The sequence below is a fragment of the Aptenodytes patagonicus genome, chromosome 1 (genome assembly GCF_965638725.1).
Source record: "Aptenodytes patagonicus chromosome 1, bAptPat1.pri.cur, whole genome shotgun sequence".
NCBI lineage: Eukaryota > Metazoa > Chordata > Aves > Sphenisciformes > Spheniscidae > Aptenodytes > Aptenodytes patagonicus.
The window spans coordinates 150,173,949-150,246,037 of NC_134949.1; the positions used below are offsets into that span (position 1 = coordinate 150,173,949).

General features: G+C 39.4%; 1 long non-coding RNA gene across 1 annotated transcript; it reads left to right on the forward strand.

Moving 5' to 3' along the window:
• Positions 1-13,899: 13,899 nt before the first annotated feature.
• LOC143155937 (uncharacterized) lies at positions 13,900-34,087 on the forward strand. The gene is made up of 3 exons (XR_012994510.1): positions 13,900-13,968; positions 32,865-32,941; positions 33,997-34,087. It is a non-coding gene; the product is annotated as an uncharacterized LOC143155937 (long non-coding RNA).
• The last annotated feature ends 38,002 nt before the right edge of the window (positions 34,088-72,089 follow it).

The following is a 72,089-nucleotide window of genomic DNA, read 5'->3' on the forward strand; positions in this document are numbered from 1 at the left end:
TCTTGGGACTTGCTAAAAGAGAACCAGGGAAAAGAGTCTGTTTAAAGGAAAAAATTTAAAAAACATTGAGCATTTTTAGGTACCTTGCAATAAGACCTCACGTCATCCAAAGGGCCATATCATTAGGGACTAGGCTGGTTTTTAAAAATAAAAGCTCATTTTATGTGACTGATATATGGGCTAGGAATTAAATTATCTTCCTGTGCATTTAGTTCCTTGGTGTATTTCTGAGGGCTTGGATGAGTCCTGGTGAGTCCATAGGTGTTTTAGACAGATCTATCCTAGTCCCAAGAGTCACAGTTTTGTTCTGTTCGAGGCTTTCTTCTCAAGCTAGAAAAGAAATTGTTCTTTGATTTCAAATGTGGGAAGTGTCCTGGCTAGCTTTTATGTTCACTCTCAACAGCCCAATTTATCATTGATTCAACAATCTCAAATAAAGTTTGGAACTGACTCTGGGATGGGCGGCTGAAGTGGGAAGATGTTGTTAATCTTCAGACCTCAGCTATTCCTACCAAGTAGCATTACTGGCTGGTAAAAGGTAGTCCTGCAGACAGGTCAGCCTTTCCCCAGGATGGCTTCACATATTCTCAGAGGTCACAAAGTATGTCGTGGAGCATCATCAGTCCCTGGGAGGAACAAAAGAAGAGGAAGAAAAGGAGAAGAAAAATAAGGATTTGGTCATTCACGGCTCCCTTCAAGAATTTGGATTTCTTCTCTTCCAACACAGCTTTCTATTAGCTGAATCTGATTCAGGGCCAACCGCTGAATCCTCACACTGTAGGCTGCAGCTCAGCTGCACAGTAGTATCTTTACATCTGTGCCAGCTAGGGTTATTACTGAGTTTTATAACTTCTGCTATAAATAAAGCCTTGTCATCTAAGCATTCAATTTAAATACCTCTCAGTTTATTTTTGAACACTGGAAGTTAATAATAAATATCATCTTTGTTTTCTAATTTTTTTACTGAGTTGATTTAAATGCTCTTGACAGCTCCAATCCAATCCTCCCATCCAAGCTGACAAGCATGACATGCATCTCTGCATACAAGCTCTCAATTATGCATAATCCAATGTTTTCTAGGCTTTTAATTGAATCACTAGTCTCAAACTTGTTATTTTTAATTTACAACATTTGATTTCTGACACCGGCCCCTCTATGTCATAAATTATGCAGGCAAGAGCTTTAGTTGTGTGGGTGATTAAAAAAAACTAATTAGGCATGATTAAAAAAAAATAAAACAGAGACCTCTTAAATATGTGCATGTTACCATGTAAGAGAGGCTTATTTCACTGGAAATGCCTGGGTGATTTTTTTTTTTTAAGAGATTATGTTCAGTTCAGTACAATTTGATTGATTTTGACAGAAATGAAAGAAAATGTAGGATTTTTTCTTCCTGCATATATACCAGAAATTGCATTACATGGCCCGTTGATGTGAATTTCTCCCACAGCTCATTGAACGTAATTTTGTTAAGTGGGCAGGAAAATGAATATGAAGAAAACTGAATAGAATCCAACATTTTCCTTGGCACCAGCAGCAAAGCTGAGACATGGCATATATAGATATAAATATATGTATATATATACGTGTGAGGTACAATTAGAGGTATTAACCTTTTATGTCTCAGCTAATAACAGCAAGAAGGAAAGTGTGCAGAATGTTAAACACCACTAAAAGGTAGATAGCAGAGGAATGATGTGCCTGCAAAAGCTGTACCACTACAGCAGCAAATTAAAGGAAAAGAATTATTTTCTCTTAAATGAATTTAAGAAGTTACAAGTGTACTTGCTACAGGAACTTGCAGATGTTTATTGTTATTATTCACTAACAGCTTAAATCTGGCTATTTTAAATACATTGTGTCAAAAAGAACATTATCTCCTCCCTTTTTAACATGTTCTTTTTCCAACAATCTGGGGAAAAAATGAGGAAGAATCATTGCTTCCCTCCAGCTGGGCTACATGATCTCTGTGCTCTGAGCCTCGAATCTGTGCACCATGGACATACACAGTACAGCTGCTCTATCCCCTTAAATCAGGCTGTGATGATAATATGAATGAACTAAGGAGTTGCTTCATCAGAAACTTCCAGTTCAGGAAAGACTTTATACTTCTACTCAATGTTGGACCTGTCCGTAGTTCCAGCCATGCTGCTCTTCCACTCACATATAACCGTATGCTTATACAGTTTGCTGGATTAGGACCAAAGACTCAGATGGAGGTGCCTGAGGAAGAGCTGGCAGATTTGTTAGTCCTAACACCCTTAACAGCTTTAAAAATTCATGGTGCTGATTGAAAATCCAGGATGATCAGCTGATCCTCAACAAAACTCACTGTGAATTCTAGAGCTGTGATGACGTTTCACCTGCATCCAGGGGGAGGAAGGCATTTCACAAGAACAGGGGTCTTTTCAACTGCTGGTGTCCCCAGAAACATGGCATTGAGTAGCTGTGCTCCTTTCCCCGCAAGGAAGCCCCATCAGAAGGAAGACAAGGATGTTGGAAAGGGCTGAGGGGAGACCAGAATGGAGGACTGAGCCCATGCTATTTTTCTATAGTGGGCAAAGCTACTTTGACAGTTCTTCACTGACATTTGTAACACTGCCAACAAGCCAGAAGCTGCTAAGCAAAAGCAAGAGAAAAAAACATCCCTCCAGTTCAGCCATCCTGGGGTACCACCATGGGACAGAAGGGTCTTGAGAGACTGTGACAAGTAGGAGTTGTGGAGCACCACAGTTCTTGGCACATCATCTGCATGAGTGTCCTCAGCAAGTCTGCCTGCTGCTTCAGATGGCTAGGAGAGACATTGTGAGTCAAAGTTGGTTGAATTTTTTTGAAAATTCAAGATGCTTGCTAATAAGCTATAAAGAAAAACTTAAATGTTTGTCAATATATTTCAATTGATACCCAGAGAGCTTTTTTTTGGATCAAGAAATATGAGTGCTTGGACATAGAAGAAAAAGGATCTGAACTCTCTTCAAAGTGATCCTCCTGCAAGTCCTGAGAAAGCTTTGGAACATGCCCTGGCACTGGAATTGGTGATAAACCATGAGAATAGGACGATACCATACTCAAACATTTTCTCTTTTCCTACCTGAAGGCCTGTCTGGACTGGTCAGAGATCTGTTTTAAAATTTGGAAAGGGCTTATATATTCCTAAGGAGAAATCAGTGGAAAAATCAAAGACCTATCTACAGTCTCAATTGTTAGAAGAGATACCAAACTCTCTCTCAATTCTACAATATTGAAGGTAGAATAGATATGCTATATTCCCATTTATATGTTTTCATATCTGCCTTTTAATTCTGAATTCTGTGTTCAGTTACTGTGCACAGTCTTAAAAACTCAAGTAGAAACGCTCAATACTTTTGCAAATCCAAATCCTACTTAAAGGGGATTTTCTAACATAAATAGATTTAACCAAAACATTTCTTTTTTTTACCAAAAAAATCTAAGGTTTCCCTCAAAAGAGAGAAAGTATGTTGCAGAAGACGTAATTAGAGATGAAACCATGCATTGTCAAAAAGCTCTTCAACCACTGTGGTCAAAGCGGTTATAAATCTAAGGTCTGTATTGTAGTTGGCCTTTGTATTAGTACACAGGGATAAGTGGAAGAGGCAAAGGAGAAACAGCTTCCTTCCCTTGGGTAGCCTGCTCTCAAAAACTTAACAAAACAAAAACAAAACAGCAGAAGTGCTATAAAAATAATGGAGTTTGTGGAGAATTTGACAGTGGCCATAATTTTCTTACAATGTCCTTCAGCCAGAAAGCTCCTAAAATACAAACAAAACTTAAAACAAACCAAGGCTTAAGACTGGATTACCTTCAAACCTTTAGTATAATATGCAAACCCACATTATGTAAAGTTGTTAATAAATATGTCAGGTATTTTAAACTTTAAACTAGGTAGGTTTGTAATTCCAGATAATCTTCCTCGGTTCAATTCTTGTAATAATTAGAAACCTTTCTCTAATTTCTCTGTGAACTGTTTCTACTCAAATGTTCCGTTTCCTACTTTGTCCTTCAGCATAAAAAACTTTTCTCCCTCTCTTGTCTCTATTGTTTGGATGTACTTTAAGACAGCTGCCCTATTTCCTCTCAGTTTTGCTTTTGCCAAATTTGATTAGTCTGTTCCTCCTTCTTCGGCTGAAACAAATATCCAAATGGCCTAACCTACATCATCTGAATCTCTGTCCTCTTATATATGTCCTAATATAAATTCATATATATACAAATAGATATCTACACACACATTACTAAAGACCTTTTTCTTTGCTCTTTACACTATCTTTTCCAGCTCTACATAAGCCTGATTTCTGGTAATTTTTATTTAATCCCTTTCACCATAATTCATCTCAGTCAAACTGACATGTCTACAGTGTCATTTACTACATCCGAACTAGCTACCTTAGGACGCCTTTGTACTTAATGGAGATAAATTGGTGCTTTTATGATGTGGTTCTTCTGACCTCTTCCAGACTTTTACGTGAGTAAAGGAGATTCATGGCTGAAAAAATGCTTGTTTCTCTCTTACTGCAAAAAGAGTCTAGTGTGACTAACCCAGGCATAAACATACATTGTAGACATCTATATTTGGCCAGAATCATCCCACCCAATAACATCCTGGCCTTTGAGACACAGCCTTCTTCGGTGAATAATACTTTGGGAGCCTTCTTAAGCTCTCTACTTACTCCCAATGGTTATTGGGGGTAGATATTCACCCAATTCTCTTCGGAGCTGTTCCCCACAGTGGTTCAAATTCAGTTCTCATTTCCTCAAAGCAAACCTACCTTTGAACATGAGAGAAGAAAATAACACTTTTCTTCAGTTAGCCTAGAACTAAAACCAGGAATTCACTAAGATACTCGTTTCCTCTCCCTGCTAAGAAAAAGTATTCACCTGTGTGAGAAGTTTTTTTAGAAACCTCTAAATAAAAGCAGATGCTTGTTAAAGTTCCTAGGTCACAGACCCATGTTGCTACTTCCTTTGTGGCATAAATAAGAAGGATGCATATGTAAGAGAACACACATATAATGGCTACGTCAGTAATATCCTTACATTTAGGTACGATTTCCAGGAGGAAGCACTGCTCTGAAATTCCATGGCTCCTGGTGTGCAATTTCTGACACCTGCCTCTACTGAGAGATGGAATAATCAGCTCATATTCTATTCTATTCTATTCTATTCTATTCTATTCTATTCTATGATTCTATATGATAAAGCTGTAGATATTTACCTGTTCTTGTATGTGAGCTCAAGATCAGGCAAATCACTCATGGGACAATTTTATAGAAATGCATTTGTTTCTGAGAGGGCTGAACAAGATCATGAATAAAGACTATCCATATCCAAATCTGCCAGCTGGAGGCTTCTGAGCGAGACTGGTTTATTCTATCAAATTAAATAGTCAGTACATACAAATTTTTAGTTGTAGGATTGACACCCATTTCTGTGCCACATCTGCTCCTCGGTTTTTTACCCACCTGTTTCATCATGTCTTCAGCTGTTGGCCTGCTATTATATGCTGTGCAGGATCTAGCACTTTGGAGTTTTAGATTTCCTGGGGCCTCTAGACAAGCAGTAATGTAAATAAGGGGAAAGAAGTTAATTTCCACTGAAGAATCCAAACAAAAATGTGATCCGATTAGAAGATTTCAACTGAGTGTCTGCAGTCAGTTCTTCTGGATATTTTTGCTCTTATAAAAATACATCACAGCATTCTATGGTGGAGACAAGGGAGGCCAGGTTCAGTGCCAGTGTAAAGAAAAGTACTGAAAACAAGTAGGACCTATGTCCTTCAAGTCTGCGTTTCACTCTTTCCTGTGATCTCACCTTTCCTAGGGTTGTGGCATCCAAGTCAAATAGCTTGTCTTCTTGTAAGAATTGTTTCCACTTTCATCATGCCAGGCATTTATTTGTCTCATGATCTCTGTATACAGACTTTGTTCTCTGTATGGGAACATTAGCAATGAACTATCATTTCAACAAAGGAAAAGAAAAAAAGCTTGGCCAACGCAAATAACAACAACTACAACTGCAAAGGCCGATGAAGATTAACTAACAGACCTTTCTGTGTTTCTTCAATGAGAATTTGGATGCCGACGTTACTGTTACTTGAGGACACTGTAGGGTGAAGTCCCTTCTCTAATGAAGAATCTTAAAGGGAATGCAATCAATCCTAACAGGCATATATTTTCTGTGATGAGAAGGAAGACTGTGGCAGCTAAATTCTCTGAATCGCCTGAGTTATTCTGGAATAAATCACCCACAACTCCAGAACATGTTAGCTCTGTAAACCTGTCAGTCATGATCAGCAAATTGTTAAACATTAGAATACAGAAGAGCATGGCTTTGATACACAAGCCCTTGATATAGGTGCTGCAACTTCAACACCAAAGATGTATGGTTTCTGCAAGCATGTGAGATGAAATTTTATACCAAAAGCCTCCACTATTATTCCTTGAAGACTTCTCAGCAAGGATTAGAATATACATATTTCATGCAAAAATCAGACATAAAAAACAAAATGGCTCTTATTTATGAGTAGGGAAATTCAAAACCTAGAGCTGCAACCTTTACTTAATGCCAAGGCCATGAAAATGCAATGATCTACAGAAATTCACACTTTCGTCTCTGGGGGCATTGTTACAGGCTCATAAAAAGTCAAATTGCTGTTACTTGAGCTTGCAAATAATTTATACCTATCATTTGTCTTATAGTCCTAGCATTTGCCTGCTGTGCTGACCACCTACTCATGGATGTATGTTGTAGCAATCATGTTCTTGACACAGTCACCGGAAGAGAAGAATGTGTTATTTGAGAGTATGTGAAATGTCCGGGACTAATCTACCAAGCAAAAACTACAGGCTCATACATTGAAAAAAGGTATTTTTTCCAAAGTGTTATATCATGAGTTACCAAGTCATTTTTTCAAAGGTAACAACTGACTACATAAACCAACAAGGAATCCCTGGTCTGATTGTCACTTATTTAATTCCTCTTAGCAGTTAAATGAGTATACAAAATCTTTTAAGAAAGAATTTGCCAACACCAATACTCCCCAGTAAATGTAAACATGGAAGTACACATTTTAGCAAACTTACTATTCTTATTGTCTTTTTTGATATTGTAATTCTTTAGATATTAGCCTTTCACAGCCTTTTCCATCATAAATATCAGAAAGCTATTAGTCAACGAGAACTGAAATATATTCACAGCCTGGTCTTATCATTATCAACTATATTGCAATGGACATATTTTTCTGATGTCTTATATACATTTTCCCACAGTTCGTGGGTAGGGAAGCTTTAAATTAAATATTTTATATCATGCAGTGAAATCTACACTTTTCAGTGCCTATGATTTCCCTTTTCATTGAAGCAAAATTGCTGCAAAAACCAAGCTGAAATCTGAATTAAAATTATCTCTGTTAAACAGGCTATTTGCAATCACTCCAACAGTTTCAAAACTTTGGCCAAAGGGACAAATGTGTCAGCACCTTTCTTCTTTAAATTTATGTAATAGAGGTTAGACAGAAAAAAAGAAAAACTCTTTAGGTCATCTAGTTTGTCCTGCCAATCTCTGTATCTACTATCTCAACTTGGGAAAGTACTGTAGACAGCCTCTGGGTCTTCTCTACATATAATAGAGGCAGAATAGGGCCCAAAGTTTTTGTTTTCTTACTACATGTCACCAAAATAAACAAACAAAAAAATCCCTCTGAGCTGAAACTAAACCAAAAGAGAACTAGAACTGGCTGACCTAAAAAAGATCTGCAGGAGCTGTGTATCAACTGAGTTTTCCACCCTTTCACTATTCATATCTAACACAAAAGCTGATCTTAGTGAATTTACAATGATGTCAGTCAGCGAAGTACAGTCCTATTTTTGGCACCAAGAGGAAAGAAGCATTAAACTTTCATATAATAAAATAGCAACATTAGGTTTAGAGAACATAAGAATCAAAATAGTCTAATGTTTCCCTAGGTTCAGTTTAATTCATATCTGTGCTATCAGGAAAATAGTAAGAACATAGCGTTGTCAAATTGTTTCTGTCCCACTCCTTCCCCTTCCCTGGCAAATTCAGAAAATAAAATTGCTTCAAATCTAGCACACTAGTATTTCTTTGTTATTAAGAAGCAATAATGAAGACTGAGACTGCTGAAAACAGTTTATTTCCATATACATTTCAATCATGCAATATCAAATTTTATGGAAAAAAAAAAAAAAGCCAAACCACAGCATCTTTACATTTTTAAAAAATTTGAATATTTTTATTTGCCATATGGAATATTGATTTAATGACTGTCTCAAGTTTTTAAGAGATCGTAGCCCCATTTCATTGTAGCTCCAGAGAACCATAGTTGTGGCTCAGCCTGCTCAAAATGCTTGGCCTCACAAGACAAGAAATGCTGCAATGAAGACTCACATTGACACCAATGGGAGCGAAATAAAGTCCTTGTATAGCTAAATTCATTAATTTTCCAATATTAATTTAGTTACGAAATGTCTGGATTGTACAAAAACTTCTACTACCTTTAGCTAATTGTATCACAGAACTGATTATTGTATATTCTGTGCAACACACATGCAAACATCTCAGCTGAAAAAACCAAACTCATTAATTACAAGTTTCCCCGTTGGTAAACTCTGGAACTGTGTAGACCGGCTCTTGTACTGTGATGAAGACTCAATATGAAATCTGAAAATTACTTTGGCCTTTCGTCAGCCCGTGAATGGGACCAAGTGGCTTCTGGACCATCAAGAGGCAGGTTTCCTACCTAAAAATCGCCTCATGTCTCAGCCCATATCATTTTTGCTTACCATTGAATAAGAAACTCATTCCTGGATGGCAAAAGCTAAAAAGGCAATAAGGACCTGAATCCAAAGCCTTGTGAATTTAATAGAAAAATTCCCACTGGAATGAAGAGGCTGAGGAGGATCCAGCCCTGAGCAATTTACAATATATCTCCTGAGCTAAGCCTGGGAGAGACAGAATATAAAGTATATGTTGTACCTGTATTAGCTATGTTTAGTATAATTCCAAGGCATATCTTTGATTAAGGAATTGGAAATGTATGAAAGCAAAAGTAATGTTATAATATAAAGCATGTACCCATTTATTTTAGTATATGCATGTACATTCACTGATAATATTTTCCTGAAGTTTCCAGGCAGGCTTTAATAGAAAACAGTGATAAATGTCACTTACTAGACACCCTCCACTGATCTCATACCAAAAAAATTACAAAACAGCAAAATACAAATTTACACCTTCAGTTTAACTTTTGCTTAGGACAACCAGATGTTGGAGCTTCAGTTCACATAGGTTTCTTTCCCACCAAATGTTTCTGAATGGCAACAGCTACCAAAACTAAAGCAAGTCAGAATGTTTTCTGTTTTCAGATGAGATCTGTCTGATTAGGAAATGCTGAAGTTACTACCAAAGAGCTTTATGGTAAACACTTGAACTAATGTTGGTACATGCTACTTTTGCTAGCCCAAAAAAAAGTCTGTGCAGAAAGGAAGCAATCTTGCTTCTATAAACAAGAACAATCTGTGACAAGTTTGGTAAATATCACTCCCAGAGTATATTTAACACTGATGTCTGGGTATGAAATTGCACTGTCCATATCAATGAAGGTTTGGTGCTAACAGGGTTTCAGATAACACACAAGACACAGATAATTATGTTTTAAGAGTTTAGAAGAATGATTTTTTTGAACATTTCACTAAAAATTGTACTTACCATTCCAACTTTGAAACTTTTCTATAAAAATCACAGATCTGTTCAGCCAGGTAAATCAAAACCTTTGCCAAAAAATTTGCCCCATTAGGATCCACACAAGCAGGCACAGTCCATTCTTCTGAAAACAGAACATGTAAAACGCTCTCTAAGAGGACATGCAAGGAGAGTCTCATCCTGAGAATTTCACAGAGTTTGCATGTGCTTTTACTCTCATAACTAAATATTGTGAAAGAGATAAAACATAATTGCATCTCTTGAAATCAGACAAAATTAAATCAATTAAATGAAATTATTTTTATGTCCACTCAATAGGTATGGTAATAATTACAATGTTGCTTAACATCTTAATACATGGGTCATTTTATTCTATTGATTGATTACCTTATGGAATGTCTTAGTGTTAGTCCCTTAATGGGGATTTTTGGTGTGGTTGACAGTGCAGTCCCTGGGCTCAGTCTCCTCCAATGAGTGCACCCTGGTCCACATTTTCAGGCTTGTGCACCCAGGTCTGCTAAGCGCATTTTCAGCATCCACTTTACTAAGTCACCTCAAGTTCATACCCTCAGAGCTGCATCTGCCCAAGTCCTGGTTGTTGGTAGGGTTTGAGTTAGTACATCCACACAGGGAAATGTCAGTGCCTGAAGCTCTAAGAAGTGATTGACAAAGCAGCATGAAGGAATGGTATGTCCTTCTAGTCCTCTGTGTACAAGTGTCCTGCACCCAATAACACCTTTGGCTGGCCATTCAGCCCCATATATTCCTCATTCCTAACCTTTCCACATCATATCAAGTCACAATCTAATGCATGAATGAGCTCTTCCTGCTTGTTACTGCAGTCTTATTGCAGTACCAGGGATGAGGGGAAACAGACCTGTTGTACTACCTAGCCCTCAGAAGACAGCAGTAGGTGTTGGAGGGGGCACTATTGATATCAAAAGCTGACAGAGGAGAACAGAGACAGTTGCCAAACACTTCAATGTCTTCAGATCCTCCATAGGCAGACAGGCTCCAAGTACAGAGCTGCACAGGTCTAGTATGACCCATAGTGGTTCCAACATCTTTTCCTCCAGAAGCACATTTCATTAAGCTGAAGGAGAAGATTTGCACCTGCCTTCCATTGGCAGGATCTGCCACTGTAGGAGATGGAAAATCAGCTTTACCATCTCAGAGTTGATTGTGGTAGGATGTTGCACTTTCTTGGCCTACAAATTCAGGGTTACCAATTCAAGCATTGGCTCTACGGTGCATAGAGGTTTGCAAGGCAATGAATTCTGTAGATTACTCACCAGAGGGTGGAAAATGCAGATGTACTCCACATAACGTATGCTTTTCTGAGAATAATACTTTAATGGTAATCATGTGCCCACACAAAAAGCATGCTGGTACATCCATCACAACGTTCCACATCAGTTGTGAGTCAGTCTTTCATGTCTTTGCTAAATAGCAAAGATCAATAATTACTTGTGTAAGGTGATTTGGCCAGGTAGGTTTTGTTGGCAAGATATGACATTCACCTCTGAGAAAAGCCATTGCGTTTTTCCTCTGAGACTTTGCCAATGGAGTTTCCGTGCATACTGCTAGTGTCCTTTTAACTTGGCTGTACTGGGTTTACATGGCAAGGTTTTGGTAGCGGGGAGGCTGCGGGGATGGCTTCTGTGAGAAGACACCAGAAGCTGCCCCCCATGACGGACAGAGCCAGTTTCAGCTAGCACCAAGACAGACTCACCGCCAGCTAAAGCTGAGTCCATCAGCGACATAAGTCTTAGAGGGTTGTATTTTCTTCCTTCCCACATACATTACCATACCTCTCATGGTAGCTCTCAATGCTTAATATTATTATGTAAAACTTAAACTTTTCTCAAGTCATGGCCATTTTCAAATGAGCTAAAAGAACTAAAAGTGGATAGAAGTATTGGAAGTCACAACTCATTTAAATAAAATACTATTTCTGATGTTGATGCAGCTGTGACTTTAAATTAAATAGTGTTTTGCCAGTGATAACTTTTAAAATTATAACTGAAAACTTAAAGCAGATCTAACAGGGGTGGAAGCATTTAAGTGGCTATGATATAGCTTTCCTAAATATGAATATAATCAAAGCTATAAATAAATAAATCCATATTAGAAACTGACAATGTTAGTCCTGAAGATCATTTGGGGGCAATTGAAAAGCTGCTCCAAAACAAAATCACATTTTCATGTATGTGCAGCGTAGCCTGAATGTTGCAGTATCCTCCATATGCAAGGCTTTTCTTTTTTTCCTTGTGTTGCTGGGAAGCAACCCAAGGTAAGAGAGCTTATTCCCAAAGACACTCAAAGAACTTTGTTCATCTTGCAGTTCTGCAGAGGAAATCATTTGGTGCTAACCAGTATTAGCAAAAAAAAAAAAAAAAAAAAAAAAAAGATTAATCCATGGGATCCCTCATGTACGCCCATGAAACGCTGTGGAGGGTAGAGCATGGACTCTGTTCAGACTCTAGCCATAATGACCACTTACCAGCAGATGACATGCTCCCTTATTCTAAGTAGAGGAAGGAGTTTGTGGGCTTGAGATAGTCAACAGCTTTAGGATGGACTTTTTCTCAACAATTTTAGCCATCCAGGCTAAGGGTAAGTCTTCTGTGACCAGACATGGTCCAGACTCTATAGCTGGTAGGGGGAACTGGGCATTTCTAGGACACATCCATCTTAAAATGGATGTCTTGAGATACCCATCAATGAGAACTGGGATAAATTACCATCTACAGGTGCCTTTTCCACCAGGCACCAGATTTTAGATAGCTGAGGCAGATGAATTGTGTCCTTTCAGGCAAATATACATGTTTTCTTTCTACATGTCAGCCTCACTCACCAACATTCTCCAATGCAGGATGAAGTGTTATCACCAGCTGCAACCCAATTCACTATCTACACAACAGTTTGTTACTGTGCAGGAAGGTGACATACATGATGATGTAACTAGAAATTGTAATGCAATACTGCTGCCTGAGACAGAATGAAGCATTCCCAGGCAACAACACTTCCTAACTTTTAAGTGGTTTTAAGGGTATTGGAGCAGAGCATTTAAGACAATTGCTACAAACTAGAGCTGTGCATTTAAGCCATGTCATGAACTCCTGCAAATTTGCCCAGTAATCTCGGCGCTAAATAGCTTCTTCATAACTTCTGCTGAGGTGCCAAAGCAAGTGGGTGTGACACCAGCCTTAAGAATTCTTTGGCTACAGACACTAAGTCTCATTAATCTCATATGCTACATAGCCTGGTATGACCCATGGACTTTGTAATATTAGCAACAGTCTTCAAACAGCTTTGCATGTGGATATTAATCTACAAAAAAGAAGGGGTCAGCCCAATGTGAAGCTAAATTCTGTGCAGTGTTTGAGAGATCAGCATGAAGGGATTTTACTTCAACACATCTAGAGTTATATTAATTATTATTGAACCTTTTACCTCCCACACATCTCCTTGGGATATGCAGGTTTGAGGAGAGTTGGTGGCTTTGTGTTGAGTTCAAACTTTGTAGCTACATACCACCATGGGCATGTTTGCCTGCATAACTCTCTAATTTCCATTGATCCGTGATGTGACAGGAGGTGTCAGTGCAGCCAAGTCTTCTTTTCCAAGGAAAACATTCCTTAAACTTATTCTTGTATGTATATTTTATCTGAATGCAGTTTTGTAAACTAATTAGAAACAGAAACAGGCATTCATTCCTTTTTGTAGAACAAATCTGGGGGAGGAGGGGGTTATGCGGGCCATGGTTTTTGGATGTTGATTTACCCTTTGTTTTAAGGGCATCTAAAATTGCTGCAGGATCTCTCCTTATACATTTCCTATTAGTATTTGTGTCAACTGTGTACACAATTAATTAACTAAATCAGATTTTTTTTTTCATTATTTACCCCTATTTTTTACTTCTTTCCCCTACCTATCACAGATTGAGATCATCCGCAGGAAAGCAGTTTTCCCCCTTGCCTACACTGAAGGAGACATAGTTCTTCCATGCTACACATGCCACTGTTGTTTGAAATCCAGAGACTACAACAAAATGTGCTCTTACGTAACATACCTTGTTCTCTGTATCACTTTGTCATTGCCAGCTTCATGCTGACAATCACTGATTAACTCAGCCCCAGCACGTGTCTGAAGTGAACCACAATGTGATGTCTGATTCCTCAGCAACATTTCACAGGGACCAGATTTTTGCTTTTAACTACAATTTAGGTAAGTAAATGTGAACATACTGTAATGTTCAAATAATATACTGTACATTAGACTCCCAGCTGCAGCCTTATCATATTATCCTTTATAAACTTGGCTCAAAATCCAGAGGGACTCTGGACTGCTTAATATTCAGTTAATTTCTGTTTTGATTGGAAAGACGAAAGTAAACCTTTCGGAAATTAATTCATCAATTCAAACTGCATAACAGGCTTTATTGAAATGCAGTCTGCAATGTTCTTAAGTCAGCCTCATCACTGAATGTTGGGACTTATCTTAATTATGGTTGGTTGTAATACTGTACTTATATTAATAATGTTGTTATGTTAAAGAGATTTTTTTTACCTTTTGGAGTGCAGAAATCAATGAGAAGTTGATAAAGCCAAGTTCATTGCTGCCTAAAGTAAAGCAAGCCTGATTTGTTTACTTACCTAAGCCTTCATCTGTCAGACCCATTCTGAAATGATTTATAGACCTCTACCCAATGAAATCATTTAAAGTAGATTAGATTCAAGGAACAATCACCTCTAATATGACAAGCTGATGGAGGCTGACAGGTAACCAAGTTGCTCTGGATGGCAAGCAAGTTCCTGAAATTCTGATTAAATTAAAATATTAATGGTACCACTGGGAAAATAAGATTGAATCATGTTAGGCGAATTCAGTATTAGAACCAAAATGCAAATAGCGAATCATTCTGTGTGAAGAAAGCCAGCTGAGGTACCAAGGGAAGTTACCTCCAGTAAATGAGAGAGCAGGAAGTGAATTCAAATGAAAAGCATTGTGTCAAGAGCTCACCTTCACCTTTCTGAGGTCTCTAAAACAACAAGTCCTAACAGGCTCTGGGGTTGGCCTGAACACTTTTGAGAGGTTACATATTTATTTGGACCTGCAGCCTAGTACTAATGAACAACTCCTGCTTTCCTGGGGTTATAAGGTTATTCTTTGAAGCACTGATCCATGCTTTTTTTCCCCCTTTTTTCATGTTTGTTTAGTTTCTGTTTTCAGTCATGTACATTAAGTGGCTCTGGCTGCACTATAATTGCTATATAACTAAATGTATTGACACTGCCTGCTTTGGGATCTGTATTAATTTTGACATACAGGGTAATTAAATGTGCTATTCGTCTCACGTGCATTAAAGGAACAATAGATGCCTTATCTGCCAGACACGCTGAAGTGTGCAATTACAACATGTTAAGAGTAGTTGTGTTTTGCTTCACAACACCTTTTATTAAGGTTCTTTTAAATATATTTAAATGCTATTTAATGGCAGCTGTGAAGTAAAGGCTATCCATCACAAGTAACACTGATGGGATTTATCTCACCTCGCTTTAGACAGGGTAGACATCTTCATCTGATCTAATTGCCTACCTCCCCTTTTTAGTCAGCAGAGAGAAAGACCTGCGTATAGGTTGCCAGTCATCTGGTCTGGTTTTTATAGTTGCATTTGGATGCAATAAACTGCAACCTGGACATACACACCCCCCACCATTCTGTATCTTCCAGGAGAAAGAATCTTGGTGGAGGCAGCAGGAAGCACCTAGAGGAAACGGTGGCTGCACTCACAGTGCCTCTCTAAATAGTAAAGTGCCAATTTAGTTTCAGAGCAACAGAGCTCTCCTGTTTTTTTCCCAGCAGGTACTACATAAATTATGGTGGCAATGGTCAGTCCAGTGAGATCCACAGCTAGGGGAAGAATGTGATTAACAGGAAAACAAAACAGCAGCTAGACAGCAGCAGAGAGGAAGGTCCTCCTAGAGACCCTTATCTACAAGGAAGGTTAGTTTTTCCAGACCAAAAAAAATTATGCAGTATGGAAGCAGTGGAAGGAAGGACAGGACATGCATGAAGAGCTGACCATGGTGGGGTGAAAATGAGAAAACTAAAGTTTTTTATCATCTCAGTGGGGAAAAAAAATATTAAGAAGAGAGTACTGCCAGGAGAATGCCCCAGACAATGGATCAGCTCACAAAGGTGTTTGAAGAGTTTTGTGACTGCAGAAAAATTGAGGTGGTGGAGAGACGCTGATCTGGGGACTTGGGCAGAAGAAGAGACTGTTGTTTTCTGACCTGAAACCAAGAAGAGGAGAGGAACATTTTTTTACATTTTTTACATTTCAATGCCACAAACAATTGCTATGTCAACACTCACATTACTAGATTAAAAACCTATTCAATTCTAGCTGGACTGTTGGGACTGCTGCAGTGTGATCTCACCAGTGGCAATACTAGAGTGAAAATCAGCAGCAATCAAAAGAACCTGAAGCAGGTCGGTCGAGCCAAAAGGCTGAGGTGCAGATGGAGCCTGCGGGACCACTAGAACACAACGCAGCACAGGAGAAAGAAAAAGTGCCCCACTGATTGCTTTAGCACATACAAATAATGGATAACCAGCCTGACAACCAGCATAATGGACCTTGGAGAATGGCAGCAAAGACCACGCTCTTGGGGTGACTTTTCCACTCATGTATTCTGGTTTGAAAAAATAATTAACACCACCAACTATTAAAGGAATAAAGAAGCATCCTGCTCACTACTAGAATAAAAGAAGGGATTATAAGAAGAAGGAGACAGCAGAAAATCAGCCCATAAATATATGACTTGCAGATTATCTGCAATTTCTCCCAGTTTGTAGGTACTGTGGTAACAGGGAGGAAGTTTAAGCTTAGCAACAATGGAGTCATTGTGTTCTTACCACATGTGGCAGATGAAAAAAGGTAGAATATAGTAGTGTATAACCTATATTAAGAGCATTGCTAGGAAAAAATGCTAGCTACTCAGAAGTTTAACTCATGCCATTAGGGAAAAGGATAGTAGAGCTCACAAAATGCACATTTTATGTATCTTCCCCAGTGTCTGAAACAAATTCTCACACATCTGTGAATCATTATTTCCACAGTTCAACTACTTCTGTCTATACAATGTGGCTCTAAGATACAGGAAAATCTCCTGTGGCCAAGTGAGCAAAGTACCATGGGAAAGTACAATTTTCCTACACTCACTGTCCAGCCCATAAAGATCTTGTTATGTTGTAAACTATGATGGGACATTATGTCCAAGGTTTAAAAAAAAATAGGCCCAAGTCTTCATTTCCTAATGATGTTAGAAATTACTTTTCTCTCAGATTTTCAGCATGTTTCATCAAGCCATCATTTCATGAGAGCTTTGAAAATTATTCAATGTCCTTAGGTACCTAAACAGATACCAGGTTCTCTGAAGTTTTCATTTTTAAAAGGCTTGACCTCTAGGTAGACTTCATGTTGTAGTAATGGAAGTGTGTCTATAAGGTATTATTTCTAGTCTTGTTATGTCTCTGCCATTCAGGATATTAACTACTTAGTCATTAATTTTGGTCCTATCACTGGCTGACACGTTGTCATACAGGACAACTCTAAAAGTCTGGTTTCTCTTAAAAGCTTCAAAACTAATACAGTCTAATATTTTGACAGTTAGCTTTGATATCACTACACAATTAATCCATCTTTACATGAAAAGGAGCAAAGCATCTGTTATGTAAAATCCAGAACAAACAGAAGTATAAGCAGGAGGTAGAAAATCTGAGCATTTCTCCAGTAAAAGCTCAAGGAAGAAGATGGGGCAAAGTTTCAGAGTAAAGAATCAATATACTTCATCCATAAGAGCAACCAGCAAAGGGAAATTCAATTTTGAGAGAACTAAAGTTGAGAGTTCATGCAAATTTCTGTTCCAAGTTTAAACTTTTCCCCTGAATTTCCTTTTAAATTTTGAAAATTTTAATGAGACAGAAATAGCACTGTCTTGAGCACTCCCTGTGAATGTGCCCATGAACAAATCCTTCCTTCTCCTTTCAAGAAGGTAGGTAATATTCTGACTGTATTCAAAAACATTAACACAAGTTGTCTCCCATATTTGTATTCTTCTTCTTCATTCTCACTTTCTCCCTTTCTCTACATAGATCTAAATAATATATATCTATATATGCAAACATAGAGGTGTGTATATATTTGTGTGGATGCACCTATCCATATATAGCATGGGCATATCTTAATAACTACCTATTTGCCTAACCTAACTGTAGTGACAGAGGTTTGTTTGGATTAAGATGATAATATTCCACTACTTTTATGCAACAGAAAACTGAGAATATTATTTGTACCAAAAGCAATATACCCCAAAATATCTGGTGGTCATGGCTAAATATGTATCTTTTGTTTGTTGTAGATTTGATGGTTGTCTTATATGTAAGAACGTTATGCGTAATCATAGCATAATCAGGGGTGTATGGAATTTTTTTTCTGTCTATTATACCGCACATATTGCTAGTATATGGTTTGCCACATGGTTCCTATCTTTTATACACTCACCCCATGCATAGACTGAAAGCATTGAAAGCATGTGAGTAGCTGTTGTTGACACTGGGTAAATATGGAATCCATATATTAAATTTCAACATCAGCTATGCAGGCCTGAATTTCCTGCAGCTTTTATTCTAATGCCCTAGTAATGTTTATGCTATCAATATTAGCTTACATAACATTAGGGCTTAGGTAAGATTGAACTGCTTTCCATTCTAGCAGAAAATTTTCTAGCTTTCTCTAAAGCTCCAAATACTGCAAGACTGCTTCACGGAAATATAAAAAGGGCCCGCATTCATAACAATATCCTAAACTTCAGCTACTTTGGCCAATGACTCACTGTCTATGGTGCATTCCAAACAAATAACAGTCAAGTATTATTTCAAATGACAGATTTTTTTGTCTAATCTCGCCATCTTGTGATTTGCCTTGTCACTTATGCCTGGAATATCTGTGTGTTTCACATAAAATCAAGCACAGTAGCCTCAAGGCTCTTTCCTCATGGACTTTTGTCTTTGAAACCAAATTCAGCTTGAAAAGAAGAATGTTTGTTGACTGCTCAGGCAATGCTGGTGGGAATCACCGAGAATATTGGAGCTCTCCAAGTGTCTTTTGTGGAAGAGTCTCACTTAAATACGAAGGCTTCACAGCATTTCTTAGGGCATACAGGTTCTGGATCCACCTGGGCTCCTCTTTTATAAGAGCTTGGAAACAGGGAACATGCTGTCCCTTTTCTTCAAAAGCTCCACCCTCAGTTTGGTGGTCTGCCCCAGGAATTGACTTTAGCTGCAGCTTGTTCCATAAATTCTTGTAAAAATTAAGACTGAGATTAGAACCAAAAGCTGGCATCAAGAGATGACTGGGTGGTGGAAAGATTTGAGCATAGGCTTACCAGAGCAGGAGGCATGAAGAAACGAGACAAGCTACATTAGCTGTAGCCTTTTGCTTCAGTTTTATGTTCAATTCAGTGGTAAAACTGTGGTTGTACAGGCAAAAGATGACAAATACACACATGCTGCAGCCAAATCCTTGTCTGAAAAGAAAGGTCAAAGTCCCCTGTGAGGGAAAATGGGGAGAGGTGTTCCACTGGAAATTGGAACTCCTTGTTGTTCAAACATAACAAGCACTCAGCAGGACTTTGAGATTTTGGACGGCACTGACAAGTTAATGGGAGTTAGAGGCAGAGTCTCAAGCAGTTTGTGAGCTGCCTCAGCATAGCCTGGCCATGTTCTGACTGACGGCTGCTCTTCATCCCCTTGTGCCATCCTCAAAGGCATAATGGCTGGGTAACAGTCGGGCTGCTCTGTCAGCTAAGATACATAGCTGAGTGTCACTGGGACAATACCAGCAGCCAAGCCCATAGCACATTGTTGTCCTGTCCAAAAGTCTCCCAAGACTGCTGAAGAAACTGACGTTTGTCCCTCCTGTGACATGACCCAGGCATCTAGGCTGGACTGGGACATTACACGCTAGCTCCCAGCATCCTGGAGTGAAGGCTTCGGTGCAGCAGCACTGCTGGAATGAAGCAGCCTCTGTGCTGTACCACTGGTGCTTACTCCCCAATGGTCCTCTGTGTGCGCTTCCCTTGACCCGTGTGGGAAGTGGGTATCTTGAGACAGTGATAAATAGGCATCCTAAGATTTCACTCTTGTGTTAACTTACTTACTCCTTCATCTTGTATTTATTTGATTCGGTGACTCAGGACAAGATGAAAGCCTGAAAGCCGGGGGAGTTCAGGGATCAGGAAGGAGGATCAGCATCCAGGCAGGATGGATGAAGCAGTTATCAGGCTCTCAGAGTGGTGGGCTGAGAGCGACTCCCCTATCCAGCTCTTGGCTGCAGACAGGATCTAACACATGCATTTGGGCAAGACCAAACCTGCCATCTTTTCCATGTAGGAAGTCAAATGCCAATGTTCACTGCCAGAGTGATGTGGAAGTCGAGGTCCCCTAATGCAAGAAATGTTCAGATGCCAGGTTTTAGTAGGCAGTTCTGTAGTTTTTTTCACAGTGTTTTTTACCCCCCAGAAATCAAGGGTGGTCAGGTTTTATGTACGTATGCTCCAGCATTCAATATTAGAAGCTACAGGATATTACTTCTGTGCCTTCAACATTTTGGATCACAGGTTTGTGGTAATATGATGATTACAAAACATTTCATTTTTCCCTCTCAAAGATCAGCCTCTGAAATCTCAAGCTACCATTAGATGTTGTGAGTTATTTAGAAAACAATTTTTGAAACTACATCCAAATTTTAGCTATGATCACCCCCCTTTTTGGAAATTCAGGACAGGCTCAGAGCTACAGCTGTTGATATTCACCATACCTATGCAATGAGATATTTACTAAATATGGAGAATAAATCAGTTGAATGATCTCACCTGCCTCACCCTTTTCAATGTTAATTCAGATAAAAATTACATTTTTCTAATCTTATTCCCACAATTTCTAAAGCAGTCATGGCATTGGCTATTCAAGACACCATATTCACTCTTCCAGGAGAAGATGTAAAAGGTGGGGAAATGTAAGCTAAACTGACACTGTACCTTAAAGGCCACAGGCCAATCAACAGAGCTATCTGCAAATTTAAAAACAGTCTTAACATTTGGTGTGAAATATTGCAAGACTTTCCCAAAGGTTTGAAAATTGCTTCTCGCAGAATCTGCAGTTAAATTCAGTTTGGTGCAAGATTATTTAGGAGTTTTGACTTGCAAATTCTTAGATAGTTCAAAATTTCAAAAACTGAAATAATGTTCCAACTTTGAAAAGCCTGCTTCTCCTCAATTTAAACTTTACAAACAAATGTACTGAAAAAATCTCTGAACAATGTGTTTTTCTGCTTTTGTGTATGTCATGATTAGTGGAGCAGATGGAGTTCCCTTGGAGAGCAAAAGGACTCTTATCATTAGAAAGTTTCTCAGTACCTGTTGTACTTGACTATCCTAAAAAATCCTGTGCTTAAGACAGACCTGTGAATAGACTTCCATGAATTCTAGAAAATGTGTTTACACCCCAGGTTCTCAACTTTCTGTGCTGGGTGCTTTATGAGTGCTTGGCCCCAAGTTTTTCAAATATTTTTCAAATATTTTGTTTAAATCAACAGTTTTAATGTAAGCATAATTTTTATACAAACATTTTTAAAAGTGCATAATTCATAGAACATAACTACAGCAGCTAAGGTTAAGCTTCTGAATGCAAAAACCTGAAGTTGAATGTTTTCGTGAGACTCTCTCTGCTAAAATAAAATTAAATTCCTTTTTAGCATTAGTTAACCAAATTGTAGGTTTAGCCATATTTATCCATAAAGCCAGCTCTGGTCTAGCTGTCATATTAATAAAGGTCTGTCTGGCAGAAGCAACTTCCTTAGACAATTTGAATGTGACCTTTAATTTGCAAACATCATTCTCCTTTATTCCCAGTCTTTGACTTGTAACAATATCTAGAATGACTGATACTTATATAACTGAATTCACTTAATTGTGGGGTTTCATATTTAACCTTGATGATTTTGTTACTATACAATTGCTAAGGAATATCACACAATAGTAGTTAGATGTGGTTTCAGTCAGATGCTGCTATCTATAATGATTCTACCCTTGACTGATTAGAAAAATGTTGATTCCTGGAATTTTTGATTGGTCTTCATAGAGATTCTCATGTTCACTAATCCATTCCTTAAGACAAATAAACTTTTTTATGTTCTTTCCTCTCTCTGTGGATCTGGGATACTTTCAGTCACGCAAGTAAATCTTTATGATTTCTTTTAAATATTAATTGTCCATTTATATAGCATTTGCTTCTAATTCTGCCATGAGGGGAACAACTGTTGCTGTCTTCCAGCTGGTATGATCTGTTCCCTAAGCAAGCTGGTTTTCTGACAGTATCGACACTGGTTTTAAATGCATGTCATGTCATTATTTGCTTGTTACTACTGTTTCTAATGGTGGGTCTTTTCCAGACACATGCCCAAGAAAGTGTGAGAACTGATCAGATTGACATGCTTAGCCAGATACTGCAATTCTGCAGGCAAAATCTGGTGCTTTTCTCAGTACCCAGCTCTCCACTACTCCCAACCGGGGATGTACAATAAACTGTGTGAGCACTAAAACTACCTCTTAGGTTAGTTCCTCCTCTGTTGGCCTTAATCATACAGCATCAATGTGGACATAGTGACGTGGCATCCCTGCAGCACCCACCGAAGGGACTCCTGCCTGAGCGCAGAGCACCACGCTTCAGGGCTCACCAGGCCTGAGATGGATGACAGCACCAAGGAGACAGGCATCCCTCCCCATGGAAAGGCAAACGGATGTCACTGGTTCAGCGCAGCTGGCTGAGGTCATAGACAGTGCTCCAGGTTCTATGGCCAGTTGGTCCACTGAGGATGGTGGCAATGAAAGAGCTCTTCACAGGTGTCTTTCAGCCCAGTGTCGGTACCTGACACCTAGCCTGTGCCCACAGTAGCACTGCCCCTCAGTGTTACTGCCCTCCTAAAGTAAAGGAGGTGTAACATCACAGAATGGTTGAGGCTGGAAGGGACCTTCCCCAAAGTCAGTGGAGAGAGACCAGCCTCCATATGCAGGTCCTGTCCCACAGCTGGTTAATTAACCCAAGTGGTTAATTAAAACAAGTTCAGTTGCATTGCGCTGCCAAGAACCCAAACAACCACCCACCACTGGTCCATCAGTCCTGGAATAACCACTGGATCTCATGCTTCACATGCTGCGGGTGCTGGGAGTGTGTTTTCTGCTATTTAAACTATTGAATCTTGATCAATATGATCTTGCCATGCTTGTAGAACTTGGCCCAAGGTCTATGAGTCACCCTTTAAATACACTGTCAAAGGAATAGTGTCATAATGGGGTTAGAAGAACATTCCTCTGCTCCAAAGTAGGATCAACAATATGTAAAACACACTTAACAGGTACTTTGCTAGCCTGTTCTCAAAAATATCCAGTGACGGAAGTTGCCTTAGCCTGTGTCCTGGTGTACCAGTAATTTTGACCACCTTCTTTCCCCATCTGCTCATTGATTACTCTGGGGGTCTTGGGGCAGAGCTTGTGCTTTCACACTGCCTTTGCACCCATATATAAAAGGACTCCAGATTCCTCTAAGTATACCAGAACAGGCATTGCTCTGACCCTCCCTCATTATCGGTTTTTCTCAGTTGGGAATGAACCTTTGCCAGTGGTCCTATTTCAGTCAGCAGCTGTGGGATTCTCATGTAGGTGACCAGCTGGGCAGCCCCACTCCCTGGCACCAGAGATACAAACTCTCTGCTCTCCTTACCCCGGCTCACAGGTTTTGAACTTTTTTTTTCTTTTTAAGTTACATTTTGCATTCAGGAAAACAAGATATGACTTCAGAGGGCTTCAGATAACAAAGCTGGGAACATCCCAGTTATCTCCAAATTCTAGTCCATAGACATTTTTGCACTTGCCCGGTGCTTATTGCAAGGGCAAAGTGGAATAGTCTCTAGGCTTCATTGCAATATAAACATCAAATTCTATTATCAGCAGTCACAGCATGGTTTCACAGTATAAAATATAGACTATAGTTGCAATAATAACTGTAGAAGTATAGAATGTATAAGCAATAAAAATAACTGTAACTGAGAAAGCAGCTATTATATCCATCTCTGTGGAATCCAAACCAGTCTCCTACCAACTTTGTCCATTGTTTTCGATGACCCTGTACCTGATCTTCTGGTAATGGCTCCATTCATCATAATGAGTCTAAATGTCCTGGAAATATCTTCTTGTCCAGATGGAGAACATTTGTTAAGTAGCAGGTGTATGAAATACATATATTTGTATATTTATGTGTATGCTGAAAGGTAAAATATTCATAACCCACTGAAGAAAGCTTAGGCTTTTCTTAAAATAGGGTAGCTTTAATGAAAATAACTGTGATATGAACTTTGCTTCCAGCTTCCTTTGATAGAGTAAAGGAAGAGCATAGAAATAAAGATATTATTAACATGTTATTAATGTTTATTGTTGAAATATGTATATATGAGATGTGCTCCTTCATACATTATGTAATGTCTAAATTACACAAATGTGGGAGAGTTTAATAAGTCGTCCACATGGTTTCATCTTTTAATGTAATTTTGCAACATTCTAAATGAAGCAGGGAAAAGTCACTACTTTTAGCAATTTTAAAAATTGTTTTACATGTGAAAGAAGCTGAATAGTAACACAGTGAAAATATTGGAGGTAGCATTGCATTAAGATCATTGATCATTTATTCTTAATAAAAGCAGGGTGCAGGGAGAACAGAAGCAAAACTGTCATGAAAAATTACACAAATGTCTGGCAGAGGAGAAGGAAGGAAGGTTGATTAGCAGTAAAACTGCAATTGAAATATGCCGTCTGTAGATGGTAAATTATTTTCTGTCAATATCTGTTCCTTTTTTTTTTTTTTCAAGTTATTCCAAGTAGTGCATTTACTGAGCCATAGTGGTGAGTGCTGGATTGTTGACAGAGGTTTAGTCCAGCTCTGGGCAAGAGTTGAAGGAGATATCTGGAATGTTTCAGGATAGCACTGAAGAAAAAAAATGCTGTTTTGAAGCTCATGCTGCATGGATGATGACTACAATAAAAATTTTCCTTGATGGCCACTTCAGATTTGAGAGCACTCTGTAACAACTCTTGGGGAATTTTAAGCATGTCAACTAGTCTTATTATTTAATTATTGTTTTAGTAGATGTCTTTCAAGTAGCATTAGACCTGGCAAAGCACATGCTTCTCACAACACTGGGAGGAAACCCACAGGAAACCAAAACAGCCTTCAAGGTGTCTCATCTCCATGTTATAAAGACTCTTTTGCTAATCTGAAACCCACACCTTCTTAGAGAAAACTAGCTATTTTAGTATCAAAACCACTCAGGGCAAAACTCAGTCTTTGGATTCACATTGTAGTTCTCTTATTGATTTCAAAGGGAATACAGCCTATGGAAAGTCTATAGAATATTCAGAATACACTGCAGGCCAAAAAAAATGTGTTTGGCTTAAAACATAAGTTAAAACTTATTGCTTTTACAATCTGTCATGATTTCAGAAATGTGGCTTGTACTACATGTTCCAAATTTGTCATAATCACCAGGCTAATGTGAGAACCAGGACTTTTGTTAAGTCATAATGTAGTTTGCTTCCAATTCTTGTCTTGAGTCTCTGTCTTTAGACCACCTGGTATCACGATGTATCAAGCGATAAACCCAAGGCAGTGCAGCTGTTGCAGCAGTGAACAGGCAGGGAGTGCTGGCTTTCAAAATGCAATTCAATCTGAAAAAAATGGAAAAGCAATGCTGCTACAAAAGAATATTCTGCATTTAGTGAAGTCACTCAGAGTTTTTAGACGAGATTTCCTCCTTTCTCTTTTCCTTGAATATAATCAGCTAAAGGAGTTATGTCCCCTTCCGCTTGGGTGGTTCTGTGGAAGTTTAATGTCTTAGATCAAAGAAAACCGGAGGTGTAGAATTAGCTAATATTTTAAAAATAAATGTCAGTAGAACTTTTTAATCATTGTAAGAAGTTGTTTCACCTAGAGTTTCATAAAAAGTCTTAGATTAGTGGTCTTTTTCTCTCTTTGTCGCAGTCCCCCATTCCCTAATTATCACAAGGCTCCAACACCCTTGTCATCAAGCTCTTGCTAAGGTAATTGAACAATTGGAGGGGGTAGGTTGGGAACATTATGAAATGCTTCAGCCATCCTCTTTCTCTACAGTGACAAAAGAAATTTTGTCCTGCTATAAAACTGCCCACAGGTTCATCCTGGGGGGGGCGGGGGGGGGGTGTATGCAGATGTGACAAAATAATCTCTGTGAAGACAAAAATGGCATATGAATATGTAGAGGAATCTGAAAATATGCATCAGGAGCCACCAGAAAAAGTCTTAGAGGATGGTAAGCGAAGCGGTTTCAGTGGCTGCTGAGGGGTAGAGAAGGCTGTGGAGGGGAGGGCTGAGGGTGCCACACAACCCTCAGTTGTCCATGAGAATGGACAGGCAGCACCTTAGGTGTATTTCATCTGGTTAAAATCAACGCTTCACAAGCGCTGAAGAAGTTAACAACAGTGCCTCCATTCCCCTCTGGTTTGTGTGTTTCTTCACAGCTTAGGTACCATCTCCCAGAGCAGCCCAGCCTTGGGGAGCCTCATACCAGGTCAGAACAGCACTTCTTCAGCGGCTTAGGACAGGGACCATGGCTCTGAAACTCAATATGTGGGAAAGCACACAAGCAGGAGTAACATAGGTTCCCTTTCAGTCCAACCCAGAGAGAGCAGACCTTAATGCAAGGAATGGTTCCTCAATGTGGAAGAAGAGCAGAGAAATTTTAATTGTCTTCACTGAGGCGCAAGAGTTTACAAGGCCTACAAAAGAAGAATGGAAAGAACGAGAAGTTGCCAGAATAGCTGCAAAGAGGGATTGCTCAAAGATGCAACTGAAAAAAATACCTGTACAATAATTAATTAAGCTTCAAAATGTCCCTCTGAGGTAGGTAAGTATTATTAAACAAGAATATACAGAATTAATTAAGGTTTGCCGGGAAAAGAAAGGGCAGGGGGAAAAAAAAGAAGCTGAACAAATTAATGCTAGCCAAAGGGGTAAGGAGAATAAGACTCCTACAGACAGAATCAAGGAAGAAACATATCGTAGGAAGAAAACATACCCATTAATAATGGAGCCATTATTGGAACTGATTGCCAATGCTTCCTTCATTATTGGAGCTGATTGCCAATGCCTCCCTAAGGGAGGGCAAAGATGCCAGACTCTTTTCAGGGAGGAGGAGGAGGAGGGAAGGGCATTACATCCTCACTTAGCTTATCTTTTCCTTTATGCTGACATTCTGTCAGGCAATCACCTCATTTTCAGGCTTCCTTCAGGATGTGTTTGAAGGAAGGCTGTAGAGACGTAGGCTCAGGACACCTGCAAGGTACCTCTGGGACTCTATCCCTTAGCATCAAGACCCTCCCTGTAGCACAGATATTAAGTACTTTCATGGATGTTTCATGGGAGCTGCCAATCTAGTACTATCACTATCACTGCCAAAAGATAAGAGAATCACCAGACCCACACCTCTTTAAATTCCAGAGGTAAGTGATTTCACCAGGGCATGGAAAGCCAAGCACCCCCGTTAAACATAAAACCAACTTAAAACCAAAAAATCTGTGTGCAGTTTTCTTGGTAAGAGAAGGATAGACAGAAACTAGTATATCAGCCACCATCACTTAATATCCTGAAAAAAGACTCTTAGTATGATGCTGCTAAATAGGTGTACTGGTTCTAGCTGGGATGGAGTTATTTTTCTTCACAGCAGTTATTTTTCTTCACAGCATTCTTCACGTATGGTGCTGTATTTTGGATTTGTGACTAAAACAGTGTTGATAACATACCATTGTGGAGCAGTGCTTGCATAGTATTGTTTTCTATTTTTCCCACACTCCCCGCTCCAGAAGCAGGCTGGGGGTGGGCAAGAGGCTGGGAGGGAACACAGCCAGGACAGCTGACTCAAAGTGGCCAAAGGGATACTCCATACCATATGACATCATGCTCAACAATAAAGGCTCAGGGAAATGAGGAAGAAGCGAGGATGTTCATGGTTATGGCGTTTGTCCCAAGTAACTGTTACACATGTGGAGGCCCTGCTTTCCAAGAAGTGGCTAAACATCTGCCTGCTGATGGGAAGTAATGAATAAATTCCTTATTTTGCTCTGTTGCACATGCAGCTTTGCTTCATTTATTAAACTATATTTATCTCAACCGATGACTTTTCTCACTTTTGCTTTTCCAATTCTCTCCCCTATCCTACCAGAGAATGAGCAGGTGGGTGGGTGCTTAGCTGATGGCCACAGTCAACCCACCTCAATAGGCTTGAAGAACTTAATAAAGCATGATCACAGATTTAAATCAAGCAGAGTTATCTCTGAAGTGATTTCAGTAGCTCATTGATTTAATGTCTTTTATAGATAGCTGCATGATGTATACAGGTATATACAGTGGACAAATGAAAATCATACATGCAAATCAGAAAGTATAGTCAATGCTAAGATATGCATATAATTTAGTATCTAACACAAGTATTTATATTTTGTATATCTTTGGAATTAGTTAATTGCTATAAGAAATGCAGAATCTTTGATATGATATTCTCTTTTCTTCCAGAATATCTTCCATGCCCAGATAAAGATGTCTTGGGCAGAGTTGGATGTAGGGGTTTGCCCATGGAAAAAATTCACACTACTTAGACATTTGAAAACCCCCAGTTAGGAAACAAATTGAATAACATTTTCTGTTTTCATTGTCTTCACAGGAAATTTCCAAATGTAAAAATCTTCATCAAAGTCCAAACTTGTGTCTTCATTAGTAGAAAGCAAGCCAGAGAATCTTATCATACTCTCCTATTACCTTGAACATTGCTTCAAACGATGTTGCTAACACTGAAGCTACTTTCCACTGATGTGTTTTTTCAAATTTATCTGTTATTGATAAATATGTTTCTCTACAAGCAGGTTAATCACTGCCCTGCAGAGAAGGTACATGAAGATATACATACATACACATACACGCAGCAAGATTAACCGATGAACTGCCTGGGGAACTATAGGTACCTGTGCAAGAATAAAATCATCAGAAACAGAAGCTTCAAATTTGTAGTCCACTGGAGAGCTGGTTTTTCCTGGTTTTGTTGCTGCAAGTTAACAGGGACAGAGACATAAGCCTGACTTGGAAAAGTATGTGTTATTTCCCCATCAACAAGCAAAAAAAGAAGCACACTGCAAAGGTCAACTGATAAAGGCACAGTGGTCTGAGACAGCAGTGTCAGTCAGTATATATCAGAAAGCAGCATTATAGCCCTGTGCAAGAGGGTGCTCATGCCTCTGGAGACTAATGTCCACGCTCCACCCAGCAATGTTCTTTGCTGCTCTTGAAACACGGTCCAAAATACTGCTCAGTGCCTTGGCTTTGCTGTAAAAATCAAATATTAGTTAAAGTTGCAGGATGCTGGGAAATGCAAAGACTTGGCTTCCTCTGAACTATGTGAAGAAAAAGGTTTATATTGTTACTGTATGAGAAGATTATATCCTCAGACTTGGAAGGGAAGAGCGATGTGTACCAGGGTTATTTATGACCTCTCTCCTCTCAACTCAGAGCTGGAACAGCCTCATTCCACACTGCCTGCTCCTTGCCTCAGTTTTATTTTGGGAAATAGGGCTCTGAAAGGGTCTATCTAACGACTGAGAATTCATAGTGGGCATGGAAGAAGAGACCTTACCATTGCCCATGCTCCCTACTGAGCCACCATGCCCAAGTCTGTTCTTCCACAGCAGCCCAAAAGAGTAGGAGCAGGAGCCCGAGTCTCTCACGTATGCACATATTACATTGTGCATTCATCAAATGTGTGATGAGGGGGGCTGTAGGCATAGGCCTGAACCTATCTATACACAAGCCTTCAGGGTGCTGAATGTCCCGCTGCTTCGAAATCATAGTAAGCACGCTGAAGAGCTGGGCTTTCATCCAGCAGCGCATTTGGACTACAGATTAGGTTAGCCACAGATTTCAACAAAATATGCTGGAGATGCAAAATGTGTTATGTCGATTAAGTAATATGAAAAATACTGATTAGAGATCAACCACATAATCTGAACTCTGGCACAAGAACAATGAAGATGTTTCCCTATTTCACACAGTTTTCGAAGGAGGTTTATCATTGTTATTGTTATTTCAGTGATATCTGTATTCCTTCTGCATCTGCTATGAGATGTATAGCACAGAGTCCTACGTGAGAAGACACATTACGCATGGTACTGCATCTGGTACAAAAGGGACAAAATATCTGTCTGTTTTTCAAGAGTTTCAATTTAATTTTTGTTGATTCAGATCTGACTTTATTTGATGTGGCCTTTACTGCAAACTTTGGCTAATCCACCTGTTACATTTTTTAACATTTTGCCAGCTGTTAGTAAAAACTAACAAAAAAGTATTGTTAGCTCACCCCTCAAACAAACAGAAGCCATGATTGCAAGGTTTCATTAAATGAGCTCTAACATAAGTGTATAACTTAATCATCTGTAGATAAGGTTCCTCTCACTTCAGGAGGAACTGGGTCTGGCTTCATGCGAGCATTTCATGCTTTTGCAAAGGGAATTGACAAAACACACTTCTAGGTTTTTTCTTAGTTTTTATTTGTATTTCCATCTTTATATTTAAATTGTTATGATTTAAACAAGACTTCTTAAAACAAGAAAAGGCTAAACTAACTATGCATATGGGGCCCAATCCCCGAGCCCACAACTGACACAAACAGTCATATGGGAATCAGACTACTCATGAGGACACTTGCTCGCCAGCGTGTGAAAAGGACTCTCCCTCCTTGTCAAATGCATTGAACAAGTAAAAACAGAATTAAAATACTCTTCTCTTGCTGTTTGGAACCAAGCAGTACTACAGAGCCAAATGTGACCTTAAAGGATAGTCTAAGCTAGTATTAGACATCCAGAAGTTAGCATCTTGCCCAAACTCTTTGTCTCGGCCTGTTTTACAGTGACCGAAAAAGGCAGGCAACCAGAGACCAGTTCACACTGTCCATCTCAGACATGTATCTTAGAGTGCAATGAATTATCCTCTGGGCTCTGCTTTGCTTTTCTGCTGCCCACACACAAATTAGACACAGTCATAGCTGCTTACATTTTGGGTTGCTAATGTTGGGTGAAACAAACTTTGGGCTTTGTGCGGTGCTTCTGTTGGGATCGCTCAGTTGTTCTGCAAGGAAAAAACCTTGGCTGAGCAGAAGACTGAACAAGCCTAGAAGGAAAGAGGCAGCATGAACTGGAGCTGCCCTGATGGATCGGAAGAAGGAATCATCTTGGCTTGGGAGGAGACAATGCTATGTGCTGTACATGAAACAACACAGAGCTTGATTTGGTGATTCGAGACACCACTTTGGGTCCTGTGTTCCTCACTGATTACAGAAATGAAGGGAGCCACATTCCTTGGGAGAAAGATTAAGCATCTCAGAGCAACTCTGTTTCATAGTCATTTACAGTCCTATCAGATGCCAGTACTCTATCTGAATGTCTAATAGGAGTCCTAGAAATACTTCATCCTCCAGAGAACTAAAACCAGGACAAACTCCAAAAGCAAAACTCAACAGACACATACACTTCTCTGAGTGGGACCAAACACATAAAGCATAAAGGACAAACATTTCATAACTAATATTTTTCTCTGTCAGTGCAACTCCTTTTTTTTTTTTTAAATTGTCCAAAAGCCAAAAGATTCTTATGTATGTGTTTGCAATTCAGAGCTGTTTGACACACTTGTGCAAACAAATTGCAGCTCATTTTTTTGCAGACAGTTTGCTGCAAATGCTCATTTAGGGGATTCATTATTCTCAAATCATGTTTTGATGTTTGTAATCATTCACCTACTTACGCACTCAGATGCCACAATGATAATTAGAAAGATATTGTTGTTTCTTTTCCCCAACTGGATGACCTAACATGAACAGACAGAAGCAGTGCCTCAGCAAATCGCTGGGGCTCACCATTCTCCTAGGGAACATGTGGAGAAAGAGAGAAAGATTAAGATACCCTGAGTAAAGTAGAACTGCAGATTTGTTGGGTTTTCATATTTGTCTGCGTTCTCAAATGGAAAAAAAAATAAAAAGCTGTAAAATATTTTCATTTCAAGAAAGATGTATGAGCTGTATACATTATTTTCAACTACTCAGTTTGTTTTTCCATTCACAGTCTAATTATAATCATGGAAAGTATCAACCAGGGTTTGGTTGTATAAAAATAGCCTTCCAAAGGATCCAGGCATCTCTAACATTTTATTTAATTGCCTGAAATCTGGCTAGAGAACAAGAATACATGGCATGCATTTTTTATTTTTCTTCGAAATCATTAATACTTTTGCAGGTAAGAAAAGTTTGTGAAGAGAAAACATGATTATTGATATCAGAATAGTGCTACTAGAGTTATTATAACTCGTACTGGCAAATCATTACAAATCAGGGTACATCTTTGCAGAATCCTAAAAGGCAAACAATTTATACATACAATACATATGATGAAGAGGACATAGTGATAACATATGTTTATGGTGCTTTGGGTTTTTTGGTCTAGGAGAGGGAAGAAGTTGATTGGTTTTTTTAATAAATTAAATGTTTTTGTTAATTAAAAAAAGGTGGATGTTTCTGCTTTCTGTTACCCAAAAATGCATTCAGACCCCAAAGAAGATCCAAAGAAGATAGTACCCCTAACCACAAAACAGCCACTTACATTTTTACAGAGTCTAAAATGTTGCTTTTAACATTTGCATTTTACTTTGGTTTTCTATTTTATTTTAGAAAATGCATGTGTGCATGGATTATTGGTTATGCTGTTCTTCTATAGCATTAGATAGGAGCCTTCAACTGCTAGTTGTAAATATACTTCACACAGTGTGTTGTACAGCAAGGAGCAACACACTTGAGACCTACACAGCCAACAAGACTTTCTTCTCAAAGAATAAGGGCCCTTGTACAAGGAACCCATGTGGTGTAATTATGATCTTTATTTCAGGAAAGGAACTGTGTAAGATATCCTGGTTTACCGAGGTGTGATTCTGAAAGAATGAAAGGATGTTCTGTTTAGAAGAGGTAAGCATGAATGTATTATCAGAGCCATAAAGCATGTCATAAAAGTCAGCTTTCTTCCTTTCATTCCTCAGAAAACCTTCAGCTTCAGCATTTACAAAATTATTATTGAAAATATTTTTTCCATTCATACACTAGAGTTTTCAAGGAAAAAAACCAAAGATTGGAAAATATTCTACGGAAGATGTTGGTTACTTTGGTCTAGATGATGTTTCCATGAAAGAAGGCAAATTGTGGCTATATCTTAAAAATTTTAGATTAGCAGCTTCTCTTTGAAACTTCTAGTTGCAAATCTTGTATATTCTTTTTACAAAACTGCACGTTTGCCTAATACCTTTATAATTTCAGTAGTGATGTCTTAGGTACAGTACTGCAAGGTCCTATGTAGTGCTGCAGCTCATTCTTAACACAAGTTTTTTGAGGAAAAAAGCTTCATAATAATTGTTAGAAATACTCATAATAGTGTAGAAATATTTATGCAGCAATTTTTAAGCTTATCAAGTTCAGAAATGTAAAATCACTTTTAGAAAGACTGTTAAGAAAAAAAAATCTTCAATGACTCTTCAGTTCCTAGAGCAACTCTTTAAGTTTAATTAAGCTGAAAATAATATTTTGAAATCTAGCTGACTCATATAGAACAAATCTGTTTAGATATTTAAACCAGAATTCCAATTCTTATTAAACTCTGAAACTAAAATGATGTAACAGGAAAGGCTCTGGTTAAAACAGCTAATAGAAAGAGGTAAAACTAACTTTAAAAATATTTCTGAGGTTTTCCATCTACATGAAAAAGGCAGTTGGAGAACACTGTGTATTCGTTAGACATTCTGCATATTCAGAATATTTGAGACAAACCCAGGAAAGTGGTGAGCCAGAGAAAGCATAAGAGAGAAAATATCCCTATCAAATCCAGACAAGCCTGAGGGAAGTACGTATTCCTCTTTCTATGAAATCATAAAGACTGACTGTAGGAAACTCTCTTAATTGCACAAGCAATGCTTTCTGATCCTGTCCTCAACTTTGTGGATTCAACAGCGCTCCATCTATTTATTTTTCAGGCAAGCAACCACTGGACTACTTAGAAGGAAAAAGATGAACATGAGGAGAATTAACTGTCCATTTCAGCGATGCTTCTGCAGCATGACGATGGCACTGAAAAGCTTTCACTGTGAGGAAAATGAAGCTGTGAATTTTGATAATAAATTTAATGTATTTATTTTTCTTTGACAGCTTTTAATGGGACACAGCAATTCTGAAATTTAAAATTCCTACAGTGTTTGTTTATATAGTCTGTTCACAAGGAGACAGTATAGACTAAAGGTTGGTAACAGGGATATGGTGGGATTTCATCTGGATTTTAGCTTCTTACATACATCTGAATGTCAACCTCAGGATAACTCTGAACTGATCTAATCTGAGTGCCTGATTTAAATACGCTCTTTTCTTTCTGTTCCAGAGGAAATGTGTAGGTAGCTTTCCATGCAAATAGTCTTAGAAGAGCAAAAGTCAGCATGATCATGTTGGAAGAAATCCACAGGCTGTCTTGTGTAATGTTACCACACTGCTCCTCTTCTATAGACAAAAATTATGCTAAACTTTGAGTCTCTTTATTACTTTAATCTGCTTTTCTTTTGTTTGTAGCCTTGATTGCATGTGGGAATTCATATCTATGCTTTTAAAATGAGTTTTCTGAAGTATTTTGTGAACTATGTGCTGACATCTCACAGACATAGTCCATGCACCACAGATTTGGAAACACCAAACTAAATGATGTCCAGGTTTCCAAGTGAGTTTATATAAAGCTTACCTCTACATAAAAGTGTAGTCTGTAGACAAAAGAAAAAAAAGAAAAAAAAAAATTACGCAAGGATCAGTGAGCAGTTAGTTACCCATGCTATACTAAACAGGCTGTACCCAGTCATCAATTACATTATTTTGCCTGGCTATAATTGTTTTAGCTATCTCTGATAAAATAAAAGTTCTCCACAGTGATACCCACAGACTGCCATATGACCATGGTTACCACTTCAAACACCATTTTGTATGTGCAGATTTATTTTATGTAAGTGAGCAGGTTACATATTGTGCCCTTCTTTTTCTTTCTTACCCTTCCAGTATCAATATAAAGGGATGTAAATTCAGTCAGATCCCTAATTATCACAGATGGGACACTAAAACAAACAGAAGTGAGACAAGATAAAACAAAAGCCCAGGTGATGCTATGACAAACAAAGGATGACAGATTCAAAACTTCTCAGGAAAAAAACTTAGAAAGTAAGCAGAAGCTAATGTTTCTTGGATTCTCCCATGGCAAGGACACATAAGGACACACTGGACATATCCAGTTGTCCTGGTTTCGGCAGGGATAGAGTTAATTTCTTTTCTAGTAGCTGGTACAGTGTTTTGGATTTAGGATGAGAACAAAGTTGATAAGGCACCGATGTTTTAGTTGTTGCTAGGTAATGCTTACACTAGCCAAGGACTTTTCAGCTTCCCATGTTCTACCGACTGAGAAGGCTGAAGGTGCACAAGAAGCTGGGAGGGGGCACAGCCAAACTGGCCAAAGGGACGTTCCATACCATGTGACGTCATGCTCAGTACATAAACTGGGGAAAGCTGGCCGGGGGGGCCGCTGCTCGGGGACTGGCTGGGCATCGGTCGGCGGGTGGTGAGCAATTGTACTGTGCATCACTTGCTTTGTGTATTATTATTATTATTATCATCATATTATTATTATTATCATTTTATTTCAATTATTAAACTGTTTTTATCTCAACCCACGAGTTTTTCTCACTTGTGCTCTTCCAATTCTCTCCCCCATCCCACCGGGTGGGGGGGAGTGAGCGAGCGGCTGCGTGGTGCTTAGTTGCCGACTGAAGTTAAACCACGACACCAGTCAACTGGATATTAAGACTACTGTAATTAATAAGCAAAAATCGAGCAGACCAAGAGGATACACAGAAGCGAGATGGCACAAACCTCTGAGCAAGGCACAGAAATTCCCCTTGCCTTGCAGCTGAAAGCCAGGACAGAGAGGTCATGAGCAAGACATCACTCTTCTGATACATAATCTGTATTGTTTGCTAAGTCCATGTCACTTAACCTGCCAATAAATCAATGTATCTTGTATGACTGAAATGGTCCAGGGTATTGCTTGTTATTACTGCCCATCCAGCTACACCTGCTCATGTAACACCAGAAAAGATAGCCAAAGTTCAGCTCTAAGCAGAGCACAGTGCTTGATGACTGGAAAACTCCAGACACTAAAGCAGGGAAAGAGCTAGAGCCAATCAATAGGAAACACTACGGGCAGGGAGAGGCCACTGAATTTCCACCCCTCTTCAGAGATCCCGTTCTGAAGCAGGAATTAAAGAAAAGCTTCCCTCACTAAAATCTCAACCCCAGGATCCTTTTTCAAGCATAAGCATCTGCCATTATTATCTGACAGCAGAGAGAAAAGACCATTTTTTTTTTTCTTTCCTGAAGTAAGCTAGAAGCTGCTTATGTGGGAGACTCAGTTTTAATTGCCTTCTCAGCTAAGCAGATTCATGCATTCACATCTTTAATTCATTCATGTTCTTGCTTCTAAAAAGATGCTCTAGACAAAAGACTCTGAGATATCCCCCCCAGAGCTCACCCCTATCTGCTTTTGGAAATGGGTGGGTAGCAGTTGAGTCAAAATCATGGGGCAGAGGGCAAGTAGAAAGACCTGAACTGTGGACCCGACTTCCATTTGTTTAACAAGAGTCCCACCATCTCAAAACCTGGCTAGGTCTGTGACAGGTTTGTCTGCTCTCAGAGTCTAAACCACTTTGAATACACACCTAAAAGTCTCTAGTTCTTTCAAAACATCAGTCTGGTGAGGACCATCTCCCCCAGCACATCTGGTGAGCACCCAGGACAGGCATCCCTGCATTTCATATAATATAGCATAGAACTGAGAAGTAGTCAGGACTCGTGTGCTGAGCAGGAATATCTCTGTTCACATAAAAGTCATTCAAGCAAATAGTTGCTGCTGTTCTATTATTCGCAAGCATTGGGTTAAACTGGTGTCTGGCCAATGGTGTGAAAATAACTGTAGTCTTCGGTGTGCTGTTTCATATACAAAAAATGTACATATACCAAGTGAATTTATTTGAATGCATTGGTCTCCATTTTTAGTCATTGTTATCACCATTTCATGACAGTCATTTGTCACAAATAATTTAGCAGTTGTGTATGTGTTCTCTCAGCCCTAACTGTAAAGGACACATTAAGATCTTTGTATTAGCCTATGTGCCACAATTTTTGGGAACAAATCCATCCCTATGCCATATTATATTAAGCAGTGTTCCATTAATAATGTTATATAATTGGTCATACCAGCTCACATAATAAGTTACTACAATTGTTACAGCAGAAATGGAGATAGAAAGGAGCCTTACCTGACTTAAAGACATATTTTCATTGCAGACAAAATGGATAACTCTTAACCTGGACACCAGAAGCATAGATTTGTTCTTATAAGCTGTCACATCTGGGAACAGTAAGCACAGATGAACTGTTTCCTTAAAATACTTCCCTAATTTAGAAAATTTGAAGTTGGGAAGAAAAAAATTTTGAGAAAGAGGTTCCACAAGAACTCTGTGTAAAATACCTATCCAGTGAAACTTTTAAAGATTTTAAAAATGCTCATTTTCCACAACAGGACAAAAAGCAGAAGCATTTGAAAATCTGTACCCAAACAAATAAAGACATGAAATGGAGAGCTGTCACTAAAAGTTGCAAGGTGCTGATTCAGAGAGATTTGAACTTGCTTCTCGCACACAGGAGATAAGGTCCCTTAAAAGCTATTGTGAGGAAGCACCTAACTCTCTGTTTCTGAAGCTGAGAAACATTTCCTGACAAAAGTTCAGCTAAAATAGTTATACATCCATTCAAAAAATTGACCCTGCTGCTCAGCACTTCCTAAACAAAAAATGGCCTCTTTCATGCAGAGCCTGAATCCCTGAGCACAACAGAAAAGCACCATTTACTGCTGAAACGCAATAAGTATGTAAGAGTTTCAGTGGTTTATCCTGATGAAGAAGACAGCATTTACAGAGAAGAACATGCTACGTTATACACCACTGCCATCTCATTTTTCAGGAAAGTCCCATAAAGACATGAAAAAGTTGTTAAAACTAATAGGAAAAGGGAATCTGCAATTACTAGTAAGGAGGTTGCAGTCCATTTTCACTAACACTTTTTCATCTCTTTCCAGTGTTTAGCTTGCAGAGCAGTAGGGCATTAGTGAAAACCAATTAATTCTTCCATTCTATAGCAGCATTGCTAGACTCAGAGAAAATTGCAGATCTGCACTGGAGTGCAACAGCATATATTCTGGTACCTAGAAGAGGCCAGGAATGTTCTTAAAGGAATTGGTGAGCCAAGATGAAGAAAATGAGAAATGGATGACAGCAAATTCCAGACTTGTGTCATATATGTTTGTGCCGCAGTGCACACCAGTTATCCTTTTATTTCAAATCCAAAGTTGATCTCCCCCAGATTTTCTCTGAAAATGTTTAGGCATAATATACTGGTTTTTATTATACATTTCTGTTTCTGTTTAACTAAATAATGATAAAGTCAGGAAATGTACAGAAACTTTTCAGAAATGTTATGTTTCCTGTAACTGCTACAATGGAAGAACGATATCCAGAGGGAGAGGTTAATCCTGAGATACTGGTGTATATCATCCTGTACACCAAAACCGATACATTAAATAAAGCCAAAGGTGAATCATTTTTCTTGTCATTTTGATTTTTTAAAGGTTGCTCAGAGCCATATTTGGCAACTCTTGCTTAACTTCAGCAACACTTAACTGTAGCAAGGCTACTCTGAGAGAGGAATCTGGGTGAAAGTTGTAGGAAATAAACCTGTATCCAATTTGGTTTTGAGACTTCTAGTGTTTAAAGACAACTACTTTGTGTTATTTGTTTCTTCTTCTGGGTCTTCTGGAAAAAAATCTGGAGACACCTCAGTAATGTTAAATTGCACTAGAAGGAGTCTGAGTTGCCGGTTAAGCTACTATATCATGGTGGTATCTTCTTTAGTAAAGAAAATAGCAGTATTTATGTAGACTCATTATTTTGTGAAGAGTATGCACTGTGGCACAGAGTGAAGAAAAGCTGAGAACTAGAGGCTCATGATATCCCTGTATTCTCACAGGTGTTCTTCCTGTAATGCTTGTTTTAAGAAAGGGTATTTTTTTATTCCTATCTTCACTTTTAGATGTTCAATATTTAGTGACAATATAATGACCATCATACGTTACTGACTGCAGTCAGGTATGGTGCTGGAAAGCTCGGCTGAGGTTTATTCCCTGAGGACTTTGACTGGCCACTCTCCTAGCCCTAACGAATGGTGGCATATTTTTGTGATTGGGATTTACGTCCTTGTGAGGCTGATCTGAGAACAGCACACTCATTTTTAACAAGTGACCTAAGTAACATTTGAATTCAGTCTTCCAGCAAATGAAATACGAGAGTTCTAAATTACGCTAGATTTTAGTCTATAAGGCAGGCTCTCATAGACTGACTAGTGATCAAAATCTAATTAGTCTGTTTAGTGAGCCTAGCATGTTCCATTGTGTTTGCTAAGTCAAGAAATTATATCTCAGAAATTATGCACTCCTGTAGTAAGCCTTATGAACACAGCACTATTGTAGTTTGGGTAACCATTCTTGCTAGACTTTGCTTAATAGACCTTATATTTTATGTTTTCATTGAACAACTCATACAGGGTTGAGCCAAGGGCTTAATCACTCTTAATACAATAAAGCAGCACTTTAAAATATTATTAACCTCATCTGTCTAGATTTGGAACTAATAGACCATTGTGTGTGTATTGTCTTTATCCCTGCCAGTTATGTACATATTTATTAATCCACTCTTCCAGAGGAAAAATTTCTAAAGGAAAACCAACAGTAACCTTCAAGTGAGTGGGCACAGGTTAGAAGGGCACTAATTAAATGTCAGACTTGACAGATTAAAATTATGAAATTTAAAATCACCGTGGAGCTCTTTGTCATTGTCAAATTAGGAGTCAGTGTGATGAGGAGCACGGAAGTGAATGGTTTAATGGATTGAATGGGAATGTGGCTTAGCAGCAGCCTTTTCTTGAATTCAGATCAGCCTGTGGTTGAGATCAAAGGCTGCTAGTTCAATTTCACATTCAAAAAGAGTTGTAGCTTACCTGCATCAGTAATAGATGTGTGTATATGTATGTAGGTTTGGGAAAAAAAAGAGAAAAAAAATTAAGACAAATATGTTTCATGAGAAATCATTTTTGCACAGATGAGTTATGTATTTAGATTAGAGTAGTAACATCATTTTTTCTATTATTTGGCTACGGGGTATTTAATGAGATTTAAAGTCAAAGTGCTCATGCAGTGCTCATTATTTGTTTTTGAAAGCAACTTTTCTATTTAGCAAAGTGGAAGACAGGGAATATTTAGTGCTGGATAGGTTATGTTAAAGGAAACAAGATTAAACTCAAGTGAGTTGGCCACATCCTGACAATACCTGTTCTGATATACCTTTGGAAGAATGCTGCTGACTTCAACAGAGTTTACACCAGTAGACATGAATGGCATTGAATAAAATGGAAAATTTTGATGTCATGGATCAAAACATTGTTTACATGTAAGTTTGCTTTATGAGGAAATGCACTTAAATGATATTGTCAAAAGTTTCTTTTGCACACACATATATATACATACAGATGTACATGCCTAAATATTTATATACCTAAAAACTGTATGCAATGTCTTTCAGACATCAGTTGTAGAAAATCCAATGATCTGACTCCTGTAAATTAGGTCTGTAAAGCATGAAATTAAAATATTTCCCTTTCTGAAGTCATTATTTGTATGTTCACAAAACTTTCTAAACCCCTTGCCTCCTTTCTTGAACAAATCAGAAAATTATTACATTGCCATTCTGAAAAACTTCTCTTCATTCAAATGCAGTTTTGAACAGTATAGAAGATACTATACAACAGTGACTGAAATCAATAGGATCAGATTTTAAACAGGATTTGGTAGTTATTTAAACCAGTGGGAAGTCTTTTAAACCATTGGGAATCTTTCTATTGAATTCAAAAGATGTTGGATCAAAGCTGAATTCTTTAATCAATATACCTAAATTTACATTACAAAAAGCATCAATAAAAACGTCAAGCCATTAATTGCATTCATAATGTTTGGGGGTTTTCTTGAGACAAGTGATATGTTATGAAAAAATTATGCCAGGTAACTCTTGTGCCATGCTCCAGTTTCATCCAGGCACTGCTTAAGACATTTGACAGAACTGGCATCTTCAATTCAAACACTGATTCGGAGTGAGATGTCTTTAGCATACTGTAAACCCCACAGTCAAGGCATCTACCTTCCATCGCAATGTGCATGTGCATTGAACAGGAGGACAAGACTGAATGTGAGTCTGCAGCATTTCTGGGGAGTACTGCTCAGTAGCTTCATGTGAGATGACTCACATGCAATCCTAGCAGATCCTGGATAAATCACTAATCCGTTGCGATCACTGACACCCCAGGCAGCCACAGCAGTTCTTCAGTCATCACTTGGAGAAAATTTCCTTAATTACCAAACTTTAGCCAGGTTTCTAACCTTTCCTGACCAAGGTCTAAGAGGTGAGAGGGGCCACATCACAATCTTTCAATAATCTTAAGAAAAAGAGAACTGTAGAACAGTTACACAGCATCAAGAAATTAATTCTTGAACAAAAAGAGGCATCAACTAGTGCCATCAACAGCAAAATGAGATCCCCTACACACTTCACCTACTGCAGTGACATTACTCTGAAGAAGATGTTCTGGAAAAAATGTCCCTACACATTTTATACTTCACCAAACATCAAAGGACTAAAATTACTGGAGAAAAAAGTTCATGTACCCTCTCTTCCTCGTCCTGCATTTACAGAAACCACATGAATCAAACACACTGATTTCTAACTACAATGCAACCAGAAATTCCCAGAAAAGGGGAGGAAAAATGATTTAAGCTAATCTGAATCAGACAGTCTGGAGAACTGCTATTGGATTTCGTGGATGATACGGTAGAGGTCAAAAGTACTGCTATAGTTTAATATTAAAAGGAACTATAAACTAAACTCCACAAAAGAAAACAAAATTAAATGAAATGAAACTGAACTAGAATCTCTGTGGAGCACCTAGTAGATTTCCTTGTATGACTTCTGTCATTGACCCTTAAACTATACACTCTTTCAGTCACAAGTCATTTGCAAACAAAGGTGTTTGGTGAAGAAGCAGCCACTAAGCATAGGCAGCCAAGAGGAACACTTTCAAAGCAAGATAGACAACTGCTATAAAATCGTATTCAAGTGATTTAGCTCATGAACAAGAAACTCCATGGGGTTTTATGTAAGTGTTCTAGTCTCTTTAACCACCTGAGTTAACCCATGTGAACAGTTTTTGCTAGAGTTATCAAAGGATATTGAGTTTGTTCTATAAAACATTAGTCAGCATGGTCACTTTTTGACATGGGAACAAGTATGGCATGAATGAAGAAAACACAAAACTGAGAAGTCAGTTCTGTCATGGGTTCTACTAATTGCTCTCAGTAAACTAGCAAATACCTGTGTTTCTGAATAAGTAAATAATAATTGTCAGTATTGGCCATTAATTACCCAGTAGCCACTGAATATCAACACTTTAAACTTCAGTAAGAATTTCTTCTCTTGTAAGAAATGGTTTCAAGTTTTGCAAAGAAAGCAGATACTTCCACATTTAAATACATTTATATCCACATGAAGTTAATAAAAAATACCAGTCATTCTAAAGAGGTTATGATGCCAAATAAGTGACATTTATTAAAGGCCTTTTCCTCATTTTTCTCTTTTATGAACACTTCCTAAATTATTTAAAAAATGCCAGTGATTCCTCTTGAGTTCAAAACTTTCATTTGCCAGAGTCATGCATTATTTATCCATTCCAAAATATCACAGTGACATACATTTCCAGTACATTATCTTATCAAGGGGTGCAAGTCACTTAGAAGACAAAACCTTTAGTGCTGCTGTGTGTTGGCCTTATTTTAAAAGGGGCTGACGAATCCCTCCCTGAGAAAAGCCATCTGTTTGGTAAAGCCACATGAGAACAGCCTCATACTGATAGACCTCAGCAGGTAGCTCAGAGAAGATGCAGGTGGCCTCGGCCAACACAGGAGACATCTACACAGTGACTGCTCCTGTGGGACAGTCCAGTGAATTGTCTCTTTCTCTGGAGCTCCCCCAGGAGGGACCAGGGCTTTACATGGCCCTTTACTCAGACCCACGGCCAAGGAGGTGCAAGCTTGCCTCGGGGTTTGTGTCAGCACAGGTTAAGCTGCTGCACTGGTCCGTGCAGGTCCACCCAGGTAGATCAGCCTAAGGCCACTCCTGCTGTATACAATGTTCTGCACCTTAGTTTTGAAAATATTGGCAATTCTATGTAGCATTAAACTTCCTTTTTCTTTAAGGATTTCCTCCTTACGTCCCAGATTCCTGCATTGGAATCCCTTTTCTTTGTTATCAGTTTTTGAGTTTAGGGGTGAAAGGATGAACGCTGCTTTTTGTTGTTGGGTTTGCTTGGTCATTTGAGACTTGCATGGAGCCATCTCTCCATATGCACATCATCTGTAATACTACCTGACATGACACTGTTGGGCTAAGGAAGCAGCACAGAAAACCTGTGAAATGACTCCAAATGGCTGACCACCAAGTTATTACCCAAACAAAGTCTTTTAGGTGGTTAGAAGGAGAAAAGGGCTACAGAAGAGGCATCCAAAGCACAAAAATAAACCCAATAAAGGTGGGACTTTTTTAAGAAAATGGTTGCAAAAATATATATGTCCATCACCTGTGACTGCCACACAAGTTTCTTGTGGTGGATGGTGAAGGGTGATGCAGAAAGATATAATTTGGTGAACAACACAGCTAACAGAGTCTGGGTTACTGCAGAATTGTGACACAACTGATCTGTTAGTTGACTATAAAGGGAAAAAGCTGACTGAAACTTTTCCTACAGCTGGGATATGCACAATATTTCTCTCTTGCTCACAGTCTCTGGTGTCTAACAAGGACCGAGCTTTTCCCTCGGTGGACTCTATAGGAAGGTTTCTTTTCTGTATATAGCTATTTTATTTAAACTTATAGGAAATTAATACCTCTGAGATATTTTCCCTTCTGCCAGCTATGGCTGAAATTGGCTGGGGCTTCCAATGTTATTAAGGAGACACATACAGAGAGAGGGGCACAAACACGCTAATTGCATAAGCTGCTGCATGAAGGAAACCAAGCATCATAATCACGGCCCAGAATGGATAGATGGTTTCCTGTCCCAGTGGATAGAGGGTAACATTTAAGGAATACATTTTTCATGCAAAATTATCCTTTTCAGACATACTCATATGCAGCGCAGAACCAACTGGGTTCCACGGCTCCACCAGCAATGCTGATATAACACTGCAGGGCACTTAGTTCTTTTGGCATGCAGCAAGTGCATCCTGCCAGTTGCATTTGGCAGCTGTCGCTGAATTCAACCTATATAAAGAATAACAGACAACGTGGCTCAGGGAATTGCTGATGAGATATAATGACTTTCGCCTTTAGGTGACCTGAGCAAAGCAGATCTACAATTTAGTTTCTTGTTGGCTCACAAAAGGGGGGGACAACCTGTAGCACTTGAGCAACGTGCAGCTCATGAGCTATTTAAGTACAATTCTCAGTCTGGATGATATTACACAGCCAGTAACAGGCTTGTGCTGGCATGGAGGCTGCTAGGTGTGCTGACATTCAAGCTGTGAAAACAAGTGAGCCAGTAGGAGCCGTACAGCAAATTTACTTTGTACTGCAATGGAGCAGTGGAGACCCGCAGGGAGACACTTTCTTTCTCTTCCTGAGAGCTATCAGGGAGATCAGGAGGTGACTAGTAAGTGGTCTGGTGTGTCTCAAACATTTGAAGGTATTGGAAGGAAAATTGTAGGATCATGTTAGTGGTACTCTCACAGGTGGTAATAATCCTGTGGAAGTCAGTGGCACTAATTGCATGAATGAGAGTTCACTAATTTAGTTCAAAAGTTTCAAAAGTCCTGTTCAGGACTGAGATCTGCTGGTGGCCACTCATTTCCGCCCATCCTGAAGATGGTTAGCACTTCAAGCGAGCTGCCTGCTCTCCCTCATTCACTGTAGACAAGGTCAGACTGACTAACTTAAATGGTAGAACCACCTGTTCAAGCAAACCCAACCTGCAGCAAAATGGGGATGTCCACATGAATTCCTCCTTGGCAGAAATCAGGAGCTGTTCTACAGAAAAGCAGTTACAAGGGCTTACAGATAGTAATATCCAGCATTGCTGGACCCAAAAGAGGATGCTTAGCCTGATAAAAACATAAGGCCAGAAGGAAACACCTGGGTCACCAAGACTGTCCCCTGAGATCTCAGGCAGTGCATTGTATAATCTCTTGCATATATGTATTGAGCTCCCCCTACTCCCAACAAGAGGCTGTTCCTGAAATTGAATGTTTCATGATAATGTGTGTAAGTGCTGAACAATCAGATACTAAAAATGTTCATTTAAGAGTCTGCATTAAATGATGATGATGAAGAGGTCAAGTAAGAGTTGTTACTGTGATTTTTAAACTGTCATTCAGATGGTTTCTAATTTAGGACAGAAGTGATCAAATCAGAAATCATCCATAAATTTAAAATAATTACTCTCACTATGGTACAAAAATTTAGCAGCAGATTGCTGTAAACCCTAAAAGATCAAAGAGGTAGAGATAAGGCCACAAAAAACAATCTGTAAATTTGTAATTGTATATCCTTAAGGAGCCATATATCATTACAGAAAAAAAGACATTGCTCACTAAAATGGGCAAATTAATCAGACAGCATTAATTCTAGTACTGTAGCTGATAATGCAGTTTAATCTATAGAGCCATACTTCTGGTTATGGGGCACAGTATTTTTCCCTTTTTTAGAAGCCAATTTGCTAGTACTGGATTCAATGAAGACTACATATTAAACCATAAACAAAGTGGATCAGGTCCCCACCGAGGATCAGTGAGGTCTGATAAAATTTCTTACACCAGCAAAGGAAGTGGAGCTAGCTTAATTATCTTCCAAAGTTTAAAAATACAAGATAGCATTTTCCAGTCAGTGCCAAATAACCCTGGAGCTCAAAACCTGATGAAAGTCAACTGGAATTCATGTGTCTGTCTTTTTTTTGAGGAAGGGAAAGAAAAAGTGCAGGAATTAATACCTTACCAACATTTACATCAGAAATCTAAATATTTTAAAAAATCTTATTCCATTGTGAATGAAATTCCATACCTTGAATATCAGAAAAAAATGCAAAAAATTATGTCAAAATGACTCAACAACACAAGAAATGTTTGTGCAGTCCTCATGTCGTGTGTGTCTCATGTCATACATTGAACATGAGACCCATTTTAGCCATCTATCATTCTCATAAATTAAGAATTGATAGTTCATCTGCAAAATGAATTGCAATTTCAGCCTGGATCCCAAGATTCAAATGTACCAAAAAAAAAGAAGTAGCCAGACTTACTAGCAGACTTACTACAGCCTGATGAATCATGTTGGCTAAGTGATGGCTGTAAGAAATCATACATTACTTTTATCCATCTATTCACCTGCTCTGTATATAAATAAAGCAGGTAGTCTCTTTAAATAGATCTTTGTAGTCTAGTACTTCTCAGAGGCTCTAAAAGAATTGATGAAAAAAGGTAGTACGAAAATAACACTGTCTTTACGTGCTCCCCTAACAAAATTATAAAACACTGTAAAAGTCCACAAAGCAGTGTGAAAGGATTTATTCTCAGTTCTTTGAAATTGATAGGATGTTTGGCCACTGTTTTCAGTGAGAGCAAGCCAAGACATTTTCTTATAATGTCTGATCCTTATAATTCATTACTGGGTTTTTTTATTCCTACCTTGTTCTAACGGTACTATTTCAAGCAGATAGAATTTTTATGGCTTCATTAATAAAATATAGAAACACAGATGATACAGGATTCATCTCATCTTAGATATATCAATTTAGACATCTAAAATTTAGATGAATACTACAAACTAGTTATCCAGTTTCCAGTTATAGTGAATGGAAAAAGTAGGTCTTCCAAACATGGTGCTTGCCTTTTGAGAAAGGATGAGTTGTTCCTGCCTCTAGGTGCCTCCTTCAGATCTCATGTCCTCATGCAGCCATGCATGCAAGTAAGGCAAGCGTTACCTCCTTAGGAAGTCACAACAGGCTGGCATGAGATGCCTTGCCTCAGGAACAAGCAGCAGACAAGTGAGAAGGGAACGATGGAGCACTGGCCCCCACAAGGTGCTGCTTAGGGGAACAAGCTGGTCACCACGCAGCAGAGAGGGAGACCAAGCATGGGAAGAGCCACGTGTCCATGCTCCAGGTGCTCCCAGGGTGCTCCTGGGGTAAGTGTGAGCTTTACCTGAATGAGGAGTTGGTCTGCAAAAATAGTAGCTGTATAGCTTCAGGCTATAGACCCATTGAAGTGCCCACCTACAGTTCACTGCATGTGAGCTCCTTTTATGGAACAAATGGATCTTTAGGCCTGGGTTTTGTTACCTAATCATAAGCAGGTAACTAGTGCCAGCTGAACTCTCCTGGAGTATCAAGACAGATATAATAGATATAAGACAGGAACATGTGATGGTTATGCCCTTCTGGACAAGCAGGTAGAGGTCAGGTGGGGTAAGCTAGGATATCCTGTCTGCCACTGGATGCTTGCTTGTGGGCAGCTGAACCAAACACTAGAGCTTCATTAGTTAAAATAGGCACTTAGGCACCTACCTCCTATGTAGACACCAATGTGTGAGGACACATCTTCATCTGTGCTCTGAATTTCACTCTAAGGGCCCCAGGTCCACCAGCCCTGTGCAGATATCTCGTGTAGCCTCAGGCACCTCAAATAGCCCTGGACGCCTGTGTGTGGACAACTGAACAGAGCCCTCTGTGTCTGGTTGCAGAGATCCTCTCCCAGATGTATTGGTAGGATGTAAGGCACGCCTCTGGAACTGAAGAGGTTGTAAGCAGCACTGACTACACTGGCATAACACTCCTGTTTGAGATATGTGTATTGCCAGCACTTTGCAAAATGTAATTACATCATATCCATCTGCTTTAGCACAGAATTAGGGGACCACTGCTGCGCTGTGAAGGACAGTCTTACATCTTTAATCGTTCTGTGATGTCGGCGCTAAGTGACCTGTCTTCTAATCAAGGATGCAATGATACTGCATTTCACGCATAAAACCTGAGTGTACAAATTCATTCAACTGGCTTTAATTTGAAATATGGGCATTAGCAGCTGTACAATTTGTGACAGACTGATCATTTTTATGATGTGTCTGCTGGTATGGCCAATATTTTCTCTCTTCATCACCTGCACTTAAATCTTCCTTGCCTTTGGATGCTGTGCATGTGCAATGTGCAATAAAGAAACTGAATTACCTCTCACCCCTGGAGAAGGTGATCCCTCCGAATCAGCACGGTGGCTACTGGCACGCAGTATACATCATTTGCATTATGGCTGCCTGCACCCTGCTTGACCTACGTATGAATACTGCAGTTCACCTAATCCCTATTGCTTGCCCAAACAACTCCAATATAAAAAAGTATGATAATTGCTGCTGCTACCTGTCACAGGCATAGCATCATACTGTAGTATTCATGAGAGCTTGTGCAAAATGGTGCTCAACTGGCAAGAAAATTAAAGAGTTAATAATTTCAGACCCATTATTTTTCACTAACTGAACATGTAGGAAATAAAGGAGAGGTTTTCTTTTGGTGATAAATTAGCTCCCACCCTCCTTTTGTTTGTTATTACAGTCATGGTTCAAAGCCCTCTACAAAAACAAGGTCCCACTTTATTATAGGACAGTCAGGTTCAGCGCACAGCTTGCAATAAAGAAATTAGCAAACCAGAAGCTGCAATTCTGTAGAAACACTCAAAAACGAAGAGGATTTAAAGTGACAAGATCCAATTAAATTTAATTACCCAAGCTGTATTTTCATTTTAACTGACACTTTTTATTAAGGAGCCACATGCACTAAAGCTAGAAACCTGGGCCAAATTGCATCCCAGTAATACAGTTATCTTATGCAAAATTCTGAGTATCTAATTTTCTAAAATGAAATTAGAGACATGGGGTTTGTAAAAGGTTCTCTTTGTCTGATACTATAAGATGCTGTTTGCAATGTACCTACACTACTGTATATCTATGCTACAGTAGCACCTGATGTACCTAATAAAACTTATTATTGGGAACGAGTCCTAGCACACCTTTATTATTTTTTAATATGGAAGCATTCAGTATAAGTCAGGGAGACTCAACAACTGCAAATCTAAAACTCTTGAAAACTAAAACATAAAGTCTTTATGACTTTGACATGAGAAAGTTATTTATGCATCTTTTAATTTTAGGCTTAAGCAGTCATATAAAACTGGATCAAATTATTATTTTAATTTCACTTTATTTGTCCCCATGGCAGCAAAGAGCAAAGAGGGGCTGCAGAGAACAACCCACTAGGAGACTTACACTTGGGAGTTCTTTCCATGCCTCTAGTTTTAAACAATACATAGCTAAAAATTTGAAACAAAAAAAAAACAATGAAAGGCTTGTTTAAGCAAGCTCAAGCCAGTGGGAACAGCTTAGAACCCATGAGGCTTTAAGAAATGTGTGAGGTTGCACAGTCATCCTTCCCTCCCAAAGGCTGAGTAGGATGTGCCAATGCCTTTGGTGGCTGGAGTGGGGCTATCGCTGGTGCTGGCACCTCAGCACCCACACCATGCCCGCTGGCAGCCCTCCCCAACAGTAGGATTAGCACTCCCCTGGGAGCAGGAGGAAAAGTGGGTGCACACTGTCCCCCCCTCTCCTTGGCAGGGATCTGCACTGCTGTGCCCCCCCCCCCCCAGCCATCCCATACAGCCCCTCAGGCTGGTGGGCACATGCATGGATGGCACAAGTGCCTTTCCTGCCCACAGCAGCAAGGGGCTGAAGGGCTGTCCAAGGGGGAGTCACCACCAGGACCAGCCCTCACTCCTTGTTCTTTCCCCTGGAGGAGAGGAGGGATGCCGGGGTGCCAGGCTTCAGAGGGAAAGTGCTTCCCCAGGTGGGCTGTGTCCCTTACAGGTATGCACAACAGCATTACCATGACCATTACCACAAACCGCATTAGTGAAACTGAAGTTGGCTTCCTTTTCTGTTAAGTACTGCTGCTAAACTCCTCAGGCTTCTAAGCAAAAGAGGGCTGTGGCTACAGAGGCTCTGTTTTTTTATGGGAGAATGGAGAGGAAGAGACTGGGATATAGTCCCAGTCTCCTTTATTTGTAAAGTGTGAAAATAAAGGATGCAATTACCTCATGGGAGCAAATTCGGAGCCAAAAAATGATCTGTAAAATATTTTGAGAATGGAATAAGGTGCAGCCACAGTTGGATGGTTCTCCATGCAAAATTTCAGTCTGTATCATTCCCCTTTGTAATTTTTCAGCTTAATTTCCTGTGAAAACAGTAAAGGGTGTGGGTATTAACACCTACCAGAACAAACAGGATAATGGACAATACCTTAGCACTCTCTTCTACCCACATTAAGACCAGAAAAGTACAGCTACCACAAGAACTAGGTTATTTATTTAACAACTTTCTATTTAATAACACATTTGAAAAACAAAAACACTGTCATACACACCCTCCTCCAAAAGCTGAATAGCTTCTTTGAGGTCGTGCCATATGAATGCATTATGGGGGTTAGAATGCAAACGCTTCGTACCATCACTTTCACTTCGGGGAAGCTCCCTGTGCACAATAGCCAAAAAGCCTGGTAGTGAAGTGGTTCATTTCTGAGGGGAACTCATGGTCTGTTACAGGAAAACCAGACCAAAGGGAAAAAAGGGGCCATAAAGCAAACAAATCACAATTTTCATGAGATACTCTGACTGTATTCCCTTACTGGAATTTTAAATTTTCAGACCCAAGTTTGGTATTCCTTGGAGAAAAAAAAAAAAATCCAGATGCTCATATATTCCAAACCTAGGGGTATTCACATTTAACCTAATGAATACTTTCTCTCTCAGTAATAGAAATATAGCGATGCACAGTCAGAAAGTATTCATCAGAGAGCCACTGGGCTCACACAGCTAAGTCAGGCCAGTTCCTGCAGCTAATCGCACCCGAGGGGACCATACGGTTAGCACCCTTTCTGACTATCTCTGACCTCCTATCCTGACAGGCTGCCACATACTCCCAAGGGCAGCCTATATCAAGAGTCCAGAGAAAGTCTCAAACTTGCCTTCAGATCCATAGCATGACTCCTTGCTGGATCCGCCAGCAAACCCCAAAACCGACACAGGTACACATCAAAGGTCCTTTGTCAAACACATTCTTTTCATTCCTCCTTTCACATCAAAACTAATGACGGAAGAAACAGTTTTAAGCAGAATGTAAACAGATCACTATAAAACAAACCTTTTTTAAAGGCCAAGTGGAAGGAAGGGGAGAACATACATATGCAAAATGGAAGGAGCTACTTTATCCCAAGAACCAGGACTCCCTATCGGGGCTAACCCTAGGTCATACACGGTTATAAGCTGTATGTGGATGAACTCACTTGTGTCCCGTGCCCACCTTTGTATGACGCCCAGCTTCTCTGAGACACATCTCCACAGCACACCATGGAACAGCTGGGCGATGGGGCAGAGGTCTTCACCTTCTCAGTGCAGTTGCACTTCCATTCAGCTCTCCAGTCCCAGGAATCCTGACTGAAACGTGGTCTGCCAGGTGCTGGTTTGCCTCCAATTCCTTGCTTCTCTCTGCCCATGTAACACAGAAATTCATACACAGTGCACACCAATTCAGTTGTTAATTATAAAAAGACTACAAACATGAGTAACTTTGGCACATGTTTCCTTCTAAAGATACTACATGTTATAAACTGCCCTCAGTAGCACTGCTGTGAATAAGACTGCCTAACTCAGATCCTTTGAAGCCCAGTCCTGCTCCGGGGAAGGACAGGGGAAAAGCTCACGATGGTGTCAATGGGTGTCTGGGGTGTCAGCTTCATACTCAGAAAACAATAAAGACAAGTAGAATCTGATTAACATCCTTGATGATTAACTAAAAAAATACTTTTTTTTTTCTACCAGCCTTTCCTAAAAAGCAGCAATAATAAAAATAACCCAAAACTGTCTTCCCTTGCATAAGGCAGTAATTTCTCTAATCTTTTCTAATTTTCCTACTATTTCTGACCCTTGTGATAAGTTTCCACCTTCAAATACTCATTAAATGTGAACATTATAGGACATACAGAATAACCAAAGAGCTTCTTACTCTTCCAGTTGAGGGATATTTATTGATGTGATAAATCAGTTTAACCAAGATATCAAACATCAAGCAGACTGTCAGAAAAAAAGGACAACCTATTATACGTCATATGCATATTAATTTTGTAACTTCCAATTATCCGCTCAAAGACAACTTCTTCCTTTATTACCATTCAAAATCCATTAATTAAAAATCACACATTTAAGAACAATAGCTCAAGAAAGAAATCCAAATTCAGCCCACAGCCACATATTTGTTTAGAAGGATGAACAACTGAAGGGAAAAAGCCCATCCAGCATCCAGTCACACACATACTGTGAATGGCTCTAAAGCGCCTTTCAGGTGAGCAAACAAATCGTGTAATTCTATTGTGTGCTGATTCAGAAATAAATGCTGAGCAGACTCAGTTGGCTTTGCCTGGCTGTAGAGGGTGTCTCGTTTCTAGCGCCAGGGAGACTTAACAGGTTTGTAGTCATTTCCATGCTAGTCTGTAGAAACAACTATAGAAGTCTATGGAAGGTATTCATTATGATTGGAAATGGGGGAAACGGCTTCTCTTGGCTGCATGAAAATATGTCGTCTAGCTTGTTGGTGAGTCTTGCTCACAGGTTCTAAGTTAAATCAGTCTTCAGATTTGAGGTCAGGAGAAGATTTCCCCAAGCTCCAGAGTGACTGTGTTTGCGGGGCAGCTCTTCATTCTTCCTGGGATCATCTAGGAGGGTTTTTTAACATGCCCCAAGTCATCACAGGATTTCAGGGCTTGATGAGGCTCTTGATCTCTCCTGTTCTCTTCCTAAGACACACTTTTTTGTGAGGCTTCATCTTTTCCTATAGGGCTAGGTCTGCTCTGACATGCTGAAAGTGGCAAGAAAACCAAAGCAGCCATTCATGTCTCAGGCTGGGTCTCATGTTTCAAACATGGAAGAGGGCAGTTTAGTTTTACTATTGTTTGTGTTCTATATCTTCTGTAGGACTTTAGTCTCCACGGTGGTCACCCTGAAGTCTACAAATTTTATTACATACATATATGCATGCATACATGCATACATATTAAGACAATCAGAATGGAAAATATACACATAGTTAAAATTGTGACTAAAGAATGATGGGAGTAGGTCTAAATAAAAGCCAACAATTCATCAAGCAAAGCAGGACTGGGAGAAAATCCAGAGATCCCATTTGTTTGCCTGGTTAAACTGCTCTGTCCTCCTTTTGCACCCCCCCACCTTTTGTACTAATCTTCCCTACATCTGCTGCCAGCTAGGCCAAGCTCAAACAGCAGTGTCAATTCAAGGGTCAGAAAGGTCAGCAGTGACACCCGATTTAAGTGTTATTCACTCTGATGCTGTGACAAGACAGATACAGCGTGGCCTGACTAAAGTGATGTATGTTAAATTTGTTGTAAATTACTGGCGTGATGGATCTATTGATGACCTATTGCAGCTGTCAGGATGTCTCTATCAGTCTCTCAGTTACACTTTCTCCTGCTGCTCGACCCCATCCCCCTCTGCCTGCTCCCATCAAGCACATGGTGGTTTTATAGTCCCTGAGAAACTCAAGGTGCAAAGCACAGAGAAACAAAGCAGCAACATCTGCTGTGAACCTGAGGAGCACTGGAAGTCATCTCAAGAGGTGTAAAGGTTTGGTGGTTTATAGACTTAAGTCATTGTTCAAGTTCACATAATCTGGACACTTACAGAAAACAAATTGTTAATAATAGGTTTCCAGGCTAACTCTTGTCTTCATCCAAAGCCTGATTATTTGAACTCTTGCTTGAAGTATCTTACTCATCTGAGAAACTCTTTGAAGGGGGACAAGGCCTCTTTTCAGCTTTTTCTCTCAAGTAGAGCAGAGACATAACTGACCCGGATTCTCCATAGCAGAAACTGGGAGAGCAGAAAAAGGTAGATGGAGACTACCCAGGACGTTCCCTTCCTACTGCTCCCTCCCCTTCAGATCAAAGCCATAGCCAGCTTCTCTGGCAACTAGCACTATAGCCACAGGAGGGAAGGGCAGCAGCCGCTTTAGAGTAGGTCCCTCAAAGAATCACAGCCTGCCTGCTGCCCATGGCGGCTGAGACTCTCCCCTTCATGCCCCATGGGAAGCAAGGTGTGTGGGGGAAACCAGGTCTGACATGTGTCTTTGCGATGCTGCGAGGCTGGAGCTTGTGAGAGGCATGGAAGCCCAATCTAGTGAAATGGAGTGAAACAGGTGGAGACCAAATCCTCTCAAGTATCATAGATCATTTCTACTTTCAAACCAATGTCCCTCCTAGGAGTGCTTGTTCCTGGGCAGGTGCAGTAGTAACCATAGAAGTACAGCCCTTCCATACATTTTAGCACAGATAGAGGAAGCTGCTAGTCATGATGATAAATTATATCCCATTCCATAATTACATTTAAGGAGCATCTTATGCAAATTTCTTCTGTTTAAAGCATTCGATTTGTTTGTTTGTTTGTTTGCATTAACTCCATTGTAGCTCTGAGGCATCCTAAGTTAGTTTTGTTCTTGCTTCTAATTATCATTACTTCCTGCTGCTGCTGCACCTTTTGTTCTTTCATTCTGACCCAGAGATTGTCATCTCTTTGGTTTAGTGTTGTAGAGTTATTTTTAATAACAGCTAATTTCATCACAAGCAAAAGGAGAGTGCAACTCAATTGCAGTCCCCGTATTCTCAACAATTTGCATTGGCAAGGGATGGCCCAGGTGCTTCTGCTCTCCTGTTTTCTGTAGGATTGTGCTAAATACCGCCAAGCAAACAGGGATATTCAGGGCTGGTGAAGTGCAGTGCCCTAACTGGAGAGACTCAAGATAGTCAGTGTGCAAAAGAATATCTGGGAATCTGAAGACGTTTTCAAGAACACACATCTTACGAAGGACTGTTAGGGAAAAGGGGGAGTGGAGACAACAGTTTCATTGCTTTTAGTTGAGCTTGTCGTTGGAAGACCAATATGGCTATTAGAATTCCAGTTCCACCAACATCTTCAGCATCTTTTATCATGACACATATCTGACCTTTTCCATTTTAATTTGAGTAATCAAAGCCATAAAGAAAGGAGAAGCAGCAAAGAAACCTAGGCCACTTTGTTCTAGAACTGAAATAATGTCAGCCACAGTTGTGGTTCCTTTGTTAATTTTAATCCCTTGTGAATGCTCATTCATGGAAGAGATGAAACATTGACAATCAGGAAAGACTCTTGAAACAATAGTGGGCCTTCAGCAATTCAAATATGTTGATAGAAGTAAAAAGCATTTTGCCTAGCTACATGTGGATTGAATTGAGCCCCAAACTAGTATGAAATCTGTACTTAAATGTTATACTCAAAGCTCAAGATGAGCCTTAAAACTTCTTACAGCATTATAAATCATTATATGTGGTATCCATCTCCATCATCAGAAATAATCACACAACAGTCACCTGGATGGTCCAGTGCCTGAACAAGAGAGCTCAGCTCAGCTCATACTCTAGGACCCCCCAGATGATGCTGAGAAATAAGAGATAGGAAAGGTACATGAAATAATTTTGACAAGTCTGCATCCATAGTTTGATCTCCTCTGGTGGAAAATAACACAACTACAGTTGTTCGCATAAGCCCACCAGCATAGCATCTCTTCGAGACTCCATCTTAACAACAGGCTTTCACATTGGAGCATTCATGGGTATTTATCTGAACTCCACCTCATCTTGACAACTGATAACAGGAGAGTCATGTCCCCCCTCAACTAGACTACAGCAAAGTGCTATAACTCAGCATGCACGAGTTAGGAGGCACTGGCTGACACATCTTATGAGCAAGACTGGCAACCATGGCTATTTTGTCCCTGTGCTCTACCTCTTCCAAAGTGTTTAATTAGATTACCAACTTCAAAGAATTTGTCCTTATCTGTAAGTCTCTTGGTAGCACCGGCCAAGAAGATTAAAATATAGCTTTAAGTTGTATGATAAGGGAGCTCTCTGCACCACCTTCTACCACTTGTCGGCACATTCTCAGCAGCCATCCCAACTCTGAGGAATTATATCTCATGGGAACTAAACACCGTAGCAAAGCTCATCACCTTCCACTCCAAGGGTAAGGCACGTTTTTAAGTCATCATCTTTACTAACGTAAACAGAGACACTTGTGTGCATACACATTTTTAAATCTTTGAATAAACCTCCCTAAGACAGCTCTCCTTTAGGGAAGAAGATGTCAAAATAAAACAGATGACAGCCACATTGATTAATGTTACCCTACAAATATAAAAAGCTTTATAGCAGAGCTGGACAAATACACATAAACTATTATTTCATTGCTGTGAAAAATGGAGATCAATCTAATCGATCCAGCATAGAAAATGGAAATACTTCACATGGAAGTGAACCCCTTTCTCCTTACACATTGATCCATTTCCAGTCCAGCTGGTAGAAACACTCAGGTTTGTTCTCTCTTGGCTGGAAAAGGCATTCAGTATGTCCAGGGACACATGCACAGAACAGCCAGTATTCTTGTGATAAGGTGAGTGATTTGGGATTGAATTTCTTCAGGCAAAGGCAGAAATTGAATCAGAAATCCCACTTCCTGGGAAGGTTCTGGCCACTAAGCAATCACTTTAAAAATCTGTATTTCAAAAGAAAGTGTGAACTACCCTTGCATTTTAAGAGATGAATCTTGTATCAAACCCCTTAAGGGAGTTAAATGAGAGAGAATGGCCCTTTCCTCTGCTTCGGTAGGGCACGGGGACCAAAATCTCACTGGTGTTGGGATCAAGACACAGAAGTGTAACCTTCAACACCCATGGAAATCATGGCCAAAGACCACAGAGTGTCTGATATAGAAGCACTTGCAGTCTTAGGGTAACAACAGAGTGAAGGTGTTGAGGACAGTAATTCTGAAAGTAAATACCTACAGTTGGTTTGAAACCCTTTGTATATAACCTTCAGTTTCTGAAAACTAACGTCAGAGCCTAAGGTGATATGACTTCATACACTGAGTATATTTTTTACTTCAGGCAAAAATACAGTAATCCTCATGGGTTTGCATCTTTTTTTTTTTTTTTTGTCCTTATTTTCTGTCTCTCTCACTCTTTCAATCCTTCACGCTTTAGCTCTTTCTTGTTCTTTCTTGTTCTTTTTCTCTTTATTTCTTTCTCTTTTTCCCTCTCCCTCTTCTCTTCTCTTCTCTTCTCTTCTCTTCTCTTCTCTTCTCTTCTCTTCTCTTCTCTTCTCTTCTCTTCTCTTCTCTTCTCTTCTCTTCTCTTCTCTTCTCTTCTCTTCTCTTCTCTTCTCTTCTCTTCTCTTCTCTTCTCTTCTCTTCTCTTCTCTTCTCTTCTCTTCTCTTTTTTGGGGTAGAGAAAAGATAGTGGCTACAGCTTTTCAGGCCAGCATAGGAAAGATGCAAACATCTGTGGGACTGTGACCTAATAATACGAATCCTCTAATTTGCCTTGGAATGGACAGACCTTTAAGTGAGTACACTTGTAGGCAATGAAAAGAAACTCTGGAGTAAAAAGAATCTTTTTTTATAAAGACACAAAAGCATGGAAAACTATAACATCATGACTTACTGCTTGCCATTCAGAAAGGAAGAAAAGTCTACTTTTTTTTTTTTCCCTAGATGCCATAACTTGGCTTATAAATCAAATATGGATATTTTATTGTATTAGTAAGTTTCTTATTATGTTAATATGTTTCTCATTGTATCGGAGAGCTCTATTTCTCTAATATGGTCCAGAAGGCATCCAAATATGAAAGCAAACCTTGGCTAACATGATCCAAATTCCTTTAAGCTTATTATATTAGTGACATGTATGTCATGTTAGCACCCTTTTATATCACATTAGTGAAAACAACCCATGAAAATGTGATAAGAGAATTACATACGCAGTATGCACATTGTTATTAAGATTCATCAAATTACTAGTTTGAGGAACAACTTTTCTAGCAATAAAATGAGTAAAAATCACAATGTCATTTCTAACAGTTTGACCTCTTGCAGTATTGCCACTCATCATCTCCTGCAGAAGCCTACCTGCAGGTAAACTCTTGAGACCGAATAATATGCCTACAGGAGACCAAAGTACTCTGGGATGTAGAAGTGCTGACAACTGTCATTTGCCATCAGTAATCCAAAGGAATTTGGCATTTGAATGAGGACAGCTTTCAGCATAGCATTTCTTCCAAGTTACATGACCACATCTTGAGAGTTCCACGTTAGACCTATTGACCACATCTACATGGTAGATCATTAAGTAACATCTCTTGATGCCTGTGCACTGGGGAATGTCCTCACTGTCCAGAGGAGCTGGTATGTACCCATGCCTACTGAACAGGGTTGCATAAATGACAACTTTAAACTATTACCATTAAATATTTCAAAAGTCTTTCCAAACAGCAATGCAATGATGATCAGATTAAAATACATCATGTAATAATAATAGGTAATGAATAATATATCTTGATTACAGCTCATCTTAGGCCAATTATCACTAAAACAGATACGAACAAAGCAAGCCAGATGGTCCAGTAAAGAATGTCCATAAATATCCCAGCCACGCACCCTCTGGCATACAGTGCCAAGATCTGCTTCCCCTGTTCACAGCAGGGAGCACCTTTCTCAGGAAATAATCTCTCCAAGCAGTTTGCTGAAACCTAAGTCCTTGTCTGAAGGGTAAAGTATAGCATAAAGGGGGGTTACAAGAAATAAAGTTGGAATAAAATAGAAATGTAAATGCAGGTAAGTCCTGTGGTAGAGTGTCTCTCGGATATGAAAAGATCTGCATCGTGTCCCATCTTTGTGACTCTGATGCTAAGCAACCAGGAAAAAATAAACTTCCCACAAGATGGCTCAGTAACAAACAAAAAATGATTGTATATGAAACCACTCAAGCTATAACGAGACTAATCGAATGGGCAGTGTTTTAAATTGCCGAGAAGTTTGAAATCTTTTTTCTTTATCTTTCCTTGGGGCTTCTCCATGTGCTGTAACTTCCCTATGCATGGAGAGTATAGTTAGTATTTTCATTTGCTGCCTAAGTAGCAAATTGCCCTGTAAACAGCCCACAAGAGCTGGTCTGTAATTGAATTGTAACTGTTGACTTTAGACATTTGGTATATTTGCTGCAAGAAGTAAATTTTCAAAACTTCATCTTGATGCAGTCAGACAAAATGAAAGGTAATATTCTTTATCTGCCACAGATTGCTGCAGATGAACTGCTTTCATATGAGCTTAAATAAGATTTAGTGTATTCCATCCTTCAGCTGGCCACAATTGAAAGTGATCAGGATCAATATAGCTGCCCCTGAATGCAGCCCGGTATTGTGCATTACAATAGAGGAAATGGCTGTATTCAAAATTTTCCTGTGTCAAATTAATTTCCATGTTATCCCCAAATTCAATTAGATGGGAACCCCGTGTAACTAAAAAAGTGTCCGACATCCCTTAGTGACAAATTACGGTGCTTAGTGTGCATATCAAGGTGAAGTGTTGAGCCTTGCTAATCTTCTCACTAATTCTCAATTACCGTAAAATGAAGCCATAAATCACACAGACAGGGGATCGATGGAAATGTTGTTTTCAGGGTGATTGGCAGCCTCCCCAAAGGTTTTCTGTAAGTTGGTTTAAGGTTACCATTCTCTAAGGGGAGGGATGAGGTAGTCTTGCTCAATCTCTATGATATAGGCCCACAGGCCTTTTGGGGATAGTGGGGAGGGACAGCACCAATTTCAGCCCATCAGACATCCAATTTTTCTCCTTTTCATACCTGCTGTAGTAAATGAGAAACAAATTAAATTTCACTCCACTATCTCCACAGAAACCATTTAAATTTTTCATGGAAACTAAATTGTCCCTAGACAAATAGCCCCCTGATTCTATGAAAATATACTGGAGCGCTGGGGACAGAAATAAATTTGTGTCACTCTGGATATGCCATTCTCTGTAATGTCATTCACTGCTGGCCAATAAATGAGTCCCTCCCGGAACACAATGGTAAAGCCTTGTGCTCTGGTGGATTTGCATTGTTCCCCCACTCTGGAGCGGTCTAATATTCTTCCTGTTATTAATTTGCAGCCTAGGTTTTACATTCATGAGGCCAAGATTGAAATGTAAATGAGGCACAAAATAAGTAGTCAGCAGTAGCCCTGGCCGAGCAGCCTGTGTCATAGACTCATGGACTTACATGAAAATAGTTATCACTCAGAGAGATTAGCAGCTCAGAACATCAATCACTGCTGCAAGGAAACAATGAATAAAATCACCCCGACACGAGGAAGGAAATTACAAGAGCTTTAAAGTGGAAAGGGAATATGTAATACTGCTACCTGTTGTAGAAGCACTAAGATGGCTGTAATAAAAGAAGCTGGGTTCCTTCTCTCACTCTCTCTCCCCCTCTCCCCTCCTTCCCTGTTCCTGTTGATTGCTGATATTTAAATTGTCCCATTTTTGTCATCTCAATTTATCTATTAAATGAGCTACAGTTCCTTGGCCAGAGATATAGGATACTTCACACTGCACTCAAATGAAGCCCACAGCTTTGAGTTTGAACCCGCTTTAAAATGATGACACCCTATATATCACCCAATCTCTTGTCAAACAAATAGATATAGAAGTCCTGAGTCCTCAGGTTTCAGGGAGGCTCAGAGGATGCTGGACTTTGGACCAGGAGACAAAGGTGGCTTTACTCCGCCATTGTCATTTCCTAATTCTTAGGTGGTGCAGAAGTGGTGCAGCACACAACGCGAGTCGGGTAGTCCCAGGCCAGCTCTTCCTCAACAGCCTCTGAGCAGCTCTAAGGAGCTCTCCCAGGAGAGCTAGAACCTGGAGAAGATTCAGCTAATTCTCCTTTACTTCAGCAGCTGTGATCACCCTCATCAGGAGGGGAAGCAGCATGGAGCCACCCTGCCCGGTCAAAGCCATTCCAAATTTCTCCTGATGCCTGGAGAACTCCCAGGTGGATGTATCCACTGATCAGAGTGGCTGTGCTGACCTTGGTCCACAACTTCTACTCAGATAAATAATTTCTTAAAATGCACTAGCTCACACCTCTAGCTAGTACAGCATGATTTCTACACTGATATTAAATATATATAGCTTAGTGCTCCGAAGCAGTACATTTTCTGGACTAATTCTTTAGCTTATGAGAGTATGTTATATTACCTGTTGGACTTTTTTTACTTGTGTGTTCTCTGTTCTCAGCAAATACAAAACACTATTCCATCCACCATGATTGGTTTTACCTTTAGGAGGAAATGTGCCTGATTATCATAGCTGGACAGCAAGAACTCTTTCTTACAGTATTCATTCTTCAGACAACAGAAATAAAGCCACGTGTTTTACTAAAAAACTGCTAATTTCTGGTCTAATTTTTCACTCCCAAAAATTTAGATTTTCAACCACAAAAGTAGCTTTAAAAGTATGTCCTAGTAAGATGAGTTCAAAGAAAATGCCAAAAAAATATTCTAATCCTTCCTATTCTGAGGTAGCTTCTTAATGTGATTGGTCACAAGAGTGACGCACGCACATGCCTCTGCAGTGGGCAGGAGCATCTCTCTGACCTGTTTTCCCAAAGATGCTGGACTCCTTCTCATGTGTCTACCTCCAAAAAATCTGTTTTAAGGGAAATTATATATCGGGAAATGATTCAGTCTGGGTACACTTTCAGTTGCCATACCACTCTTAAGACTGTTTAACAAGATATCAAATTTGAAAACATTAAAAATATAATGCTCCCCTCTTGATGCAACTGGGTTTGGGACTTACGATAAATTATTTAAACATTATTGCTTTAGATAGCACATTCCATATAACACCTTTCATTTAAGGTGTAAATGCTTTTCATGCAAAAATTTCAAAGGACTCTGAAAAGCTGGATATTTTGATACCAGTTTTTAAAACAGGGAAACTAAGTCTTAGAAAAGTGGTGAGTTTTGCATATGATCACACAGCCTGGCAATGACAGCAAGGTTGGAAACCAAATCTCCATTTTCTGTGCAAACCACTAGATCACGCTGCCTTCAGAAATCAGCTTTCCATTCCATTCCTCATCAGGAGGAAGAATTAATTGATGTATGTAAGACATCGAAGTAAGCCGGTAGAAAAATTCTGTGTGACTGCACGATATCATGAATATTTCCTATAATATGGACAATGGACATTTTGGTTAAATAGTCTCTGGAGAATCAGGACTGAGCTGAACGGAAGTATTAGCATATCAGAACTATTACATATCAGAGAAAGCAACATTTTCTTGAAAAGCTACTTTTTGCACAATAAAGATGCTACTCTTTTCATTGCATGTTCATTTTTAAAAGCACAATACAGCCATATTATACAGAGCGAGTTTCGAACAATAATGTGTGGTAATGTGTCCAGTAACATTTATTCTGTTTCTCTCTGCACAATTTCACTAAGGATAATGCATACAGGAAAAAAAAAGGAATTTGAAATTTAAGAGAAGCAAAAAGCCAGCATAAAATCAGCAGTTCAGCTGTGTATTAAAACCGTTCTTTTGGGAGGTCGAGAAATTGATCATGGGTGAGCTAGTAGAAGATATTGAGCCTTAAACTGCTTTTTTTTTTCTTTGCTTGAAAAGACAAAGTCAGACCCAACTTGTTACTGGAGCTTTAGAGCCCCACAGCAGCGTGCAATTTGTGACTAAGGAACAGGAGCGACACAACTCACTTGCATGGTTCCCGTACCAGGCAGCAGCTTCTGCTCTCAAACCCCTCCTCTTTTCCTCGCGTTGCCATTGTCTTCACTCTTAGTGTCTCAGAGTATCTTTTTAATTGCTTATCAAATGGATAGTTATTGTATCATAAAATCTTCAAAGCCATTTCCCAGTCCCATTCAGTTGTGGAGCTGAACTTTTATACAATGATATATCACAATGGATTATGCTAATAAGCTTGTTAATAGCTCTAGCGGTGTTAACTGAGCGCATTACAACAAACTGGTCCTTGCAGTAGATTGGGAAATGTTTTATAAGGGGCACGTGATCTAAGAGCAGCCATGACAAGGCTAGTAAATAATAGCAGAAACTGACATGACTAAAGAAATACTCACATAAATTATTTATGTGTTAATCAAAAATACAGTTGTTAAGCAATATCATTAGTTCATTACTAATTGGTTTATGGATTTGTGATGAATTACTTATCTGCATGCAAAGTAAACCCTCAGCCTTTTGTTCAACATTTCTAACCTTCGAATCTTTGCAGGTTTCTGCTCTGCAGCCCTTTTCCTTCACTAAAATGATTACATCAGCTTGTCAGAGAAAGTAGATTTTCAAGGTAAAGACATAATTTTCTTCTGCAATGTATCCGATATATTATTGTCATATATTTTTAAAAGTCATAATATATCAGCATTTCATGCTTGAGAGATATGCAATTAATGCTATACAGTATATATTTCTCCTTAACCTCCACCAAAAATCGTAGGCTTTGAACATTTATTAGTAGTGGAGACAGTGATCTTGTTTCATTCATATATATCAAGTTGGGCTGTCAGGCACGTTATTGTGGGGAAAGTTAAATTCCACTTTAGTTATGATCAGATTGGGCTGGATATAACCTAAGGACTAAGCACACCTCTGGATCTATCGTGGGACATCCTAGAGACGTGGGAGAGTGATCTTCACAAAGGTGAAGATAGGCCTTTCATGTGGTGCCTGAACTCGTCGGCAAGTTTCTTAATTATAAGTTTTTCAGAACCGCAGTCTCTCATCAAGCACTTCTCTTCTTGTCCTTTGTTTCCCTCTCTTCCTCATCTTCTTATTGCAGCTCCTTCCTGTCCTCTCCTCTGGTTTTCTATTTCCATTTCCCTCTGTGTAACACTTTTCCTTCCCAATTGCCCAACACAGTAACCTGTGTTCCCAGCTCTCAACCAGTTTTTTCCAGCCTCACTACTTCAGACTGAAGTCTCTAGGCCCAGGAACTATCCTTACATTACTTCCACTTTGAGAGCTTTTCCCTGTAAGGAGGGCTTAGACTTTCCTTTTTCCTTCCCTTCCCTTCCCTTCCCTTCCCTTCCCTTCCCTTCCCTTCCCTTCCCTTCCCTTCCCTTCCCTTCTTCACTTTTATTTTCAAAGCCTTGCTACTACAGAATCATGTAAACCATAAATAAAATTAAATGAAATTAATATTGTCCATCAGCTTGGCACACTTTCTTTTGAACAAATTTAACTTTTCTCTCTCTTGGAATGCAAATAATAATTATTTCATATTTGGAAAAGATATTCTTCAAGGAGGTGGGGATCAGTATAAGGTTCCCAGAGATTTTTCACCTGTTATTGTTAAGAAGAAGTTCCAAACGTATTAATGAAAATAGGCCCAGCAAGGAGCAACAGTTCAGGATATGAAAGCAAGATTCTGTGAGCAAAAACTAACCTGAACTGAGGAGAACTCTGTTCCAACTGGTCTCTCTATGTAATAAACTAACCAAATCCCACCTTTCAAACATATCTTACACTTGATTTGCATTTTCCTTACACAAGTCTATCTGCTGAATATCTTGAAAACCCTTCTATTGGTTGACCTTCTAGGGTTTTGCCTTTGCAAGCACAGAGATTGTAGTGCATTTTCCAGCAGCTGCAAGTTGTTTTCTTTGATATTTATCATCCACAATCTGCCTCAGCCCAGCAAGACATGCATCACAGTCTAATCCAAGCAAGATTCACAAGTACAATAGAGCACTGGCCAAAATGAAAAAGAAAGTGAAAGGTAGCACAGAAAAAGACAACCCAAGATAATGGACAACTTTGAATGGTGTCGCAAAGCAAATTTATGAATAACAATAATAATTTATTATGATCTAATATGATAATGATAATGAGAATAACAGTATGGCACAGTATAAAGGGATAGCAAGAGAGAGCACCTGCTCCCCAAAGTTTTCTTGTCCGAAAAGATGAACGTAGATAAGCTATCGGGAAGTGAAACTTCACATTTGCACTGCTCTGACTCAGCAGAGGCTGAAACCCTGGCCCATCTCTGTGCATGTTCGTTGTTAACTGCAGGACACCTGCAGAAGGTCACCTAGCAAAGCTCAGGCCATTCAGTGTCCCATCCATTCCCCAAAACAGTCAAGCTTAAGTTTAATCTTCTCTGTTATAACCACAGAATGGATTTGGATTGAGATCTAGCATGGACCTCTACACGGGTCTGCATTCACACACAAGGTGCAAGGTCAGTTTGGGATGGAGACCTGTAGTCTGATCACAGCTGTAGGCAAAGAGCTGACGCAAATTGCCTGAGCCTGCACAGGAGGTCAGTGACAGAAACAGAAAATAGCGTCCAGTTCGTCCATGCCTTTGTTCCGTACCACATGCAAGTAAATATTGTAAATAACTTCGTACAATTCTCTATTTTTCTGTGGTGTAGACCTTACGACAGAAAAATCCATGTCCAGAGGTCCTCTTTAAATTAATCTTGAATAAATGCAGAAACTCTGATGAGGTTCTTTAAACTCCTTATTCCATACTGAAAGACAAAAACTGAAAGGATTCCTATTTTTCAAGCAGATTAGGGCTGTAGAAATCTGACAACTGACTATGAAAAATGAAATTTCCCACTAACTTCTCAGAATAAGAAAACCTACATTGAGGCTGTACATTGAGTCCCTTCTTTGCTGCTCATATGTTGCAAACCTGACCTTGTGAAACTACATTTGAGAAGGAGTGGAGGAAAAGAAAATATTTTCTCTATGATCCTTCAGTTCTTAGCCCTTTGCTGACACAAGACGACTTTGGCAATTATGTTAGTCTCCTTCCTCATCCCAGAAACCTGGGGTTTTTTGAGCCATTTAGTAATAAACTGTTTCTGAAATCCTAAAAAATTTGCCAAAACACATAACTTTCACTTAATTTACCATCCTTTCATCATAGAATATGAGATTTAATGCTTTTTTTATGGAAAGACCAAGTCACAACAAAATTATTGCAGCTTGCAACCTGATTAGACTCAGCACCCCAATTTTAGATAGCTAAAACTGGGTGACATAGCTCCCACTTCAAACTAATCTGAAGAATAAGATCTGGATGAGTCCAGCAGATATAAAAGCATGGAATTTTCCGAGGGGGATGTAACATCCTTCACTTTTCCTAGCTAAAATTATATTACCTGCTCAATATCTGAATTTGCCAATGCTGATATTGCACTTCCATGTGGGAATTACTGGAGCTGTAGGTAATGCAAATCCTCAGTTACATGTGCAAAATTGACAATGAAACCAGCAGCTCAGTTAAGCGTTTGGAGGCCAGTACAACCCAACTACCGCAGCAGAGACACTCCTAATCCCCAGCAGCAAGCACGAGCCAAATCCTTTTTCTGAAGCAGGGAGGGAAGGCTTTGGCAGACCTCAGTCAGCAAACAGAAACCCGTTCCCTCTCTCTCTCTCTATTTCCTCACAGCCCTTGGCCTGCCTTCCTCCATCTATCTTGACATGTTCACATGTGTACATAGAGGTTTGTGGAAGGAATCGGCTTTGGCCCTGTGTTCGTGCTGTCGTTCACCCTGGGCCTCCTAGCTGCTGCCAATCCCAGCACATGTGCCAAAATGTGACCGGTACTGGCTTTAGTGACACAGCTGTCATGTTCATGCCAGAACACCCCTAGGACACCCCTCGGACACCCCCAGGCTTTGAAGCCCTGGAGGAGTTTTGGGTAGTGAGTTGTCATCAACAGAATGTCATGTTTCCTTTCAGGGAAGGAATGACGGGGATTCTCCTCACCCTCTGAAGCTGCTTTCTCCTTGGCTCCTTCCCAGGTCTCACCTTCTCACTTCTCTACTCAGGGAGTTGCTTGGCCAAAGAAAATGGTACAGGTGAGAGCACCCACTGGTGTGCATCACTCATGCAAAAGGAGGTGTCAAGCTGGAACCAGTTCACAAGGAGGGAGCCCGATACACTCTGATATGACTACTATTAAGGAAAAAAACAACAGGCACCAGTAGATGTCTGCCTATGAATGAAGCTGGGATGAAAAGTGGAAGAAATCCCACTTTTTGTTAGCCTGATTGTCAAAAAAAAGCACACAGAAAGAATCAACCAGCTACAAGGAACGAAGTAAGTGATCTCTTCCCATTATAATCAGGACACAGAGCCTGTGATATCTCTGGGAGCTCAATCTAAATAAGGCCCTATCCTCTCGTCTCTTTCACATTATGAATAAAAACATGAAATTAGTTTTATGTCAGAAGAACAACCCTTAAGACACTTGTAACTTATAATTATAATTTCTAAGCTGTTTGGCTTGTCAGTATCAAGGAATTCACAGCCCAAGACTTCCAGGACTTTATAGGCTGAGACATGCTGTGCTAGCTACTGAAAATTAACTATGAATCTCTCATCTGTATCCTGATTTATTAACTACAGTGAGAAACAGAAAGTTAAAAAATGTACTGTATGTGCATAGCCTGCTAGCATGGAAGAAGCCATTAGCTGTGTTCTGCTACTAGTCAATAAACTGCTAGCAATGGATAAATGTAGGGGGTTTCTTCCTGCAAAAGTATTTAGTTTTTTTTCTTGTAAACAAATACTGCAAAATTTTCATCTTCGCTCAAGAGCAGAGCTGGCCAGTGACAATTTCAGGATTCTGCTGGATTCACAGGTAGCAAAATAAAAGAAGACATGTTCAGACTCTCTTTGCTATGCAAAATTCTGTTCCCTTGCTAGATCTGGCTGAAAAATGGTAGCATCTCCTGTGATGTATTTTGAAAGAAACAATATTTTTTACATACTTTGAGTAAGAATTCTAAGAGGGAGGGCTGACCAAAAAAAAATCAGGAACTGAAATCCACTTCAGCTTTTCAGCTTTCACCACAAAACAGGAAAATAAGCTACAAAAATAAAATATTATTTGCAAAAAAACCGTATCCAAGATATTTCAAGGGCAGTCTACCACAATTTTGTTCTTCAGAAAAAGTACTTAACTTGTAAGGGGTACTATCCCCTGATTTTGCAGTTTTTCCAGGTTCTGTTTTCCTTCCAGCTTTGAAATTTTCTTCTTACAATAACACCACCGAAATGCTATCCTTTCTTATTGTTTTGAGGATATAAGGGGCTTGTCGGTATTCTAGATTTTGTTTTGTGGGAGGCAGAGTGGGGGTTTTTGATGTCGAAGTCAGCTAGTTCCATTTTGTAAGTGAAACACTTTGTAATAGCAACACAGCTTGGCTCTTTAGAATGCATTAAATGATAGAACTTAGTGTCCTAAAATAAAGGCAGGTAACAATCACTCTCATCATTTTTGGATGGAGAAGTGAGGGCACACGGGGCTGAAATGGCTTGCCCAGCTTCTTACAGTTCTGAGTACCAAGGTCAAGAGAAGGACATACATCTTTGATTTCTAATCCAGTCCCTGTCCCCTGCACCCTGCAACAGGACCACGAGAGGTACTACTTTAATGAAGTTCCAAATATTCTTTTTTTTTTTTTTTTTTTTTACAGTTTCTTCCCGCATTGTTTCTTTTTAGCAGTGTCACCTGTCTTGCTTCTCCCCTTCCACACCTACGGGCTTTCATGACGCACGCACTCCTTCACTGTTCGAAATTTCAAAAATTTCAATTGATCAGAAAGGGGTCAAAGCCAAAAAGAATAATCTTCAGAATTTCAAGGGTTCCAATTACATCAGATCCATTTCTAAATCACTCCTGATTTTTGTTTTACAAGATCAAAATCCAATGACAATAATTTGCATAATTGAATCACTGTTGTGCCACTTATGTGTACAAAGTTAAAATTAGGCCTGGGACACTGACCTTAATTTTCCTTTTTTGTGAACAGAGCATTTCTGAACTTCTAATAGTGCTGGTGTTCAGCCAAACACAAAATAGAATTTGAAATTAAATTTTAACAAGCGAAGAAGCGCGAGTAAAGAGAGAAGAAGCGCGAGTAAAGAGAATGTTCTTGACTCTGGTACTAAAAAAGGCTTTTCAGAGTTTATGCATTCCAGCTGTGACAGAGTTAAACAGCTGATCACAGATTTGTGATATATATTGACTGTACCAGATTAAAAGTTAGACTTTATTTGTAGCATAAATCTGGTAGATGAATATGTAATGTACGTTCTTCTTTTATCGCGGTCATAGAATACTCTGAAACTTTAACCCCTAGAATGCTATCTACATATTTCCCTCCATATTTTGTATTCACAGAAATAATCACATTAGTTGTCGGATACCTTTTAGTAACACACTTTTCTTTTAGTAAATAAAAAAGAGTGCCACCTTCCATCATTTCACAACACCTAGAAAGACAGTAAAATCTTCAGAGCGATTGCGTCTTTCTTTTGCTCGCTCTCGCACACGTTCCCTCTAGAGAAGCAGATGTTTAACTTGTCTCATGTAAAAGGCAAAAATTGAGTTACAGCTTCAGAGTGCAAGATTTGCAATGTTTGCTACAGTTTATTAATGTTAACCAAATAAAAATGACATTAGTGAAAAAGATCTACATGATATCTCAGAACTCCCAAGATTAAGCCAGATGGTCACTTCTAACTGATATAATCTAGTAAGCTCTGTTGAGAGACAGGCTATTGATTGAATTTCTGACTTTAAATGCAAGCCCCATATCTGCACATGTCCACAGTGATATCAGTTGCTTGAAATCCAATACAGAGGTGTAGATTGGGAGATGATGTTAGTTGCTACCTATTAAAACTGTCAATTCCATCTGTTGTCTAACACTTTAAAATACTGAGTGTAGTTTTTAATAGATCAGTATTAGATTAAGAGGCCGTATATTAAGGCTTTTACTAGCTGAGAAGCGTGGGTAAATGTGTAATTAAATGACACAATGGAAAAGGAACTCCGTTGGCTGGAACTGGCCCAAATTAGCATCAAGCAGGAAGCAAATGCTGTGATTTAGGATTTCTGCAGCTGCCAGACTTCCCTAAAAATGAATAACGTGCAGCCCTATTGAAATTCTCTTCACAAGCAAGTATATCGTGATTAAAATGTGGAAGTTTTGTGAGTGTTATGATTATCCGGCTCCCCGAACTACGCTTCCACAGGTACTTCAGAGACTCTGTACTTCTGCCAAACTGCCAGGTTCTGATGACATTCCCAGAAGGGCTATCTCAGATGGCTGATGACAGCCCCATCAAAGCCATGCTTCTGGAAAGCCATAGTCCTGAACGGCCCATATCTCCAAGAATATATAGTTGAAAACCACAGTTGGGGGTCCCAGGGTTATGTAAAGGGTGGTTGTTCAACCTGCCCCTTCCCCACAGGTGTGCAGCTTCTCCGGGCGCTGGCCAGGTACCAAGGGCTGATGGGGAGGGAGGGCAATGGACAGCCACTTCCAGCATTGCCAGCCCAACATCCAGCAGCTGTTGCTGCTTAAATTTAATTGGAGAGGGAAACTGCCCTCCTTGAGCCATATGAACCAGTATGACCACAGGAAAGGGAGAGCTCCTGCCAGGGGGAGGGGGGAAGAGAGACAAAAATGTGGGAATGGATCTTAAATGCAGACACATAGACAGACAGACAAATTTGCTTGGTTTATAGCTCCCAGTATTTGTCTGTAGAAGCAAAATGAACACACCCAATATGCTGGAAGAAAAGCAGTAGGAGTCCTCCAGCTGTCTGGAAAGGGCCTGGGAGCAAGTTTCTCTTAAAAACTGATGGTTTATTTTTCTTATAAAGTTTCTCTAGAATAAGCAGGTAATCTCCTAATTGCTGGCCCTAGCTGGACCAATGCCTTCCAAAATAGAAGAGAATGTGGGCTCAGATGAAACACCACTCTGGGGGTTTTTGTGCTCTTTTTGCATTAACTTTCAGAAGACATTTCAGTTTAAATATGAATTTTGAGAGCAGCATTATGGTGGCCTGTGGAGGATGCAGAAGAAGTTTCAAGAGAGAAGAGTTTGGAAGAGACCCAAAAAATTCTGTTTGCAAACTACTAGTGGTCTATAGTCAAAACAGCTTTATAAATTCCCCCAATGCATCACAAGAAGAGTTTTGGAAACATAAAGTCTCTTCATGTTATTAACCAGTACAAGGTACATGAAACATTCATGGAAAATGAATGTTAAGCGAATACTACAGTATACTCATAGAATACAAATTGTGAATTCAGAAACACTGTATTCCCAGCAGATATGCAATTTGAAGAATTATGCTCATTCCAGATAGAAACAGAGACAATATTGTGTGATGTAGCTGATAAAATAACCAGCAAAGATCCAGTTGCATGCATCAAATACTCAAAACAAATCTGTAGGACCAGAAATATTTCTGGGTAGCATTAAACTGCTTAGAATAACAAATATCCTCAAGAAAATCAAAAGCTGCTGTACAGATTATTCACAAAAACAATAAAAATTCAGCGAATGGATTATTTACTCAGTTCTGCTTGCTGTGTACTATGGTAAGAGCAGAAACTACCCTTCATGAAAGAAGAACCTTCACTATCCCTTTCTCGTAGGTTTGAAACGCTTAGTATCACACAGCTGTACAGACGTAGTAAGTATTTCAAGTGTGGAGAGCAGCAATTTTGCTCTCACCGTGGCTCTCTTTTAAGTGATCATGATTCTCCGGTCTGGGCACTTTGGTGGGGCTCTCCCTGATATGACCAGCACCACCAAAACCGTCCACAGCACTTTTATAATGGGTTTCATAAGAGCTAAAGCTTTATAACACATGAATGGATAGAGAGAGAATGGGTGTTTCAAAGCTTCCAGCATGCTTTAAAGTAGAAGTGCTAACTTTAATTACCTCAGTGGGCCACTGAAAAATCCTACTTCATAACCCAGACTTTATCAAACTGAAGGTTAAAA